This window comes from Colletotrichum chrysophilum (assembly GCF_026319265.1).
Source record: "Colletotrichum chrysophilum strain AFK26 chromosome Unknown scaffold_110, whole genome shotgun sequence".
NCBI classification, from domain to species: domain Eukaryota; kingdom Fungi; phylum Ascomycota; class Sordariomycetes; order Glomerellales; family Glomerellaceae; genus Colletotrichum; species Colletotrichum chrysophilum.
In genome coordinates this window covers 1-63606 of record NW_026517397.1, presented here as the reverse complement: position 1 = coordinate 63606, position 63606 = coordinate 1, and the positions used below count along the sequence as shown (strand labels likewise).

The following is a 63606-nucleotide window of genomic DNA, read 5'->3' as shown; positions in this document are numbered from 1 at the left end:
CCGCGCCGCCTGTGTCAACTGTCAATCTCGTTTTGACACATCCGGGGACGCGCCGCCGGGTGCGGTGCTGGGGCCTCAAATGGAACATTTCCCCAATGAGTTCGTCTTTACTATGGCGCGCCGACGGTCTGCTGCAGCGGTGGCCCACCTCGGAGGAGATGAGAATGGAGCCAGGTCGGTCGGTTCAGGTTACGAGTGGTGCTTCACAAGGATGCACAGTTCAGAGTGCTCTTCCTGGATGGTCACCTGCGATCCCACATCATCATCAACCAGTACCATGCATGCTACCACAAACATTGCGGCGCGGTCAATTGGTCATTCGCGATTCTCGAAATCCGGGGTGTCTTGTATCATTTGGACTACGGGCATCTTCCGAGACGCTGCAGACACCACTTTTCAGATTAATATTAGCAACCGCCAGTCTGGTTCAGCTACCCCAGACCCCATCTCAGAGCTTTGGGCCATGTGGCTCTTAAGATCCGTGCCTAACATATACGAAGGCTCCCCAGTGAGTCCCAAACGCCCGTCTATAGCTCTAGCTGTAAATCTAATTCATCGTCCAGAAGCTGTGAAATGCTTCTTCAAGAGCTCATCCAATAGGTCCATGTTTCCAAACGCGGGAGATGTTTTCTAGCGCGCCGTGCCAGAAAGGAAGCTTTCTTGTCGCCCAACTGCCGATCTCAAGACAAACTCACGTCGGCGCGCCAAGAATGAGAGCTTGACCAAGTCTGACATGACCTGGTCCAAACTACTTCGCATCCCAGACCACTCCGTGGCGCCTCCTTCGTCAAGGGAACCCAGGTAAGATGTTCAGTGCACCACCTCACCCAGCACGTTGGCTAAGATTGAAACCAGGTTGGCACTGGTTGGCGTCACTTGGCAGTACACCATTTTCTTGGAACCCATATGCACTTCGCTCTCGGCGCACCACTCGTAGTGTATACGGATCTAGACCGCACCGAACACCGTGTTGTCGTTCAGCCAAAGTCATGTCATCCAGCCCCATCAACCCCACGAAGGACCTCGCATACGGCTGGGCAGACTGACCGATGGAGAGTGCAAACGCGGGGCCCCTCAATGAGATGACTTCTCCCCACCGACCGAACCCCCCTTACCCCGGATGGAGACGGGACGCAGCCCACAAGACGCACCGACAAGATGCGGGCGCCCTAGAACATCTGTGGCGCCCGACGAAAAAGCATCGTATCGGTCTTCCTGCCTATCTGGTCTGTTTGGTTCCTATCATCACTGGACAGACGATATCAAGGTCTACCTCGAGTCAGAAGGCCGCATGGCCAAGACATTTCCTGCCATCCATCTTGAGGTATCCGGGGATTTTCTCACCCTCGTCCGGCAGTCTTTATTACTACTCAGTATGACAACAGGGGTGAAAGATTCGTCTTGGATCGACACCAGCTTTCGCCAAGCTGCCGGGGAAGAGAAGAAATGTGACACTATCCACGCTTGGTATTCTCTTGGAAGGCGTCTTCTGTAGCACAACTCCAACAACCAAAGCTCCTGCCGACGCTGAGAATAGCAGCTAGCCGACGTACATTCAGCCAACCGTTTGCTTGTGCGCTCCAAGAATAAGATCGCGGACGCTATCCGTCTGGGCAAACCCATGGGATCATGGATTGTCGGAACATGTCGGGCATGACTTGGCAAAACAAAGAAGAACGTTTGTTGTTGGCGTGAACTGGTGTGGGTGTCCCAAATGTGACCAGACCCATGTTCCCAGCCCAGTCGATCGCGAGCACGACATGGGAGCACGGCGTGGAAGGGAGGTCAAGCTCCTTGTGCTCGACGTTCCACGAGCTCAGAGTCTGGACATCTCCACCACGTATGACTACATAACAGCCCCCATCCCCGACGGCTGACAACGCGAGCTGAAGTCTGTCCTTCATGGTGCTCTGAGCTCAGCGACGCCAGCGGTAGCCTTGTCTCAGTCATTTCATATCTTCACGTCGTCAACCCAGAGACTTCTGCGAAGTCTGACAATTGCTTCAACAACATGGCACCCACAAATCCCGACAACAGCCACATCGTCGATGATGACGGTAAGGGCAAAGACGTTGAGCCTCAGTTCTTTGAGGACGAGAACCCTGAGAAGCCCATTCCCAAGACGAGTGGGAAGATTGACTACTCTGGTGCTCATGAGAAAACCGACCCCAAGGAGATTGCACTTGTAAAGAAGCTGGACCGATGGATCATGGTCAGTAATCATTCCGCCATTTGGGAAAGCTTTCGCTAACTCTTGAGCAGCCGATGCTCTGGTCTATGTACTGGTTGAACGTGAGTTCGGTTATCATCTGTTCACTGAAGTCTGTATACTAACCGATATTTCAGTACCTCGATCGCAATGCGATTGCGCTGGCGCGTCTCAATGACCTCGAAGAAGATCTGAACCTCACCAGTACCCGTACGTTGTGGGCACCACATTTGCGCTTCTGTTCCTCAGGCTAAAACCGATTTACAGAATACCAAACTTGCGTTTCCATCCTCTTTGTCGGATACATTTTGTAAGTGCTGCTAGCATTGCTTGCTCGAATAAGCGTGTCTAACGTTATTCAGAGGACAGATTCCTTCCAACATGTTCCTTACGCGAACCCGACCCAGTCGTTACATGGTATGTACGCATTCTGTCGCCGTTGAGTACGAATGCTCATGGGAATGACAGGGAATCATGATGATGCTGTGGGCCGTCGTCAGTGCCCTGACTGCTGTTTCCAAAGACTTCACCGGCCTCCTCTTGACACGATTCTTCTTGGGAGTGACCGAGGCCCCATACTACCCCGGCGCAGTATACCTCCTCTCCTTGTTTTACACTCGTAAGGAGGTCGCTACACGTATCGCGATCTTGTACACAGGAAATATCCTTGCGACGGCCTTCGCTGGATTGATTGCCGCAGGTATCTTCTATGGTATGGATGGTGCTGGAGGTCTTGCGGGATGGAAGTGGCTTTTCATCCTGCAAGGTGCTGTCACCTTCGTCATCGCCGTCGTCGGCTACTTCCTCCTGCCCGACTTCCCGCAGAACACGAGATGGTTGACCCAGGAGGAGCGCGACCTCGCATACAACCGCATGGAGCTGGACACCGTCGCCAACAAGGGCGAGACAAGTACCTGGAATGGTCTCAAGCAGGCCGCGAAGGACCCCATGGTCTGGATCTTTTGCGCCATGGCTCACATGCATCTTGCTGCCAACGGGTTCAAGAACTTTGTAGGTTTCGGAAATCAGAACGATGATGTGCGTTGGTACTGACAGACCCCAGTTCCCTACGGTCGTCCAGACTCTGGGCCTCGGCACTACTGTGACTCTTGTCCTCACCTGCCCGCCCTACCTCATTGCTGGCGCTGTCACCATCGCCGTTTCCTGGTCGTCGGGCAAGTTCAACGAGCGCACATGGCATATCACCATTTCCAAGGCTGTTGCAATCATCGGGTTCGCTATCGCGCCCGCTACGATGTCAATGGCTGGTCGTTATGTTGCCATGTGCATTTTCACTATTGGTGAGTGGAGTCTTGGAGATTCAAAGGCGTTTTCTGACCCATCTATAGGTACCTACGGTGTCAACTCCTTGATTCTCGGCTGGTGCGGTAGTGTCTGTGGCCAGACAAAGGAAAAGAAGGCCGTCGCGATCTCCATGGTCACCATGATCATGAATATCAGCTTCATCTGGACGCCGTACCTCTGGCCCAAGAGCGATGAGCCCCGCTACGTCATCGCCATGGCGAGCAGTGCGGCCTTCAGTGCGGCAACTGCCATGTTGGCTTGGGTCGCCAGGGTCATTATGATGCGTCGCAACAGGAAGCTGAGGGCTAGCAACGATGAGACGACTGTCTTCTATGTGTACTGAGCGGATGACTCAGGGCGCCCGTTGAGTGCCGGGTGGCTGTGACAATGGGACAAAGCTATTCAAGCGGCCTAGACTCTTTGTGTCTTCACCGCAGCCTAGCTGGGACATTTGGATCAAAAGACAGAACTTTTAGCTCGACAGCATAGCCACCAAAATGCCATAAGAAGTGTTACGAATAAACCACATGAATGAACTTTGAAACCTCCAGCGACGGAGGGCAACTTCAATGGGCACCCCAGTATCGCTCGAAATGAGATACTTCCTGTCGGAGCGAAACTTCCGAGCCATCGGGACATAGGTGGCCGTGCAGCTGTGTTAGTCGTGTTCAAGATTGAAGTTGTGCTAGATGTAGTTGCTTGTTGGTTTGGGAGATGTCAACTTGCAAATGATTAAGGCTAGAAGAAAGTCTCTCACTTGACTTCCAAATAGCTACCATGGATCTGCAGACTTGTTCTATCAACATTCCTTGCATGAGATCGCCAGTCAGCAAGCTTGCCGTGCCGCATGACTGCAGCGATCTACCTCTGCAGGGCAATCGAATTGCCGGTTTGAGCTGCTTCTGTTGCTTGCTCAAGGCCTTCGCAACTCTAGGCTAAGACCACGAGACCAAGCATACAAACGCCTCTGAGACCTTCAGCGTGGAATCAGAGTCTCAAAACGTAAGTATTGATTTTTGATGGTAGAATATCGAATTATCAGGCGAAAAACTACGAAGAACAAACGATTTCTGTTGCGATCACCAATAGGTACATGGAATATGATATCTTGTCGATATCCTTTGCCAAAGCGTCTGTTCCTCGAAGCGCTTGACTGGCCTCAACGGCTGTAGGCCAAGCTTGCTTGCTCACGGATGCAGACCAGAGGCATTTCCTCATCTTACAGTTCAATCAAATGAGGAAAGTCTGCTGCACTCACACCTGCCTCCAATCAAATGCTGTCACCGCCCCTTGGAAAATAAACGGCAGTGATTGTGACATTCGTGGAACCCATATAGTGCTGAAAGCCACGCTTCAATTGATTTAACCGAATTAGGAGCCTTTCCACGCATCGAACACGCCAAACTTCCACTAGCCGATCCTCAACGTGGTTGCCTGGAATGGGTCGAGACCGACCGCCGGTTTGAATTCCTAATGGCCCCTGCAATGAACGCATGCTCGCCTACATGTTAAATGCTACATAGCCGCAAAACTGCTACGTAGCCGCAAACATGACTCCATCGCGGGAGCATCGAAGGAAGGAATCCCTGGAATCAATAGGACTTTTCACTGGAATCGAACATTTCCATTGGGCCTTTGCCGAGTAAGGTGCGTCACACTGCCGACTGGAGGAGAACTTCGGCATTGACCGAATCAAAGAAGTCGGCAATGGCAGGGGAATGGCGCCCAAGTGGACTCGTTCAATGCCCCTAAAACCCCTAGCTCTCACCTAAGCCGATTCCGACTCGACGAACTACCACGCACCTCAGGCATTCCCCTTTCAAATATCAGCCCTACCCGCCCCAAGATCCTGGATCACCCAAAGAAATTTCCTCAAAAAGACTCAATTCAAGCATTTGGGATGTCAGCAACCACGGAAACATCGGCGACGGATCCCGGGTTAGCTCCGGCTCCCGCTCCGGCAAAGGGGACCGGAAAAGCACCGGGAATTTTGACATTTGCGGTGGACGGCCGGCCCCGAGCCAACCGGACCAAGAACACCAAAACAAGATCAGGATGCGTCACATGCAAGTAAGTAGCGCTTCATCCACGCAATGCGCTCGACAATGTTAGTCGAACGCACCTGATAGAAGATTCATTGACAACTTGTAGAAAGCGGCGAATACGTTGCGATGAGGCGAAGCCCTCATGTCTCAACTGTGCGAAATCCAAGAGAACATGCGAAGGCTACGTCCAGAAGCCTACTGCAACCGACTTGCCGAAGTTCCTAGGGGAGAGGCGCACAATTTTAATCAAGCCGAATTACGAGGCGAATCTTTTCACCGACCAGCTTCAAAAAGACCATTTTCATCACTGGCTCAATTTCACAAAGGAGTTTACGCTTTTCCCGACAGCCCTGATGTCACACATGATGCCGCAAATCGCACGAGACGAGCCTGCGATTCGGCACGCGGCCTTCGCGATCGGCGCTGCGACTATGGTGAACCACAGTCGACAAGACCGAACATCAGGCAATGGCAAGTTCACGGAGGAAGCGTATAAACACTACGGCAAGGCCATCCAGATCATTAGGCACGGCGACCAATCCCGACGAAGCATTCCTCGCGCGCTGTTGTCATGTTTGCTCTTCGTCACCTTCGAGTCTCTGCAGGGCAACCACAAAGCCGCTTTACAGCATATGAATCACGGATGCAACATGCTGGATCAAGTTATCAAACAGGGAATATCTGGAGAGTGCCCGCCGAAGCTGGTCGAAGAAGTTCAAGCGGGGTTCCGACGCTTCACGCTGTTGTCGTGGAGCCTCAACGGTTTTCATCCGCCAGAGACCGAGGCATACGTGCCGTGGTGCTGTCGGGGAAGGCGAAGTCGATACGCCATCGACGAGATGCCGCCGGCATTCAATGACCTGAGAGAAGCACAGAAGTGGTGGGAAATCACTCAACATCACGTTATTTACAAGTCAGGTATCAAGTCCGGATTCGCATTCGAGGGACTTCAGAGAGATAACCCCCACCCGATGACACAAATCACGGCGGAGACTTCGAAGAAATACCTCGATATAATGGAGAAATGGCAGGTCCGATTCAAGCCATTGATCAAGGATGCCGTACGACAAAGAGCATCAAACCCACAAAAGTATCTGCAGATGTCAAGTTTGCGGCTTTACTATCTGTCATTGGAATTAGGATTCAAGAGCATGTACTATCATGATCTTGACTACTTGGCAGATTCTACTCCTGCCTTCAAAACGATAGTATCTTTGTGCAGGATAGTCATGTCTGGACAGCACCATGGCCCAGACGTCGAGAAAGAGGTTTTCACCGTGGAAAGCAGTCCAACATGGCCACTAATGATTGTTGGTGTCTTTTGCGCGGACCCAGAGGTGAGGAAGGACGTGAATCAGCTCATGAGAGAATACCCGAGGCGGGACGGAATCTGGGACTCGAGAGCGTTTGATGCGATTTTGAGATCCACCGAGGCTTTGCGGGAAGCGAGCGCTGGACATATCGAGGCGTGTAGGTCGATTCTCGATAACAAGCAACTCATCTTCGGAGAGGACGGAGTCAGAAGAAGGACGTATGAGCCAAGTCCCCAGGATGGTACGTGGCGAGTAACGTTGGAGCAGAGCACGCCGTTAGATGCTGGGCAAGAATCACAGTTTGTCTTGAGGTAGTGACTGTCCAGGAAAAACCAAAGAACATTTGCTAATCCTATCCGTGAAGGTCAAGATCCTCATCATTTAGTGCATTAGTGATCCAACCCTTGGCACGTAGAAGTCCACAAGGTGCTTCATGTCGGCTTACCACAGGTTTCGCTACTTGTACTCAACATTCTCCGTATTAGTGGTGCAATCACCAGTACACAATCTAGAGCACTGTAAGCATTGTAAACATATGTTCGTATATGAGTAGTTAGAAGTACTGGTTAGAAATAGATGACAAACTCGCTTCGCAAACTGGAACTTCGACTAGTTCAAATCCCAGCCCGGACTTTCTCCCAGCGAATGCGTGGCGTCTTATAATCAGAGCGGATGTCTGTCATGTACTTTGAATCTTTGCTGATGGTGAACTTCTCTACTATTCTAAGTGTACACAGGATATACCAGAATTGTTTTCATTCTTGAGCCATCTTCGAAAGCAATTACCCTGATGAAGGAGTGTTGTCTGTTCGTTTGAGATACTTCCGTGTAAGGTTTAGGTATTGGCACAATAGACAACGTTTCTGGTTATCAACTACACTCTCAATTAATTTGATACTGCGATTGAATTGATGGATAGTATTTTGAGCTTCTTGTTGCTGTCGAGACACTGTGCACCACCAGAGAGTTCTATGTACGTCTTGCTACTCAGTCACTTAAACTAGCGTCAGAAGCAACAATGAAAACTGTAGAGTTATTAGCTATGATTGTCTTACTCGGCTGTGAACATTTCAACGTAAAGGAGACTTGTCCCGTCACAAGAGACTTGGCTCCTCATCAAGGTCTGACGTCTACCTAAGAAGCGGCCTCTCACACCATGTGCCAACATGTCCCTAGGACCTAGAAGCATGACGGTGAACGAATTGAGAATACCGACACAGGTAACGTTTGGCATTCATGGCTGAAAAGACTATATACTATATACATGAACTTTGACTTCGGACTGTGAGCAGGAAATATCCATCCACATCTTCGTCCATGAACCCAAATGAAACGTTATATTCTCGTTTTGGTCAATGAATCGAACGTGGAAAAAAAGAAGGAAGGGGTTTGTTCTCATTCAAGAGTTGGGACGCGTTGGACACTATCTCATCTAGGACATACTAGTTGGCGAGAGCCCGATTATTGATTTCCGCGGACTTCAAATAACCCAGCATGGAACAAACAGAGCAGCGTATTGTTATGAGGAAAGTCTGAACGGATCAATGTGTGTTTCTAGACTGATTTCGAAGAGGCATACACTATTTTGCCATAGCATTCTTATGAGCTGTCTCTTGGTCTACGTTCCGTCATTGGAGATAACTGGACTCCCCTGATATTTGGTACCATCAGGTCACTGCATGACGTGCTCAATACCACACCCCACTACTTAAGAGACACCCGCCTGCCCAGGCTGTCGGGCTCAAACTTATCTGAACATCTCATTTTCAATTTACCACAAAAGCTACCAGTGAGGGCCCCATTGACGACTGCGACGATTTACGGAACGCAGGAATCGACATCGGTGACTCGACCTGTGAGAGTCCCTTGCCTCGGTATGCGCCCGAGCACCAAAAATCGCTCTGATACGCAAAAGCTTTCACCGCATTGATGGGAACGCCCCCTAGCTTTGCCTGCGGCATTTTTATGTTGCTTATTCGGTGACCCAAGCTGTCCCTGGGAGGATTACGACGATAAGGTGGATCGGAAAGCACCCGGCACGTCAAGAATTGCTTTTTCTTCGATAAAAGAAACGCGAAAGAGGGAGTTCAACGGGAAAAAGGAACAGATGGAACGATAACGACCAACAAACTCGCCGAAGCCGACAACGCACAACGAAGGAAGTTAAAAATTGCAGACGCAATAACGAGGAATTCAGTGCTCACGCAAGGCCCGGGGGGAGACGCGAAAGTAGGAAATGGCAAGAAGGAAACATACGACCGAGAAGCGGGAAAACGGAGTGGTGAGCCGGCATGAGGCACAGCAGCCTATCAAGTGTCAACATGCAACAGTAGGCTGCACAACGAGTGCCGACGTCACCCCCTCCTCGTCAAGCCAGCAAACCGGGCAGTCAGCGCTTGGAGTCGAGTGTCACGAGCAGCCTCGGGTGCAGCGTCAACGATCATGAATGGTGTTGATCCCTCTCAATGTCAAACAGATCGCCTGTAACGCCCCAAACCGTGCCAGTGCTACGTGAGCCTGGCTGAGTCGCGAATTTGGAGGCGATTGGAATAGCCGTGCCCGACGCTATTTTCCTTGGAACCCTGAGTTGGGCCAACACCTTCTCTTGGATGCATGTCATAAGTTTTGCCGAAATTTCCTCAGTCATGAAATGTGCTCGCTTGGTCTCTTCCAATTTCCTTCCTGTCTGGCGGCTTTATCCTGCAAGAGCTGCATGCTTCCAACTCGACTGGATGGCCAGATAGCCTTGGACCCCCTTCGACCATCTGGGACGGATATTGTTTTTCGGACCGGAGTGTTCTCAGAGTGAGACCCCGGCAACCTCTCCACATGACGGTGGAGTCTCAATCTCACCACAGACCTCTCTGCCGTCAATGCCGCCAGGCGAGATGAACCTCAAGACCCCTTCAACCTTCTCATTTATCGTCGGACCTGAGGGGAAGCATGGTAAAGCAAGACATCGTCAATGGCTGAATATCAAGGTCCCCAATCACGATCTCAGAAAGGCTGTCAACGCAAGCTGTGGCGCACAGAAAATAGATCCTGCTCAACATTAAGCCACTAACGCACAAGTGGCGACGGGCTACGATCTCTACAAGAGATGTGGTGGTGGCGCGGGCTGCAGAGAAGAAGCTGGTGGCTCGAGGAGAGAAAAAGCCGGCTGGCTCGGCCGATTCGTCGAGCCACATCGCCGGCGCATCCCTGCACCGCCCCAGCAAAAGAGCCGGACTGGGCCTTCTGACCAGCCAGAGCCCTGCGTTCAACAGTTTGGAGTCTTTGGACAGGCTCGTCTGGTTTATTAGCTTTGGTTTAGAGTTAAATCAAAGGCGACAAACCGCCGGAGAGGCCTCGTCTTGCTCGTCTATCAGCTCTTGCCAGACCTTTCGCTGTCAGACCTGACAGAATGACACACCGAAACTTGAAAGCTGACAGCAGGATAAAAAGGAATACATGTGAATGAAGCAGCTGTCAGCCATGATTCGTCAACACTGATGGACACCAATGCCACAAAATCAGATGCTTTTCTTTCCTTCTTTTCGTGTTGATTTTTACCCTGCAGGACGCATGTTCGCCTCGGCAGGCTTGCAACTTGGTCAGGGGTACCCAGGCACTCTCTTCCGAGTCGGGAATGGCTTCGTGCGGGGGAAATTGGCACCTCTCCAGACAGCGACCGCTGCTCCCCTCCCTTCTCCAGGTCGGGACGGCCACAGAAGCGGGTGGCCCTGGCCAATCAAGCCCGAACATGACAAACGGATGACACCCAAGCGGACTGTGATGGAGGGGGGCGATCGTTGGCTGGTGGCCGCGCTGTTCCTGCGTCTGCCCACCTCTCTCGTTCGCATTCTCGTTTTGCCCTCTCTTCATTCGCCTTTCCAGAGTGCCATCCGGGCTAATTCAGGCTCGTTTGCCTCTCGCAATACGAGCGAATGTTGTCTCGGCAACGCCTTTTTCCCTGGTACCTGAGCTTGAACAACCATGGAGGTAGCTCTTTGCTGAATGTGGGTGTCCCCATTGTGCACATCTCTGGACCAGCCACCTTCAGCCAAAATGCCCAATTGACTTCCCGACCGGAAACTTTGTGCTGCGTCAGACGCATACACACAATCATGGATTTCAGCCATCGGTTCATCTGAGCTGAGTTGAGCTGAACTGGACTTTCCGCACAGATTTTTCGAGCTTAGCTGCGCAACTTCTGATGTTTTCTCCTTCACTCATCGAACATGCAGAGAGGAACCCTCAGTTTCCACCCTGTCATTGAAGCCAAGAAATCTTTCCGCTCGCCCCCAGTCACCCCGGATTTTCTCAGCCCAGCAAACGGAGGAGGAGAGCAACACCCTGGACAATCGGGCTCTTGACCGAGACCAGCAAGTATTATCCGCCATCGAGTCATCGATGAGCGTAATTGAATTAACATTATTCGTCCGCAGAATATTTCCAGGTGAATTACGGCGTAGCACGAACGGTCATCTGGGGCCATGAGCAATCTAGCCTGTTGGACCCGAAATTGCACCCGATCCAATGCAGAAAACCAGCTTCCAAACACTGCAAGGTGCTGGTCAATCTGCATCATGCTACACCCTTTCTAGGGAATCCATCTCCTTCTTCACATGTCCAGCGAAATGAATACCGAACGAACGAGTGACAAGAAGAGGAAAACAGCCCTGCGCAGCATAGTCAATCCTTCCACTCCTTTCCCGCCTGTACCATACGCGCCGCCGCGGCAAGGCGGTCCAAAATCCTCGCCCGGCCCCCGACCTGAGATGATCCCCGTCCCCATCGGACCAGACTGTCCAATCTGGCAGTGGATCCGGCTAGCCCCCTTGTTCTCTGCAACCCTCGCCTCCCCTCCATACGATCAGGTGTGAGCAGTAGCTCGGGGATGCGCGGGGAACTAACAGCATCGAGCCGTTGTCACTCGATTCTTTTTCATCATATCGTTGCAATGCATGCAAGTTCCGTCCAGCCTAACAACAACGTTGCTGATGGGCAAGGATGAAGGCTCCCAGCTCGTTCAACCCCCGGGTTTGCCTCACTCCCTCCTCGTGGTCACAGGTCCTTTTGCTCTAGCTCAAGCCTGCTCGGTGACTTCTCTCTACCTACTTCGTTGAGTCCGTCCTTTTCCCAGCTCAATGCGGCTAGCCAATCAGGTTCTCGCAAACCTTCTCCGCGATTGACCATCTTTTCCACACCTGAGCTCAAAGTTCCCGCCTGCGCATCCACGCATGCACACCGGAGTGCAACCACCCTTCACTTCCATCTACATAAAGCCCTACGTCCCGCAGCTTCTTCCAATATTGAATCTCTATCCCTCTCATCCACACTCGCTTGTCCACATCAATCGACACCCGCTGTCTTCACTGTATTACTATCGCCATCAACTTACACACGTAATACCCCAAACCTCAACCACCGTCAAGATGAAGTACTCTTTCGCCATCGCCGCCCTCGCCGCCCTCGTCGTGGCCCAGGATGCCTCCATCATCCCCGAGTGCGCCCGCGACTGCTTGAGCAAGGCCACCGCCTCTGCCACCAGCTGCAAGGAGGGTGACTACGCTTGCACTTGCAAGCCCGACAACAAGGCTGCCATCCAGAGCGCTGCCACCTCCTGTGTCATCGCCGCCTGCGGTGTTGACGTTGCCGTCAGTATGTTACACCGTCATGCCCTATCCCAACTGGCCCATAGCTAACCCCATCACCAGGCGAGGTCATCCCCGCTTCCGAGAAGCTTTGCGCTGCTGCTGGCTCCGGCTCTGCCAGCTCTGCTGTCTCCTCTGCCGCCTCTGCTGCCAGCTCTGCTGCGTCCGAGGCCTCCTCCGCTGCTCCCTCCGTGAGCATCCCCACCTCCGCCAGCGGCTCTGTCTCCCTTCCCTACAACACCGTCACCGGCACCGAGCCCGCTGCCACCACCACCGTCGCCGCGACCACCACCAAGGCCGGCGGCAGCAACGCTACCACCACTGGTGCTGGCAGCGCTTCCACCACCCCCGTCCAGGCTGGTGCTGGTGCCCTCGCCCCCATCGGCGGTCTGGCCATGCTCGTCCTCGGTGCCCTCGCCATCTAAGCGGCGTAGAGCAACGTGCGAGTCGTATGTCGGCACAGCTATGAGAATGGTTGGATTTGATGTACGCCAGTTGATGAGAAAAAGGTGTGACGAAATGGCTCATGGGCTGAATTCACCAACAAAACTTGGGATGCTCGGCGCGGCACCCTTGTTCTACATTCGGACGTACTTCGGGCGTGTAGTTCAAAACAATACAAGCAGCCTGGTATATAATATTAATACGTCTTTTGATCTGACTTCACGATATCCTCATTCTTTGGTGAAGCCATCATTACTGTGACACGCTCATCGGACCAAGGTCCGTCTTCCTTGAAGGTCAACACACCACCGTTGAAAAACATCAGTCAAGATCTCATACAATCTCCTACCTACATGACCAGTGTCGCCGCCCACCACCCTGCAAGAACAGCCCATCCCATCTTTGACAATCCGTGCGCCCTTGCGCTCAGACTATGAGGCGCGTCCATCAGGATATTGGCTTGTTTGTCAACGTCAGGGCACTTGCCATCCAACAAATCCTGCATGCTAGACCGTTTCCGCACAGCCGCCTTGCCGTCCGGCATGCACTCTCCCGCCTCGTACCCGCGACGGAACTGCAGCGCATTGGCAAACATCCGCGCCTTCTGGTCCGTCGTGAACCCGTCCTGCGGAGTTTTGCCGCGACATGAGGAGTACTGTTTGACGCGTCAGCCTGTTGAAACTCATCTTCAATCGCACGTGGGTGATGCCGAAACGTCGAAAACGGGAATCGCTTACGCTCATGTAGTTGTTTATCTCAACCGCGCTCCCGCCCGAGCAAGGGACCTGGGAACATTCGTAAACCACGTCTTTCATTCCCGATGTTTGCGTCGCGTTCGTCAACCCGTCCTGGCTGGCGCACTGCGTCCCGATATCGCCAAATGTGTGTCCCAAACCCAACCAATGTCCGACGTCGTGAACGAGCGTAGTAGAATCTCCGCCCTGGACATGCGCGGCCTCAATCACGATGCCGTCATTCGCGTCCAAGTTCTCGTTGGGAAAGGTGGCGTACTATCCGTGACAGGCGCGACGGGTTAGCGCGAAAATCCTCCCTTAGCCAGGGCCGGTCGCGAGAAAAGGGGCAACGCTTACGCTATTGAGATCGTCGTTTTGGCTCCCGCGAAGCCCGTTCACAAGCCACACTGTTAGAGTGAGCTTTCCCGGGGCACGGGTGCGCTGCTGCCAGTCTTGCAGTTTGGCTTCTCTGCGTGTGACGACGGACCAGTCTTCGCCGGTCTTGGGCTCCCACCAGTTCAGGGACATGTAGCGAAAGTTGATCTTGATTGCGCCTAGCGCCTCGTTGAGGACGTCGACCTTGCACGTGCGCTGTCAGCTCTCGCGGAAGTCTCGGAGATTCGACGACTCTCTCTCTTACCTGGGCTTTCACTCGAGACTCCAGCTCATTGGGTCTGTCGGCGGTTGATGTGGCTCTCATGTAGTGGAAGTAGACCCCAACCTCCAAAGATTCGACAGCCTTGCAATTTTCGAAGCCACGGAGATCTCTTGACAGGAGAGGGACATAGCTCAGAACCTCGTCGACGATACCCCTTCTCTTCACTAGACTTCTTGCATACTGTGTCTGGCACTGAGAGATGCTAGCGGGTATTGCGATCCTTCCCATGTCTACCGGTGCAGGGTCCTTGTTGACGAAATACTCAAAGTAGGCTGTCTCCAAGATAGCTAGAGCCTTCGCATTCTTTTGAGATATGGCCTTTTCGGGGACATTGGCGGTCAACTCAGCATTGAACTGCTCAAGCGTAGAAGCATCTGGTGGCGTAGGTGTTTTCGATTCAGGCATCTTCTCGACGACGGACCGGTTGACGTTTGAGAATCCATCAGAGGGCTGAGCGGAGAAGGACACTGTTGTTGCGAGGTTCGGTGATGACGGCGAGGCGGTGGCTACGCCTGCGCCGGCGCCGGCACCGGATCTGTTTCATGTCAATCTCTAGGGCCTAGCAATTGTGAAGTAAAAAGCCATACCCGCCTCCCGATCTAGTATCTGTGCCATTGCCATTGGAAGGTGAGCCGGGTTGTGCTGGCCCAGTTTTGCTGGTGGTTGGAGCAGCGGATGCAGCTCCGGTGCTTGTCGCCCCTCCTTGGACAGAGATGGATGGGGCCCGAGTGGCCTGCGGGTTGTTAGAGTTGTCCGGGTTTACGGTGACGACACTAGGTGACGGCGAATCGACTGTCCGGTCGTTTCCCTTCGAAGAGGCGGCAACTTGCACAGCTCCGGATGTCGCTTTGGGCGAGTTTCCTGGTGTCTTCGGCACAGGTTGACTTACGGCAGCGGTTGTTTCTTGGGGGTCGGGTCGGGCCGAGCTGCCTAGGGGCGGTACATCTACATCTGATGCGATTCTATCAGTCCAAAAACATAGGGGAAGTCGGGTCTGATGACAATTACTGGGCGAACTAGCTGACGCGGGCGGTCTCGCGACTGATGATGCTGGAGCATTGGCCGCTGAGGTTTCCGGCTGACGTGCCTGAGAGGAGGCAGCATCTTGTGCTGGGGAGGGCGTGTTGCTTTGGGCCCAAGCTGAGCACGTCAAGGACACAATTATAACAAGTGCTTGCGAAGGCTTCATGGCGGAAAGAGGCTAACTCAGAATTTGTTGGCCAGGAAAGTGCAGACAGCAAGGTTCAAAAAGCTCATGTTGGGTAGGACACAGCATAGCTATAAGAGAACAAGATCTTCTTGCAGCTCAACAGCTGGCCATAAGAAACCGTTAGAGGATGCCTAAAGAGAACAACAGCTGACCCAAATCAGCCACGATAAGCGCGGGGGAAGAGCTGCAGTACATGCAAGCGGAAGACCTGAGTGAAAGAAATTCATGAAGCCAGTCCAGAACCTCGACTTGTGGCTTGAAGAATGCCTGCGGCGAATTTTAAACTCCAGCCACCAGCATTGGCAATGGTTCAGCCGCAGCGCAGTGGGCTAACTCCGAACATGAGTGTTGGATAGCTTCTTGGCAGCTGAACAAGTTCACCTGAGGGCTGGTAATTTTTCACTGTATGATAGATCATCAAGCGGCAAACTGCGAAAAGAAAGTGAGAAGGGAAGAAGAATGCTGTTTATCATGCGATAAAGTACTGTCTAAATCGACATGGCGTTTGGCAGGGGGCGTGATAGGCCGTCATTGCAACTTATTGATTACCACAAAAACCACGTACTCCCCCTCGCACTTGCCAATATGTATGCTTGAACAGACCACTTGAAATGCGTTATTCCTCTACCAAGACGTATATTTGATGTCCGCATTGTTGGTTACAAGCGCCACCCATCCAGGATTTCTGTGTCGTTATAAATAGTCAAGTCGAAGTAATGCACTTGTCTTTCTCCGCCCCGGCCGAAGTTCTCAGAGGTTATGTTGAGAAGGGTAGCTGAAGTTGTTGATGATGTCAGGTTCGTTAACCCAGGGAAAGCATCGTCGATCAATTTCGAAATTTCCTGTGGGGTGTAAAAGTCGGCGCCCTTAGCTTCGATGTTCTTCTGGAAGAACGAAACGTATTCATGCGTGTGATTGACGTCCACGATAGCACTGAAGGTATCGGCTGACAATGCATGGCCGGGTATGACGAGATTAGGTCCGAGGCCCGCGATGAAGTCGAGAGTTTTGAGCCAAGACTCCGTCAGGGCAGGTGTGAGAAGGTCGGCGAGCCAGGCATGCATTTGGTGGCCGTAGACGACGTCACCCGCGATCAGCGTCTTGCTCGACGGAATCCAGAAAGCAGACAAGTCGATCGTGTCGCCACCAACGTTCTTTAGTATCTCGATAGGGCACTTCTCATCGCCTGGGAGGGTGAAAAAAGAGAAGTTATAAGCGGTCGGGATTGCGGGAATGGGGGCGATGACGCCGGGACCGTAGGCGGCAGACCAAAATTCAGTCTAAACAGTGCAGTTGTTAGCCATACCCCTGTGACATGTCGCGTGAATGCTTGCCTTGTTGAGAGCCTCGTTCTGGATTCCATGCACTGTCTCAGGCGTAGCGTAGTGCTTGGCGTCGGGGAAATGTTGCAGAAAAGCCTTTCCGCTCAAATAGTGATCAGGATGATTGTGCGTTGTGAAGGCGGCCAGTAGGGGCTTGTCAGTGGTGTTCTTGACCCAAGCAGCCAGGTCTTCGGCGGCAGAAACGGCGAGGGGCAAGTCAACTATCGCAGCAGCTTGAGAGCCGATAATCAGAGTTGACACAACATCCAGCGAAAATCCCGGGCTGATGTGACTTTCGACCCTGAGACTGCAGTCGCATGATGCCATAACTGGCTGGAACATTGCCAGCAGGGCGGTGGAAATAACGACGCTGGTGAGCATGGTGGCGGGCTCCAAGCTCTGTACGGTGTTTGGTAGTGAGAAACTTGAGTGACCTTTGCTTCGATGTAATGGGAGCACCAGCAGGCAGGCCCAAAAGTCTTATTTATCTCAAGAATTGTATTTACGAAGCGTCCGCTCATCATTTTGCTTCCGGAAGCTGAGTTGAATATTGCGAGTGATTGAGTCCACTCGGATGTAGCCCGAAAGCACGGGACCATTTTGTTTCCGCAACCACCCTTTCCCTCCCGATACGTCCACTTAGGCATGAGCTTGAAAGCTACGGTGATTAGTTGATAAGCCGGCTTCAAAACCTGAGATCAATCTAATACATACATCCGGTCATCAAGAATTCAGATGATTGCCCTGAGTTGAGGGATAGTCTAGTTACCCTATGCGTCTCATGCCCAAACATTGTAATTGCTGAGCCTCCCGGCCCACATGCGATGATTTCCGCTCCACCAATAGAGACTTAATAAGGATAGGGAGGCAAGTGCGCGGGCTGGAAACGGTGAAGATTCTTGTTTAGACATTGGAATGCGTTGACTGCATGGTCAGTGATAGGGACACGATGGATCTCATTGCGCATATTACCAATTGAAGCCGTCAAGTGAAGCTTCCGGAATCAGAATGGGTCGTCAAATTACCAAGTGTGCTGGAGTCATACTTTCTAGCTTGGCGCCTCCACTGTTAAGATGTAATCAGGTGGATAAGTGGCTCCTTCCACGCTCAAGAAGGCAGGGCAGCCGTGAAGGCTGGACATAATTGCCACAGGCCCAGCGACAGCGTGAGATTCCATGGTCCATGGATAAGATGGAACGCCCTTGGCCAACCCTTCGGATCCTTTTTCCTCTGTTTCAGAACGGACTTTGCTTTTGAAAGCAACCGTAGATAAATGTCCAACTCTCCGCTGAAGACTCTGGCGTGAATAGCTAACTAACTGCTACTCGCTCGATGAGACTTGGCATCTCGTGTTCTGCGAAAGAAATTGCGATCTTATACTCAATGTCAGTACATTGTTCTGCGGATTGCCCTAACTCTCATCCCATCAACTGGCTGTGCGGTAATCTGTCGAGACTGTCGATGGTCAGCGAGCGTGGGTAGTTGAGCGCATTCCAATCTTACATTGTAGATATCCGACTCAGTGATGTGCCTTCCTTTCGCGTCCAGCAATGGATCGCCATTTGCTCCAAGAATAGGACTGCCCAGTCCTTGCTTAACGAAGTCGTATCGGCCGACAAGAACAACAAGAATCACCTTGGCCTCAATATTGGCTAGTTCCTGCCCGATGCAATTTCGAGGTCCCCTCTCAAATGGCCTCCAAGATGAGAGGGGGATGTGACCGTTTTCAAATTTGGCACTGGCTTGGGGATCGGTAGCTGACGCATCAAGCCATCTTTCCGGGACAAAATCGTCCTTTGTTTCCCCGTAGACCTGCGGGTCTCGATGGATCAAGTAGTTGCAGTTGTATAGCATCAAGTCGTCGGCGCAAACACGGCTACCATCAGGTAAAACCAAGTGGAATCCGGTTGCTGGAGGGGAGTATCTCGCTGTCGCAGCTGGAGGATGCAACCGCAAAACCTCCTTTATGACCGCAGACGTGTACCTTAGCTGACCAACGACCTCGTCTCCGCCTTTATCAATCATTTCAAGGACACGATCTAGATCAGCACTCTGGCCGAAAACCTGATCTAGTTCGTTCCGCATGCGCGCAAGTGTTTGCGGATTGCTTGAAAGCTCATACAAGGCCCATTGTAACAAAATGCTTGTCGTGTCGTGCCCAGCGAACAGGAACGTCTTTAATGCGCTAATGATGTCGTCCATAATGGGTTGAGTGAGGACATTGATGTCTTTCAGGCTGAGGGCGAGGACACTGCGATTTGTCGTGTTACTGTCTGCTTTGTAGAGATCGAATTTCCGTCGAACAACGTCCCCGAGAAAGGTATCCAAGGCCTGTCCGAGCCGTCGTCGCTCCCAGCGTACACTGAAAGAAGGCAATAATGATGGAGAACCATCGTCACGGTACGTCGCGGCAAACCGTTTGTAATTTTGGATGAAGTCATTCTGTAGTGCGTTTGGATCTTGGGCGTGGAGATCTTCGTCCATAGTCACAGCTCCTAAGTTTTGATCAGCTACATCTCCTAGTGAGCTTCAATGGGATCTGAGTACCGATTATATCGAACGTGAGGTTAGTACAGGGGGAGGAGAAATCAAACACATCTGCCTTGGCCGCATGCTCGTCTAAAATCTGCACGAAGATCTTTGTTTTGTCAAGGACGACCGACAACAAAGTCATCAAATGCTTGGGCGCAAAGCCAGGATTGAAGAGTTTGCGCAATGTCTTCTAGTGATGACCCTACTCCGCCAATGTCGTAAGTACAATCCGCTGTTTCTGATACTATTGCCACTCACAGATTCCCAAATCAACGAATGGTCGCCAACGAGCGGCAGATATTCCTTGAACGAAGGCGACTTCGGTAGGCTGTAAGGCCATAGCTGGGATTGCTTCGAAACCTGCTCGGCTACGTCATGGTTTCTGATCAGGAGCATGGGTTCGTTCAGTGGCCAAAAGTCAATGAATAAAACCGGAGGATTGCCGGCTTGCTCCATGAGGTCGCCAAAGACCGGATCTGAAGTTCATTGTCAATAATCAATTATTGGTCCATCGGTGAAATACATACCAATGTCTCCATCAATGCGGTCTCGATCTTTATGGACCTTGCGAAGAGTTTGGAGATGCCCCCAGATGAGGGATGATTTCAGCTGAGGAACGTTTGCATATTTGCGGAATCGACGATAATGTAACTTGTATTACAGGTAAAGACAGATGATAGGTAGGGCTAAAAATAGCAACATTTTGCCCCAGAGTCCAGCAATACTGTGTTTAGTTGGCAAGGCAACAAAACGTGATAGGCCAAGAAGGGTATTACAGTGCAACTTTCTCAAAGGAAGAACTTAGATTTATGTGAACTTGATTTGGAAGCGACTACTGCAGAATTGGTCAAGGGTGCGCTGAGCTTGATGCAGGTTTCGTATTCACTGGTCGTCGGATTCGTATAACCACAGGATGTCGGGTTCGTATAGCCCCTGTATGTCGGGTTCGTATTGCCACTGGATGCATTGTACGGATAGCAGCAGAGCAGTCCTCTTTGCACGTTCCACTTGCAATCCACATGTACAGCCTGTTGGCTACGCTGAATGGTGTCAATTACGGTTGGATCAAGCGGATTACGCGGCGGAAAACACGGATTAGCGATAGGTCAGGAGGTACAACGTAGCTGATGTAGGATGGGGGTGGGGTTTGATCTACATTCAAGACGTCCGGGCGGCAATTGATTTATCGTCGGGGTCCGACTAGAGTCCGCCCAGCGGCCTAGAGAAATCTCTATTGCCCCTCATTACTCGCTGTTAAGCTTCCTTAACCAATAACCTAGCGACTAAGGGAATTGTAGGGAGCCATTATGACTTTACAACGACATACTGAAACCACTGTCAGCTTTCAACCTAGCTTATAGTACATGATGAGGTATTGAGACTGCGCCAATCATCGCTTTTGTACTGCAAGCTCTTGATCTATGCATGTGGTGGTTGAGAAAAGGAACCGCTCTACTCCCCCCTGCAAAACCTCGGCACATACCTATTCGCAGAAAGTTCAACAATTGATGTGCGATTACTCCCCCCAGAGGAAACCTTTATCTGGTGTGCGTTCTCACTTAGGGCCGAAGCATGATGAATGGCAGACTTTGACGGTAGGTGCGCGTCATATCAATTGTTGTGCATATTGCCAAGTTCAGTAGCTCGCGAGTTCGCATCAACTGAAAGACAACCTATGGAGGGCCGCTCATCGAAAGCCCAACCAGGGCTCCTTAGAAGCTGAGTAATACTACGTATCATATGCAAATGAGGTTCACCACAGTTGTAATCACAACTGGACTTGATACTCCGTCTTTGAACGGTAACTTCTAACTATGTCCCAAGTAGTTCTGCTTTCCAAATGCCATGTATTGCTGCCTTCTCTCCCGAGATCCAATTTACATACGAGTATCTCAACAATTCCACAACCGAGATAATTCGTTCATAATCTACGGAGGCGATCTGCGATCAATTGAAACTGCTGCAACTCATATCATGAGGTCGGTCCTGAATGGTCGGGTTGTAACGTCAGATTTCGATGAGCGGCCTAGCCAACTTCAGTAAATCCTCCACATTACTCAGGAATATTTCAGGCTGTTCCAATGCAGCGAAATGCCCGCCCTACGAAGGCGTTCAGTAAGTTTAAGGAAAACCGATAAGAGGGACAATGGAGGCTTTACCTTTGATTTCGCTTGTAGTACACCAAGTTCGGATAAGCTTTTTTGGCCCATGCTTCGGGCATGAGAATGTTTTCCGCTGGAAATACCGAGTATCCGAAAGGTTTCGCTTTGGAAGTTGGAACATTAAACAACTTATTTTCTACGGCGGCTTCCGCCATGGGTCGATATGGGTAAAGGTTGCGTGAGAAAGAGTTCGTATGCCAATAGAAGGTGACCAATGTGAGAATGTTGTCGAGCGATAGGGGATATCTGTGGTCTGGCCATTCGATGAGCTTTTCCCCGATCCTGCAAGACATTTAGTTTCATAAGTTTCGCCTCAAAGGATCTCAACCTCTTAGAAACTATATGTTGACGTGCTGATAATGCTTTCGTGGAAAGCCTTACCAGGACAACGCAGCAAGCGGACTCGAAGCGAGAACAAGCCCGATCGTCGACGGCCTCAATCCGTGTTCGAGAATGTAAGACGATCCATTAGCACTGAAATCGTACATGTGCTGAACATGTTCAGTTTCCGTCGCGGTGGTGTTTGTATTGCTGAGAATTTCATCCTCAGATGAGGGTGCCAGCATGTTTACTTTGGTCTAGTCAGCCACAAAGAGCAGATCAAGCATACTTCCAAGTTAGCTCACTGTGAAATGCTTTGCATTCAGGGTATGTTGCCGACAGTATCCTAGCGATAAAGCTCCTGATATCACCTCCCTGGACGACATAACCCGACACGAAACCAAGGCTTCGCATCTGCTCGTTCATAAGCCTTGCTGCGTCGCTTAGAGTAAGCTCCACATCCGGCGGACCTCCAGAGAGCCCATAGTGTGGCAAGGAAGGTATGATGACATGGTATGGGAGTGTGTCCGCATTGTACTTTGAAGTCAGTAGGTCCAAGACTGGGAGAAATTCTGTGACCGACCCAGGCCACCCATGTAAGAATAGGAGAGGTAAAGCGTCTTTTCTCTGGGAAAAGAGGGCAATGAAGTGAATGTTTGTGACACCAAGATTGTTGTCGTCGATTGGGATGTTGAAATTAGGGAACCTATTGATATGGTTTTCCTTGTCCCTCCAATCAAAATTGATCCATGCCTCCTTTGCCTCTGCAAGCCATGATCTTGTGGTGCCAAATTGGATGTTCTGGTGCTGGTTATACCAGTCATCTACGGCAACGCTGGAGACTGACAATGAAGTTCGAAATCTCTCTAGTTTGTCTGCGGTAACATGAAAGTTGAATTCTGTTGGGTTTGTGGATAAGTTGAGAGGAATGGAGCTGAACAGGGTGGCCGAGCCCGTTGCTGCCAATAATGCAGCCAAAGCCGGCAACAGAAACATCATGATGCCGACGGTGTAACAATTTGAAGATGATCGGTTGTTTCAATTTGAAGTACATCTCAGAGAATTCTAAGGCTTTTGAATAAAACGCTGGCATCATTATTAAGCACTGAGAGAATTCCGACGCGCAGAGACGCAAATCAGATATGTCTGGTTGGAGTGGTCAGCTGCCATCGAGATGGTTCTCGCAAGGATGGTAAAGTTCATCCGGTCTAATCTTTGACCCGTTTCTCCTGGCGTGGTTCATCAATCGGGTAATTTTCCGACGGAGCTGGTCAGGAATTGAATCGTATCCGACCGTACGCCCGGGCCGGCGTCCGGGACGGAGGACTTTTGGTATCTATCTAATCTGTCGTGATTCCATCATGACAGATCATAATATCTTCGAGATAAGTAAGGAATGAACAGCTATTTCGAAAATATCACGTAGTACGGGACGCGACATTGAGTGATCAGTAATCCCAACAATGCGGTTGGAATATTGCGCCGACTCTGAAGCTATGGAATTCTTGTGGAGCGACGGAACCCACGCACATCACCCGGAGTCTATCTGTTAGACCTAGATAGCGCTTTATTCCCCCCTGTGTCAGTATCCACACGTATTTGTAATACTCCTTTTGCCCCTAGTCTCTTCTCAGGGTGGCCGAGTCACGAGTTTGCCCTGGTAGTAAAGCTCCTTTCGATTAGACGACCGTTGGAATCCATGCGATCTGCATACGCCTTGTCCGCATTTTGATGAAACTTCTGGTAACGTAGTTCAGTCTCATGTGTTTTGAGGTGTGATATTATTCGCTTTCCCTGTAGTTATCTGGGCTGCTAGTTTGGCGACTTTGTCAACGCCTGGCATCATATGCACAGACGCACAGCGGTGAAAGGCCCTCACAGTCTGAGGAAATTTTCTTGAAAAACGACTTTGCATTTGGGGCAAAGTTAAGGCTGAGACTTTGACTCTGGGACAAGTAGGAGTAATGCCATTAAGAATATGAGATTGAAGTGGACAGACGCCGCCTGACGCCAGTATTGTCAAATCAAGGGCCTCGCCAATTGCTTCTCAAAATCCATTCTTCAAACGTGCTGGCCTTGACCCCAAAATCTTCCCATGAGCAGTCATCCACGGGATTCATTGTCCCGTAGCATATCTTATCTTTAGGCGCATGGGCAACCCATTGCACCATTTGCCGGATGTCCTCTTTGAAGCCCTCTCCGGCCACGGAGACAACAGTAGACGTCCAGTCCTCCAGACCAACACTTTCAAAGCGAGCGGGAATACCTGTCATACTAGAGAAGACACTAGCCAACTCTCCGAAAGAGATCTTAGGACTTCCAATGGGATACGTCTTTGATGCAGTTTTAGACGTTCCCGCTATCAGTAAAGCTAGGTAAAACAAGGTTAGCGATTCCAATTCGGTCCCAGCGGTGTCACATACATACCGCGAACAAATATTCCGACATCGTGCCCTACATCGACCCATTCACCAACTGTCGACTCCGGAACTGCAGCGCAAAATCGCACTGTACCGTCGTCTGTTGCATACATCAGACATCAGCATCTACTCGTTGGTGAACGTTTCTTACCATCTCGGCGGCAGTAGTTAGGCCATTGAAGGTTGTCGTAGAATAGCCCTATTCAGTCCCATCAGCCCTTGACAACATGAATTATCGTAGGAGCTCATAATGCGCCAGCCTTACCCGGTATCAGGGTTGTGACGGCGGGCAATCGCTCTCTCGCCTACTGGTCAATCCGTGATTTGAAGTCAAAATGGAACACCTTGCTGTAGCGCCCGTTGCTAGCGTTCTCGATGTTTGGCAAACTACTGAAGATAAAATGCTTGACACCGGTCTTTTCAGCGGCATCGACAATATTCCGCCCAGCCTCGAGCTCGTGCCGTAGGTCTTCCTCTTGGTGGTACATTGTTCCCGCAACGAAACTCTGCGTCATGGCGAAAACGCCATAGGAGCCTTCGAATGCCTCTGCCAAACTCTTCGAGTCATAGACGTCGCCGCGGGTAAGTGTAAGCCTCCCGTGATGGCCGACCAAGGCTAAAAGGTTTCGAGCAGCCGCGCCATCTGGATCTCGGGTGATCGCACGGACATCGAAGTGGTGAGGTGCATCTAGAAGGGCCTTGACAATACCTCGACCTTGGTTTCCTGTGGCTCCAAGTACTGCGATAAGCTTAGGCTGTTTTTGATCAAGGGCGGCCATTGCGTCGTGTTTTGATGGGTTTCTAGTTGGTCTAAACAAATGGAGGATTCATAATGATTTGCTTGCGCATTTAAGCAATTGACAGAACCTTCCATTGCCAGAACAATTTGTCACCATGGACGTCTTCTCGTCAAGCGAGGCCGTCGGAAATGCAATCTCTCCGGCCGTGACGCGTGAATTTCATTGATGGCCCAACCTCCGCCGCAATGCTCCACCATCTTAATATGCCGTCGGCATGATGCGGTGTTTGGAAGGTTTGTCAGCTATCTAGGAGGCACATATGGTCTTGTTTGGCATTAGGATCTCGAAAAGTCTTAGTATGTTATTCATGGTGCGGAGCATATCCCAACCAATCACGATTAGGCTCTGAGTCTGACAAACATAAACTGCCCAGACCTTTCCGAACAGGCACACGATAGATCCATCCTTATTATGTGAACGATTGAATCTTCCGAAGAAGGATTCGTCCATGGAGCCACTCAACTATCGGAGTCTCAACAAACACAATACACCCTTCGTAGATCGAGAAGAGAACATAGGTCTCGGTATTACAACGAATGATTTTAACAGGTCATGACTACTTGGTAACAATAACGAACAATGACACTTGGATCCGATCATATTCTTCTTCTCAGAACTTCACAACCAGCTTGCTCCCTGAAACCTTTCCTTGACGCAGCAAATCCAGCGACTCAAGCAACACCTCAATCCCGCCATCAACCACTTTGATGGGGGGCGGATTGAGTGAGGTTTGAATCTGAGGCAAGATCGCATAGAATCGGGCCAAAGCCTGGCGGTGCTCGATGTTTATAAGAAACTTGGGACCAATCGGAGGCAGCCAGGCGAACTCGCGGCCAAACACGGTAGAAAGCATGATCATATCGTATTTGACTCCAGGAACCTTGGATTCGCCTTGATCGAGCAACGTGACAATCTTTCCGCCCTGAGATTTGATGACGTTGGCAATGGCTGGTCCGGATCCTCCTTCAGAGAAGCAATCAAAAGCCATGGAAATATCTGGAAATGCAGTATCAACTTCTTGAATCCAGGTATCAGACCTGTAGTTGAATACATGATCCGCACCGTAGCGCTTGACGAGCTCATAGGAGTGAGGCGACGCTGTCGTAACAACGGTGTATCCTGCAAGCTTCGAAAGCTGGATGGCGAAAAGACCGACGCTCGTGGAGCCTGCGTAGATGAAAATAGGTTTGTTCGTTGACTTGAACGCTAATGACTGCGGACCTGTTCCCGGCTCACCAGGCCATGGAAGACCCAAGTGAACGTTGACCGCCAGGACGGCTGTCACAGCCGAGACGCCGTACGTAGCTGCCTCTTCGTCGCTAACACTGCGGGATCTTCCAAGCTAGATCGCTATCCGTCTTGAGATATTCCGCAAAGGAACCCCGGTCTCGGTGTAGTCCGCCGTGAACAACACCGGCGACGCGATCACCTATCCTCCACGTTCCGGCCGCGGAATGCCCGACCTCGACGACCTCTCGGGCATAGTCACACCCGGCTATGCACCCTTTTGGGGAGATGACATCAATATGCTTGAAATCGCTAGGGTTGAGAGCCACAGTATGCCCGAGGCAGACTTATTTCCTGTTTTGCGAAAACTTGGAATTTCTTTCGTTGCGTATTCGCCGATTGCCGGGGGATTCCTCACCAAGACCAGAGAGCAGATCGAGTCTGGTGGGACCAGGTTCAGCCCGGATCAAATGTTCGGCATCTACCACAAGCTGTATGTCAAAGACAGCTACTTATCTGCACTTGAGGAGTGGGGGAAGATCGCAGAGGAGGAGCAAATCTCCAAGGCGGAATTGGCGTACCGTTGGGTTGTGTACCACAGTATTCTCCGCAAGCAGTATGGCGATGGTATCGTGTTCGGTTCCAGCTCTTTGTCCCAGATGGAAGAGACACTTTTGGCTTGCAACAGAGGCCCTTTCTCTGAGAAGGCAGTGGAGGCGATTGAGCAGATATGGGAGAAGGTGAAGGATGAAGCCGGCGTTGATAACTACCAAACTGTTTTCAGCGGCAACTGAAATAACAGATTACTCAGCTTGTAATAGGTAGTTGATAGCTCATTTGTTTTGCTTTTTCAAGTCATGATACGTGAAAAGTCGCCTTTGAATTTATTTCAAGGTAACAAAAGATGGCTCAGAGTATTTATTGCGATCTTGTTTTGAGGTTCCATATCATCAAACCATCTGAAGCGAGCTCGAGAGACGCCACGAGCCACAGAAATGTGATACGAGATGCAGTGGAGGTTGGCAGCATGAATCAAAAAAACTCGGATGCTTTTTGCTCATAAGGGTAGCAATATCATTTAGTCCCTTCCAGCAGGTTTGGTCTTCCCCATCAGAAGAATATCGGCGATTGGGCGGTGGTAAAGGTCTTTGCCGGCCCATGCTAAAGGCAGTCTGCCCCAAGATATGGTATCATATGTATTTGTGATTTGCATGGCGGAGATACGTTATCTCCCTTTTACTTCCGCTTTAACACTGCACGCAGCTGACAAAAGTGCAGCAGCGGAATTACTAGCATCGTTGCGTCACAATGACCAGTATTGAAACTTGTAATCGTTGTAAAAGACATATTTATCTATGACTTCCGCGTTTTCTACGTCAATATCACTCAGTCGACTTGGTCTTGCAATACATTCTTTTGTGATCATTGAGAACAAAATGGCTCCAAAATCTCAAACAGCGATTCCCATCGTTTTCGGGGCGATGACGATTGGGTCATCTAACATTAGCGGTCTCAAGGTCACCACCGTCGAAGATGTTAATAACATGCTAGATCTCTTCCAATCCCGCGGCCACAACGAGATCGACACAGCCCGACTGTACGGCGGAGGAACGACGGAGACCTATCTGGCTGACGCCAAGTGGGAAGAGCGCGGTATCGTGATGGGAACCAAGCTATATCCGAACAGCAAGACCTCTGGGGCCACGGGGCCACTGTCCTACACGCTGCGTGCTGGAGACGTCCGTCGCGGACTACTAGACAGCCTCAAGGCGCTCAACACCAACAAGATAGATCTCTGGTATGTCCATGGTCCAGATCGCGAAACGCCACTGGAGGAAATACTGAGCGAGGTCAACAAATTGCATGAAGAGGGACAGTTCAACCGTTTCGGTATCAGCAACTTCATGTCTTGGGAGGTGGCCAAGATCTGGGAGCTGTGCGACAGAAACGGCTGGATCAAGCCGACCGTATACCAGGATGCTTAAAACGCACTCCATCGCGGGGTTGAGTTGGAATTGATTACTTGCCTTCGCCACTACAACATAGCCCTTTACGAGTTCCAGCCGTTGGCCGCGGGATTCCTCACATCCAGGCAACGTCGCAACGACTTTCAGGAAGGCTCTCGGTTCGATTCAAAGCATGCTTTGAGTGCGATGTATCGAAGCAGATACGGCAGCGATGTTGCCTTCGATGCCTTGGAAATCATTCAATCGGCTGCAACGAAACATGGCCTCTCTGTGGCTGAATGTGCATTCAGATGGCTTTCTCACCACAGCGCCTTGAACAAAGAAAAAGGAGACAAGATCATTATTGGAGCAAGCAGCTTGAAGCAGCTGGAGGAAAATCTTGACGACTTGGAGAAAGGACCGCTGCCAGAGGATGTAGTGAAGGCAATGGAAGAAGCTTGGCTCGCTTACAAGGCCGTCGTCCCCAAGTATTTCCACTAAGGTTCCCAAGACCGTAATGAGTTCTTCAAAGGAAGCTACATTTTGGGGAATTATGTAAACAAGGATCTGGGTCGTAGCGTTGTCGACCCAATTGAAACACAAATGATGGCCTCGCTGCTCTTCTGTTGCGTCTTCCTATCCAACTTCCTTCCTTCAAACTTTGCCCGCGTTCACATGGCTAAGCAGCTGCCTCGGGGTCTTGAATCAATCGACGTAGAATCTTGCCCGAACCTGACTTCGGGATGGCCTTGGTGAACACGACCCCTCCTGTCAGTCTTTTGTATGCCGCGAGTCGGTGTTCCATGAAAGCTTCGATAGCTTCCACGTCGATTGTTTCGTTCGCTGGGACGATGTGAGCCTGTGGGCATTCCTGCCCGTTTCTAGGTTCCACAAAGCACGTCAGCGAAAGGCCTCTGCAATCAAGACGACGTGAATGGTTTGAGGAGACCACACTTACCGCATCACGCGTATCACAGCACAATCTTTAACAAGCTCATGCTCAAGGAGATGCCCTTCAAGTTCGGCGGGGGCAACCTGCACTCCGCCAACTTTGATGAATTCCTGGGCGTTGTTAGCAAGACCAATCGCTGCCCGGACTGAGACGGGAAGGAAGGCCCACTTTCTTTCGGTCAACAATGGTCAAAAGGCCGTTTCTCTGAAACTTGACAACGTCTCCAGTTTTCAGCCAGCCGTCTTCTGTCAAATTCTCTCGTGTTGCGCTTGGATCCTCGTAGTAGCCTTTGAATATGTTTGGGCCCTGGATGAAGGCCTCCCCCTCTTCCTCGTAGCCCAAGTCGCGGCCATCGTGGCCGACGACCTTCAGTCGCATGTTGGGAAGAAGGTACCCGACACCTTGGTGAGAAGGATCAAACTCGTCAGGAGCGAAGAGGGTAACAGCCATCGTGGCCTCGGTCATTCCCCAGCCTTGTCGACTGTGTGCCTTGTTGGGGTTGAAGATTTTCTCGAGTCTCTTAGAGACATCGGGCTGCAAGGGCGCTGCTCCGCAGACGAGAGACGTCACACTCGAGACATCATACCGCGATAAAAGATCGCTTTTCAACAACAGAACAACCACTGGTGGGGCTAGCAGGAGGTGCGTGACACGGAACTCCTGAATAGCACCAAGAAATGTATCTAAACGAAATTCCGGTAGAACAACAGTCGTGCATGATCGTCGAACGTTGGCCACGCAGCACGTGAGTAAACCACCTAGAGCCCTCATCAGTTATCACGGTTGCGTTCGTCTCACTTTCCTGACTTACTAGCATGGGAGAATGCGGAAAATATGCAATGGACATCGTGCATCGTTTGATCCGACTCCTTCGCCTCGGGCCTGGCATACTCGATCAAGGTGAAGTGTTTGTTCGCTGTTGGCCACAAAGTTGTAGTGTGTGATCATGCATGCTTTGATCTTTCCCGTAGTTCCGCTGCTGAAATTCAGGGCAGCAATCCTTGCTGAATTGTCAACTCTTGTCATATTAAGGCAAGGAAGGTAGCGTTATTACTTCTCTGTCAACACTCCTGTGTCATTTTCAACCTGCCATACCAGCGGTTCGCCGAACAGGTCACCTATGTGTCGGAATCCACCGGTCGCAGCCTGATCTTCCCCGTCAAGGAGTATGACCGAGGACCTCGGCAAGCCAACAGCGTCTGCAGCCTCAAGAACCTTGTCGAGTCGCTCAGTGTCAGTGAAAACGAACTTCGCTCCGCATAGACTGAGTTGCTCAACAACTTCTAGACGCATTTTAGTAACAAGCAAACAATGAGAAACAAAGCCCTTACCTGTCGAGGTATGTTGCGAATTCGCGCCGGAGAAGATCCCACCGGCGCAAATCGCACCAAGAAACACTACCGGGTACCAAATCTAGAACGATGAGACTTTAGAGTCCCAAGCGGATGACCATTTCGTGACCTCTTACTTACGCAATTCTTGGCGAATGCAACGACAACATCATCATCCTGTAACTTGAGGGTCTGGCGAAGGCCACCGGCAAGTCTTTTCACGCAGGTCTCTAGTTCACCCTTGCGCAATGCTTTCGAAGGCTTCCCTGCGTCAACAAAAAGAGGTGCATCACTCTGCAACGCTGGCGTCCCTGCGTTCTTGGTCAACTACGCTACGGCAAATTTTGTAGAGTGGTCATTTGAATCTCACCAAACACATAAGTAAGGATATCCACTGCGGGGATGTCGATTTGATAACGAGAGGAGAAAATCATGGTGTCGGAGATGGTGGTTCGTGCCCAACCTTGCAATTAGGTCCCTGAACATGCGCTTTCTCCGACGATCTTTATACCAATGTGAATCGATCAAGTACGAAGACAGCGACAGTTCACGTCAAAACCCAGGAGCGCGATCATTCAATGCTCTCCGCGCAATGGAAGATGAACACGGTAACTCCGTCTATACGATGTTCCGCAGTTTTGGCCTCCCTTGCACGACTTCCGTGGCTTTGCATATCGCCAAGACAACGGACCTGCTGCTTTCGCCAGCAGAATTCTGTGTAACAGGATGTCATATTTGAGATGGAGCATACGTCAACCACGTGTTCGTGATATGGAAACATACTGCAAGGGTATTGCAACTCAGAGCGTCCTCAATATGATCTTTCAGAAAAGCATCTAGCCTTCAGCCCATGGAAAGTCTGGTCTGGACCATTAATTGAAGCGAATGAATAGCCTTGGCCCCGCCGATGCCGCTGAAGCGAAAATAAACCACCGTGTAAAGTGGGGTGGCTGCCTCTATGTGTATGTTGACAGCGCATATCCATATCGCTTAGTATCGTGAGATGTGGCTCCAGCTCAACGGACTAATGGCATCCCAAGTTTGATCGATCCAAGACCCTGGCCAAGCGCGCATTTGTGATCTTCAGATGCAGTGATCTACCACTAATGCGAGGAAGTTCACTGCATATGCGCGAACTTCCGTGCTTTCCACGGAGACGCGCCGTTGAAGGTTCACGGAGGTTCCTACCGAGTCCAGTATTCCGGATGGGTTGGGCTCCGATCCATTGATGAAATATTACTGCCTCATGTGGGTCACTAAGGGCACTTGACGGCCGCGCGTGTTCATGACGGAACGGCCCGCAAAGAAGCCAGCCGGAACTAGAGCAGGTGATTTGCCGACAAGAAGTGATGGGACTGTCGGATAGTGATCCATGAAGGGATGCTCGAGTCAGTGAAATCCCGTCGGTCATAGACGGTCCAGCACAAACACCGTCGTTGCGCCGGTTGTAGGGACCTACGGATCTCTAGGGATGTGCCGGACATTCAGAAGTTGATACATCATAGCCGCGCCTAGGGCAAGTTTCACACCTCCTCGGTACTGCCTTTTTAGGCCTCCATGCCGAGATCAAAAATATTGATTTCCACAAATCTATGATTAGTGAGCTTTCATAGACGTTGTTCGTTTTCATGAGGGGCATTGAGTGTCTCCGTAAGTGATGAGAGTTGGCTGTGGGTCAAGCGAGGCCAGGTTGACAGAGGGGAAGAAACACCCTAAGAATATTGCCACGCGAGTGACATGTCAGCATGGACCAAACATGGACGTGTCAGTCATGGAGCGATATTCTGAATCGAATCTACTCCTGTTACCCTGTATGATGAAGGAAGCCATGTCGCTGTACTTTTAGCATGACCACCAGGTTCTATTGCAGTTGTGTTGAAACCGGTTGTGCTCACTTCTATCATCTGTGTTGGGAGACATTCCTCCATGAACCATCATCCCATGGCGTAAGAACTATCCCTAAATTCTTACTACGGTACACAGCAGACTATTTGTGATCTCTTATTAAACCGTAGTTCAGGGGCTTGGAGTGAATGGTGAGACTTTCTGCCTCCCGCCTTGCCATACCCCTTTTCAATTTCATAATCATAACAGCTGACTTGAGGTCGGCTAACAAGAACGCTGGGCTGAAATATTCAGTGGAATACCGACTGCCAAAGCAACCTTTCATTGCCGACGTGAGAACCGGAAGATGTTCGTGATCATCTTTCTGCCCACGGATCCAACTGAGCAAATATTCCGAACTTTAAATCACGAGATATTTCCCCGAGTATGAAATGAATGTTCCAGTTACGTATCGGATCTATCTTCGATTGGCTGTCTATTGTTGGAATCTAAATATTGAGGCCACTCATGGTGTTGACTCCGCTCACGCCTTTGCTTCCAAAGGCACCAGCTCGAACAAGACGGTAAGCGAAGGAGGGCACATGTGATGCTGCTTGATGCATCGCCAACCACCGTCTTGGAATACTCCTTCCCAATCCTCCACTGTGGGCAGTTTCACTCCCATGAGCGCGTGCCCAAACTCAAATCCCAACGTGAAAATCGGCAGAGCATCATCGGCCACAGCATGTCGGGACTCGGGGTCCCCGATCGAGATGCGCACAGTGTTGCACAGAAAGAAACGCTTGACGTTGGGAAAAGACCGGCAGAGTCTTTGCAAGGAGCTCACGCAGTTCTCCCTAGGCCAAAAGTCGTGACCCATCAAAAAGGAGGTCAACAAGTCGACTTCGGAAAACTCGTCGCGGTATTCGACCCGACGAGCTTCGCCCTCGAGGAAGGTGATGCGATCCCCATAGCCGCGCTTGACAGCGCCCACTTTGGCCACCTCAATCGCTGGGCCAGCAATGTCAATGCCGATGGCAGTGCTCCCGGGGTAGCAGTCCAGGACTTGCATCAGCCTTTCACCGCTCCCGCTGCCCAGGTCCACAGCAGATTTGAAATCATGATCAACCTTCTTGAGAGCATCAAGGAAGACAGAGTCAATGAATTGCGCATTTGCATCACGGCATGCGTACGCAATAGCGGCGGAGTCCCGGGAGTAGTATCTCCCCGAGCGATTCTCGTTGCGCAAGATGTACTGCATGTGTGAGAAGACACTACCGGAACCCAGGGCAAGCCAGTGAAAAAGACTCTTGGTACGGTATGCATCCTCAAGAAGTCGTCCCGGGCTGATGAAAATTCCCTCACGCTTGAGGATTTCAGCTGCCGACAGAGCGAGGACGAGGCCATGGGTCGACTGGACGTCTAGGTTGTACTGGGCTGCGAACTTGTCGACGTTCACAGGTTTCCCCTTGCGAATCTCGTCTAGAAGCCCCACCTCCCAAGCGGCACCAATGGCACTAGCCGCGATGTAAGAGTTGAAAATCTTGGTGACATCCTGCTCAGAGGACGTGGTGATAGGTTGCAAGTTGATGATCGAACCCATGTTGATTGATGGTAGTTGGAGGCTTGCTGCAGTGATAACGTGATTTTGGAAGTTTAAAACGAAATGGCTGATCTTTTGAAGCAGGCTGTTGACCGTGAAGGATGGTCCGAAGGTTTTTGACTGACTTGGATTGAGACAACAATTTTGGCATTAGCAACATAGACGATGGCCCCGGCATCCCACTTTATACCGGGCTGCGATGTTCGACCTGTACAACGTCTGCAGAGGCACCTTCCAATTCTTTCCAGCGACGTCTTCGGCAAACATCGTGTTGTATCGTGACGTATTGAAAGTCCACTATTCACGACGGGGGACCCAACGCAGGCTGCAGTGTTTCCGGGATGTGACCTCTTGCGGACTTCGGACTCTTCTGTCGGGAGACCTTCTTTCACGTCAGTAAACTTCATCCTTTGCATGTTGTGGAATCATTTCGACATGTCATTTACTGTGCCTCTTGCTTCGGTATTCCACAAGCCAAGTGGGCATTTTCTGCCCACGACACTGCAAAACAACACGGGACTTTGCTCGAAGACTTCACGAAAAGACCGGAAATGCCGTATTGGGCAAACCGAGACAGAACCACGAGGTTTACTGTTTGATTCTCTGTTCGTTGAGGTATATCTATGTTGCTTCCATCTGATGGATTTGTGTTCATTCCACATCATCATCAATCACAAGACCACAACTGAAACAACACGTGCAATTTCCCCAAAAACCCCTTTCTACCATTTCACATTTCTTGAATTATCCCATCATGTCTCCCAGTGCTCAATACACTCCAGTTGGCACTGAGACTACCTCTGAGCGTATCAGCGCTCCTATCAAGATGAAGTCGCTTGTCCCGGCCTACGACATTGTCGATGGCTGCTGCGTCTGGCATTGGCGAGACAAGGAGTCCGCTGCCGACGGCTGGATCGTCATCGACTCTCCTGTGCCCACAGCTGCCGGTGGTGGCTTGTTTCTTCACTCTAACGCAACCTCCGACGAGGTTCGTGATGTAGCTCGCTCTATGAGCTCGAAGCTTGCCGTTTCCTCACAGCCCCAGGTTGTGGGTGCTAAAGGAGGCATTCGGTTCCCATCGGAGGACCCACAAGCCCCTCTGGTTCTCGAACGCTTTATTCGTGACAATGCCGGCGTCCTCTCGGTCTACTGGGGCACTGGAGGAGATCTCAACACGGACCACGCGGTCATAGACAAGCATGCCAGAGCCTACTGCACTCCTGGTACTTCAACGGCTCTGGATGCGCTGTACCGCGCCCTGGGCTATACAGGGCAAAGTTTCGCAGATATACCAGCTCTGCTTGAAGAGAGCATCGACAATAACGGATGGTCTCTGAGCGAGTATTGTGTTGGCTATGTCATGGCTATCACCCTGAAAGAGCTTCTCTCTCGCGCAGACCCGACTTTGATGGGACGAGCTCGCCTAGTGCTTCAGGGCTTCGGATGTGTCGGTGCCACCTTCGCCCTAGCAGCGGAGCAGTTGGGCATCGGACGTGTTGTGGCAATCTCCAGCCAGTATGGCTTTTACATTGACAACGACGGCATAGACTGCGTCGCCATTGAACACGCGCGCCGCAGCGGGGCTGGAATCTATTTCGCCCCAGGCTTGGATCCCAGGAGTCTCGAAGCCGGCCTCTCCCAGGCTGAGCTCTCATCCGCCGTAAGGCGGGCTCATCTGACGAGGAGCATCTTGCCAATTTCCTTGTCGGGGCCGAGGGCGAGGCTTTCGTACCCTGTGCTGGACGATACGTTCTTACGCCAAAGACAATTTCTGCCTTGATCAATCATACGTTCGCTAAAGTCTCTGTCTCGTCCCGATTTATCGTCGCTGGAGCCAATAACGTCTTCAGCCCCGCTGAGAGCAGAGAAGAGACTCTTTCGAGTCTGGACTCTGCTTCTATTCGAATGCTCCCTGAGTGGATCAGCAATTCCGGCACTTCGAATCTGTTCATGCGAGCCTGCAGTGGTCTCGCCTTGAGAGGTTACAGTGCTTCCAACCTTGAAGCGTGTGCCAATGACACCAAGGCTTTTATCAATGCGGTATTTGCCAAGATTGGATTGTCGGGGACCAATGTTGCCTTGTGGGATGCTTGTCATGATTTGGTGATGGCGCGAAGAGCAGCTGGGGCGGTCAACCGCCTCGGAGTCAAGAGAATGTCACATTTTACTCTGACTACGCCAAATGTTGCTCGAGCTGGGGAGACTATTGAGCGCGTGTACAACGCCAGGTTCAACGAGGACAAGACACTTTATCAGCTTCCTGGGGGTGACGATCCTACATTGAGCATCGTCAGGGCGCCCGCAGGAACCGGCCCTGGTGACATTGGCCTTTCAATGCGGTTCTCCGTCTACAACTTGGCGAGGGCTCGTGCAATGCTGGAGGCTGACGGGGTCGCCTTCCACCAAGTCAAACTTGAGGATGGCTCAAATGAGCTTGTTCTCAAACGTGAGGAGGCGGGATATCCAATAAGTCTTGCACAGGCCCCTGCTCGGGAGTCCTCCAACAGTGCCTTCTCCAACTCCTCCGAGGCGCTGAAGTCGGTTGCTGGGTTAGCCTACCAGCTCGATCATTATGCTGCCATCATGCCAGACGCCACCAAGATGAAGAGCTTTCACGAAAATATGATGGGTTTCACACACTTGCGGACTTTCACGGTCAACGCCGGTTCCGTTACCAACGGGGAAGACGACGGCTTGATGCATGTGATGGGATTGCCGTTTGATACCAAGCGGGTCCTGATTCTCACCGAGGGACTGAATCAGGATGCTGTATTCACGAAGCTCATCAACAAGCATTGTGGTGCTTACGTTCACCATATCGCTCTTGAGATAGAAGACGTTGATGCTGTGTTTGCAGAGGTCAGGGAACAGGGTTGGCAGACAACAGCAGATGCGCCCAGTACAGACCTGGCTACAGGGCTTCGGCAATTCTTCCTGAAGGAGGAAGAGATCGGGTGTATCTTGGAGTTGATTGGCAGAGGTGAAAAGGATGAAGCTCTGGCTGGAGCTGAAGGCGTGGAGGATGCAGCTGGTGCTGGCGGCTATGCCACTGGGCAAGGAGAGTTTCGTACGGACAATATTGTGGCCTTAGCTAGATCCCTAGACGCCTGATCTAGGCTCATTTCGGCTATAGAAAATGCACCTATGTAGTATGCAAGAAAGCCATGATCTCAATACCTAGCTGCTTTGCTTGAATTTAATTGCCAAATTGAAGCCTTTTGCCTGGTTCAGTGGCCATATATGCCCTATTGGATTAATGAGAGGGCGAGGCCTCTTAATCACCACTTGGTCAGGGTTATTCGGTAACCATCTTTCACTTCAATTACCTTCCACACGATGTGGGCCGACCTAAGGTAGACTTCTTAACGACGATTCCTTGCCATTTCTACAAGACGGCATCATGTCACTTTTCACCAATGATACCAGTCCTCGGAAACTAATTCGCCCCGGGAAGTGGGCGTTGGGGGTAATTGTCACCACGGCGAACACCTGTTCATTGAAACTAAACCAAACTCTATCATCAAATCACGTATGAGAAAGATGTAAACGAAGGTCAAGAAGAGAAAAAGAAATACCAGCTTTGTACTTCAGCCCCAAGCCCCCGCAGCAACAACGCACTCAATGAGTAATTCTTGGCGTTCTACATGCTCAACCTGAGCCTTCTCCAATTGCAGTCTGGCGATCCATCACCCGGGCCAAGTTAGTGACGAATCACGCGGCGCTTGTGGCCAAAGTCATAGCCGCCGTAGATCGAGGTAGACGAGCTGGCGGTGGCTTCATCAGATGTGCGGGTCTCCATTGTGGTGGGAGTGACCAGGGACGGCTTGGCCTCTGAGACAGTGGTGCCGGGGGAAGAAGTCGGGTAGGTATCGTAGCCACCGTTGATAGAAGAGGAGGGGGTGACGAGGGAGGGCTTCGCGTCCGAGACGGTGATGCCAGGAGTGGACGTTGGGTAAGAGTCGTAACCTCCCGAGATGGAACTAGACGGAGACTCCGAAGGGCTGACGGCTGATGGCTTGGCGTCAGACACGGTTGTGCCGGGAGAAGAAGTCGGGTAAGTGTCGTAGCCACCAGAGATGGAGCTGGAGGTGGTCACTGCGGATGGCTTAGCGTCCGAGACGGTGGTTCCGGGAGACGATGCCGGGTAGGTGCTGGACTGAGTGCTCGACTCGATGTTGGACTCGGTGCTAGACTCGGTCTTGTGCGTGGTGCAGGGCTTCTTGGTGGAAGAAGGCGACTCGGTAGCGGTGGTCACGTCATCGGAGGTTGTCTCGGTGCTGGTGCCCGAAGAGGTTGAAGTCGTGTTGGTCCAAGAAGATGAGGTGGTCGTGGGATAGCTCAGAGTAGAAGAAAGCTTGATGGAGCTAGTGGGAACGGTGTGCGAGGGGAAGCCGGTGGATATACCGGTGCCGGGGCTGGTCGAGCTGTAGCCGGTGCCGGTGCTGGACGGTAAAGACTTCGTCACGGTCACGATGATGGTGGATCTCAGGGTCGTCTTTGACTGGGATGCTGTGCCAGTCTCCGGGAGTTGGTCCGATACAGTGGTGTTGATGACCGTGGTGTAGGTGGCAGTGGTGTACGAGGGGCAACCGTAGGTGGTGCATGGAGCAGAGGTGGTGTCAACATCCGACGGGGTGGGGATGGGAATGGTCGGAAGTGTGGCTTCGGTGGTGGTCAAGGATCCCGGAGTGGTGCTAGGGATGGGGCGAGTGGTGTTGCTCCAGAGGCTGGAGCTGGGGTACGGCACGCTGCTAGCACCGGTGCCCGTACCGGTGGTGAGGGAGATACCCGTGGACAGGGTCAAGGTCTTGGTCTTGATTGTTTTCGTCCGGGTACGGGTCCTGGAAAAATATCAGTGAAGAATCCAAGTGAGAGACACAGAGGATGACTTACGTGGTATTGGCGGGCGAGTGATGAGAAGTGGTCAGACTGGGTAGCTGAGTTGAGACCGTGGTGCCAGGGGAAGATGTGTCCGGGGGAGAGACCGAAGTAGGGCTGGTTGAGGAACCGGTACCCAATGGAGCGGAGGAGGTCGGGATACCCGTGGTGGAGTTGGCGTAGCTAGTGGGAGTAGAAGGCTTCGGCGGGATACTGATTGTAGGCAAAGACGGAGTTGAAGTCCATGTGCCGGGCACTGAGCTGGAGGCTGATGCGGAGCAGGTGTAGAAGCACGGCTGAGTCTCAGTCACGGTGACTGTGACCGCAGTGGCGCAGTTGGAACCGCACGCAGTGACGGTGACTTCGTTGGTGATCTCAATGAGAGAAGTCACGGTCAATGTCGCCGGAGGGCGAGCAATGATGTGGCCGGCCTGGGGGATGGCGCTCACCAAGGAGGCACTGCCAAGTTAGCATGGTCAAAGATGACTGAGAATGACGACTTACCCAAGACCCAAGAGGGCGAGACCGGAGGCAGGAAAGACCATGGCGAGCAAGAGAAGTGGGAGTAAGAAACGAGTGTGATGCTGCGACGGTTCGTGCTGGCTGGAGACTAAACAGAACAAGACCGTCTTCTCTCGCCGGCTGCACTCCTTTATATCATGAAATGATTGTCCAACCTTCTATGCCGGCCAGAATAACACCACAGCCAACTCAGAGCCCGCACTCGTTACAACACGGACGGAAAACGGGATGCTCGGCAGACTCCCTCAGCACGCAAGCCTGCCCTCGATCTAGAACGGGCTTCGATAAGGGCTTGCCATGCAGCTGGCCGTCAAGTGCGAGCGCCACATCACTCGCTTTGAGTGTCTCGGTATTGCATGTCAAGGTAAACCGGTTTGTCTCTCATTGCCTCGACGTCGTTGGGGAAGGACAGTCGACCAATCGAATCAAACACCAAGATTTCCATCCTGCTGCAGCCATCTATCTGATCCCAGCCACAACGTCCCCCTTCATAGAAAGCCGTTTGGTTTCTAAGAATATTTGCGGGGAGGCGAACGCCGGACGCAAACCCGCTGCCGTTTGGCGGGTTGATGGCAATCTGCCTACATCAAGCCACAACGTGGAAACCTGCATGGGTCGGAGCAAGCTTCCGATTTGACACTGACAGTCGAGTCGCCAAGTTTGTTTGTCGCTGCTAGGATCATCGGGCAGATGGACAGTCGTATGCACGCTTTTCTCGCTCTTAACCTTATGCACCTTGTTCAATGACAGACAGACCATCATCGCCAATCGACTCTGCCCTTACCATTGCAGAAACGACTTTGGAGCTGTCTCAAAGAAGTTGGACACTGAACACACGGGAGAGGAGGGCCGGAGAGGCCGCGGGTTCGGCAGCGGCTGCAAGTCTCCGTCCCACGCAATCTCAGGCAACATGAACCGACTGCGCACACAATTCAGCGGTCGGGGATACCAAATTCGCCGCAAATTTGAAAATTTTTGGTCACGAAAGATGTTTTCACAATCCGCCGTCAAAAATAGACCAACAGCCCTCCCATCAGCCATCGTTCCACGTCTCCAAGCTCAACACCATCCCAGAGGTTTGGGTTCACCATCGTAGATACAACAGCTGCCGTACCCAGAATCTTGCAGCATTTGAAAAGCGACAGGCTTTGCGCTTTGCCGCAGGGCGAGTACCGTACAACACGAAAAGCGTCCCCTGCAGAACGTGTGTACCTGCATGGGGCCAGCTGCATGCATGCTGCCGGTACACTATCGCAGCCAAACATCGTCGGCTTCCCATTGGCATTTTGGCCAATGCACCTGACGCGGTCACGGAATGATTCATTCTGCTCTCATTGTGCTTATTAAGGGGAGCATGGCTCGTGTTGCCTCACCTCAGCCCGGAGCGATGCGTAATGCAGCTAGGCTACTGGGAGATCCCGCAAGATTGACAGTCTGCGGCGAGATGCACACCGACTATGCGGAGATGCAATTACGCCTGGCAGAAATGCCTGGTGGCATAGATTAGCGGAGAAGCCACGCCATCAACCTGACGGAGATATTCTCGTCGACCAAGATTGCAGGTTTGCGCTCCGTCTTGTCTCCTCCGAGTCGGATGATCCGTCTCACACCCGTCGGTGTTTGTCTTCGCTTGACTCTCGGAATTTAGGACGGGACTCGGGTCTGTCCCTCGACGCAGAAGGTCTGACCGGACGAACTTTGAGCTCTGTTTTCCATGCGACCGTATTGCGCCGCCTCATGGTTGAGGGCGATCGAACGCAACGTGTCGTGCGCCAGTGGGCGCTGGCAGGGTGGATGTGGCTTCGTACCCCGTCACGGGAAAATTCAGCTCAAGTTGATGTCGACGCGGGCTGCTCACATTGTGGGTGAGAGGCTACAAACAGGCAGCCGAGACACAGCAAGGGACTACGTGCGAGAAAGGACCCTCGCCAAGGCTTGCCGGACATGGGTTACACAGCAGCATTGGATGTTGCAGGGCCACATTGCGATACCGTCTCTCGAAATTGAATTTGATTGTTTATCCCCAGCCACTTTAATTCATCTCTTCATGGTCTGACCGGGATGCTAGTCTAGCAAGCTACGTTGACGGGAAAAACTAAGCCTTGCAAACCGATCGACCCGTTCGTGATCGGTTCTAGCACCCATGGTCATTGATGCAGTCGCATCCGAGGCCCTTGCATGTCATCGTCAAATCATTCCGCTACGTCCCAAGTAATCTCCCCACTTAGAGTACCGCCTTAAGGGCCTTGAAAGCATCGTCGCGGGTGCCAGAAAATCTCGACTCGGCAGTCTTCCAGTTGATGACGTTCCAGATGTTGTCGACGTAGGCCGCCTTGCCATTGAGGTACTACGCATCCACCCCAGTCAGTGATTCCGTTTGACACGATCAAAAAAAGAAGCATTCACAAACCTGAAGGTAGTACGCGTGCTCCCACATGTCGATGCCGAAGATGGGCACGCCCTTGGTGACGGGGTCCTGGTCCTTGGTTGTGATGATGCTGAGACCTGTCGTATCGTCCTTGACGAGCCAACCCCAGCCGCTGCCGGTGATGCCCAACAGCGCAGCGTTGAATGATTGCTTGAACTTGTCGAGGCCGCCCCAGACGCGGTCGATCTCGGCGACCAGGCTGGGTGCGGAGTCGGGAGAAGCATCCGGGCTACAGGCGGGGGAGAGGTTCTCCCAGAAGAGGGAGTGGTTGATGTGGCCTCCGCCGTGGAAGTTGAGTGCCGCCAAAACGGCGATGCGGCTTTGGAGAGGGTTGGCGTTGTATGTTTCGATAGCTTTGTTCAGGTTTGTGACGTAGGTCTGGTGGTGCTTGCTGTGGTGAAGCTCCATGATTTGGGCCGAGATGTGAGGTTCCAACGCCTTCGGGAGGGGTTAGTCGGAGTTCCTGGTGCCGAAGCAGGGGTGATACGTACATCGTAGGCGTAGGGGAGCTTGGGAAGCGTGTACTGTGAGCTGGCCATTGTGAATCTCGTGTCACTTGGACGTGTCTTAGTTAGGTCGGGTCTGCGTGAGGTGATTTCGTAGTCAGAAGTTGAGGATGAGAAGAACAGATGATGGAGGGGTAAGCTGCTGGCCTTGAGAAGGAAGAGAAGAAATCCCTCTGGGGCAAGGAGGGGTACTGAGCACATTTCATCATCTCGGCAATGATGGGGATATATCCTCCGTCGAATCCGATGATGTGACGGACACCTTGATGGCCGAGAGCTGTCATTAGACTTAGACCAGTCTCAACCACTCAACGGTGTGCATGGATCGGGGTCATGGAAATGGTGGGGACATTGTCCAGCTTTTTGAAACAAAACATCAATCGCGATACATCTTGTGATGCGATTCCTTCACGGTTCAGCTGTTATGGATGAGATTTGGTCATCTGGCGATCGTGTACAATGCGCGCGGGCATTACCTGATCAATATTGCTCTAACTTGCTCATCCAGATTCCCTGTTCTGGAGCTGATGGATGATTGTGATTGGCTACGCTATTGTTCGTTGATGTGTGGAGAAGCCCCGGGCCGGTCCCGTTCGCGCTCGTTTTGGGATGACAGGGGTTGTGAAAGGTATGAGGACCTTGAGGGAGTTTGAGCTGGTCTAGATGTTGCTGAAATACTGACTATTCCAGCCTCTTGAAAATTGTCCCTTCTGTTTCTTCCCTATACTGAATTACACCAAGAAATTCCTAACCGTACTTCCCAAGGCACTTTTTTCACCCAACCCAAATCTCAACATGTGCGGCCCGGATACTTGCACTAAGCCTCGAGGTGGCGCGCTCGCCGTCCTCAATCAACCATTCTGCCAGCCAAGTCCGCCAACATCACTTTGCAGACTACGAGGCGACCTATCCTTTCACACGCCGGGCAAGCCAAGCAGTCTCTTTGCCACACATGCGAGGATTACCAGCGGAGGGGACCATGACTTGCCCACGTTGTCGGACGTTGTCGTCGTCATTCAGTAAGCTGCAACATCCAAACGCAAGAAGACTAAGGGCACATCTAACGTGTTATATCTACAATAGCAAATCTGGCGATCTGTCGAAAAGACCCGAAGACTGTGGCCTCTTCCACCAACTGGCTTTTTCCAATGCATCCGTACTCGAAGACGGCTCGACTTTGGAGCTTGCCCTCAATGAGCCGATCTCCTTACAAGTTGGAGATGATGGGATCATCGGACGACGAGTCTCGGTGTTTCCGAAGGCCGAAATGGAGAACGCAGTGGCAGAGGGGATTGTCGGCTTCAATTTTGTGAATTCTTTGTGATTATTGGCGGTGCTTTTATGTTGGCATTGCGAGGAGTTTGGGATAATTCAGGTTTTGGGATATGGTTTTCACGGAATTGGGAAATGCTGGATCATTGAAGAGGAAACACGACCACCAAACTGAAATACATGAATAATAAAATCTCCAGGGAAATCTTACCATACCATGTAAACATTCCGGACTTTCTTGGCCGCCAGCAAGCGAACCGGAGCGGACATCAACTAGCTCCGCTCCGTAGTGGTGTGAACATTCGGCCACGGAAACGGACGGCACGTGTGGGATACGGCGGCCGAGAGTACCGACACCATCATCTCATTGCCATTGTTTTGGCATTCACTCGTGGTATCTGCATTTTGAGAGGCTTGTTTGCAATTGATTCGGCTGATCCGGCTCTGTGGTTTGCATGCAGCGGGTGGTTGTTGACGTATAAAGACAGGAGTCCAGACCGCATCGTAGCAGGATTGATCATCATCTTGGAGTGCCGCTTTGGTTTTGTTACCAGGAACTCTACATACTATTCCTCAATCAATTCAATTCATTCAAACGTGAACATGGGTGTGATAGCAGTTGCTGGTGGTACAGGTGGCATGGGTCAAGCCATTGTCGAACAACTGCAGCTTACCAAGAGGTATCCGTTCATTATTCTGAGTAGAAAGGTAATTGAAAAGATCCAGATATTGGCTCGGGAACGTCACTAATACCTATCAAGAACAACGAATCATCATTCCATCCACCTCTAGTCCAGGTTGACTACGAGGACGTGGAATCTTTGGTCAAAGTCCTGGACTCGCACAACATCGAGACAATCGTCAGCGCCATCTCCATGCACTCCGAGCCCTCGTTCAAGTCGCAGCTCAACTTGATTGATGCGGCAGAAGCGTCAAAGACGACCCGACGCTTTATACCCAGCGAATTCGGGGTTCTCAATAGACCTGAGTATGGACTGAGGTACTGTTTCCGAGTGTGCTCCTTGAAGCTGACGTATTGCTGGAAGAGATGGCAGAGATGAAACCTTTCCGACACCGTGGATCAAGACTGCCGAAAGGTTGAAGAGCTCTAGGTTGCAGTACACCCGCTTTGTGAATGGCTATCTCATGGACTACTGGGGTATGCCTCATTTTCCCAGTCACATGTCGCCAGGCCTTTGGTCCATCGACGTCTGCAATCGACGGGCTGTCATTGCTGGCTCTGGTAACGATATCATCAGCCTGACCCATTCAAACGATGTGGCACGTTTCATTGTTCGTTCGCTCGAATCCGAGGACTGGCCCGAGTACAGCATCGTTGTCGGTTCCGATGTGACTTTGAATGAGGCTTTGGCCAAGATCCAAAATGTTCGAGGTTGGCAAAATTTTGCAATAATACCAAGCATATGGCACGTATATGGGAGCTAACTTACTGCGCTAGGGGGCATCTTTGATGTAACATACGACAGCGAGGAAAAATTGAGAAACAATGACGCCACTCTTTTGGAGGAGTTAGAAGGAGATGCGGCGCTGCGGATGAAGCAAATGACATCCTTTTTCGGGCGACTTATCATCTGTCACCGAATGGAGATGCCGAAAGAGAGGCGAATGAATGACAGGTATCCGGACATACATCCAGTAAGTATCGAAGAGATGATAGATAAAGCTTGGATGGGACGGTAAATTAGTCACCGCAATACTTAACACTTTTGAGGGCAGAGTCTCACGATGTATTGTTAAACAACTGACATGGTTGAATGGAAATATTCCAGCCAGCTTTGTGCTCAATCAACCCAGACGTTGACTCCTGCATTGATAAGCCCGTAGATTATTTCCCATTGCGTCTTGCATTTTCCTCCTTCGTATTCGTCGGCTTCAGCCTCATAAAAATGCCAATCTCTGTATTGGATCATGTCCTCCAGAGTTACATGGCCATCCAATATGAAAGGGCAATTGTCATGAAAGCATGAATACATGGGCTGAAACCTGACTGTTTCGAAACGAGGATAAGACCCATCCGTGAACTCCAAAGTAAAGATTTCGAAGTCTTCTCGAACACCGTGAAAGTCACCATCCAGTCGCAGCTCTTGGAGTGAATGAGGGAGACCTCTTAGGGCGAACCCAGGTTTGCAAATGTTGCAGTGAATTTCGAGAACTTCGAGTGCGTTGAAGGCACTGAATGAAATTTCCAAGTCTTTTCCCTCCCGAGGGAATGATACAAGGGCGAGTCTTCTCAAGGTGTCCTTGTGAAATCTCTCAAGTGTTCGGACGATTGGGGCTGGACCATTATTCTCTGTCGGCTTGATCCGTACATGGTGCAGCTTTTGGCACGATCGCAAAATATCGACGAGTGCCGCCGTCGATACATAATAATAGTAAGTCCCGCCGCTGAATTCATTTTCTTCCAGAACCAGGGTGGTGACTTCAGACCAATCGATATCAAAGGGATTAGCCGGAAGGTACTCAGCTGAGCGGAAGCCTTGGAGATGAGGCGAAAGATTTATGAGGCGGTACAAATCTCTCGTCGATTCAGTTGTCCGAGTATGCAATGCATGATTGAATTGTGTGAAATGTCGAAGTTCGGGCCGGGGGGGCTGTTCTGGAATACTAGAGCAGAAGCTTTGATTGTATCCCTCGATGTCAACAAGTTCAACACCGCTTGACTTGAGAAGCACCATGCCCGCCAAGAAGCCATTTCTCCAGTCTGCAGAGTACCAAGGCGGAGCCGGCGGTACGTCTAAATGGAGGCTCTTTGCCACATCGGCAAGGAAGTTGGCTTCTTGATCACTGCAATCAAATTTCTGGCAAAGGAGACCATCCCAGTCAATACGCACCCATCGAACACAGCTGCCCGAGTATGGGTCGTTGACGAAGTGTCTGAGCAAGGCGACGAGTTTCCGGCTGCTTTGTGACCCAAGATTGACTTCCGCGTAGAGATATGGCTTGACGGCGTGGTTGAGGCGGCGGCAGGTCCGTGAGATAAGGGTAAGAGTGTGGATGCCGGCGCGGTTCTGTCCGAACTCTGCGCTCTCACCGCCATCGGGAGTTCTCGTGTCCGTGGAAAAGTGGGAGAATATGAGATGGTGCAGCTCGCCAGGCAAATTGACCAATGACGCCATGCCGATTGTCACGCTTGGTACTGCAACAGAAAAGAAGGACAGACGAAATAAAGTGAAGATTCCAAGCAAAAGCTTTCCGTCAATGGGTTGGTGACACTTCGGCCGAACAGCATCATCATGAACGCGGTAAGCGAGATGAGATCCCTGCGCCCCAGGTTCATGCAGTGGAGTCCGTCATCGTCACGTGGAGATCTACACCTGCCCCGATAAGGAGCATGCTCTCAATAGGTGCATTTTCCCGTCAAATCAGATCCATCAACATTAATGATTTGTTCATTTCCAGGCCTCACGCCGTCCAGATGCATCGTGACTTGGACTATTTCCCAATTTTCTAGGTAGCAATGTTACAGAATTTTCTTCATTTGGGATCTCTAAGAGGAAAACGGGTCATCGGCAAAGCTTATGCATGGTCAGCAACCAATCTTCTCATCAACAACGCTCATGGACTTACAAGGTGTTCCCGAAGCCATCATCGCAAACGAGACGACCTTGTACAGGGCTGCACTGGGCACCATCCAAGACAGTGCGACCACCGCTGTTCTCCTTAGCGGGGACAGAATCGGACTTTGCCGGCGTAGGCGCGGCCATAGAGACGGAGACGATGCTCGCGAGGGCGATGAGGATAGCCTGGAACTTCATTTTGGCGTGAGATGGAGAGAGAGGTGTTGATTTTCGGGTTGGCGTGTAGCGATTGGAAAGCGACGCTCGCAAAAGTCTGGCCGGCCAGGATTGTTTTACAAAAATTGACAGATTGAAGTGAATTTCCCGCTCGCAGGTTGTTGACCAGAGATCAACCAGATGCAAACATGACGGGACAGCGGCGCTTTTAAGATTCTCTTGCAGATCAATCGGATCAAGCTTATTAGGGGTCAATTGCAACTCTTGGTAGACATGAGACGAATCAGGAGGCGGAGGTGGCAGTTGAGACGAACACCCCTGTTTCCGGCCTCCTCGGCTTTCGAGACAACCATGCTGTCGTCTCAGAGTCTCCCCACAATCGCGTAAAAATGTTAGATCCAAGGTCAATTCAAACATTTAGCAGTTGGCAATTGCAGGGGGTTTCTTTGCCGAGTTGCTACTTTGGGATTGTGTTTTGGGAAGATTTCGCGACGCGATGAGGTCGCTCCCGCGAGACGCCCATATGCAGGGCTAATTTACCCTCGTTTCGATTTCAACTTACATCTATTCTTCCATGGTATTTCATTCTGTTTCCGAGGTGGACAGCAGTCAACTCAATGTCGTTCATTCATGGCTCGTTGGATTATTCGCACAACCGATCAACACGCTGACAGCCTCCCACCGGGTGTCCGAGACGCATAGATGCCTGAACCAGACCAGGATTATGTCACTGCAACTCTCGTATTACGAGACGTACAGACTTCCCATTGCCTAAAAGCCATGTTGAGCGGGTTCTCCACCACGATCATCCGACGTTGAATATGATGGGCCCTCGGGCCTCCCGCGATCGTGATGCCCTCCTCATATGGTGGAACTGTTTCGCAAATCGATGACCGAAGATAGTATGAATCGGATGTCAACGCACTCTTTGTTCCCTATCTATATGCCACCAATTCGGATCACAGGTTCTTATCCGCAATCATGAACAGACCATCACAAGTCGGGGCCTACACTGCCTCCAATCCCTTCGCGTCCGACTCCTGCCAAGGAAACCTCTGCTCGATGGACCGGATCAATTGTTCATGTCGGGGCGATCTAGGCTTAATCGTCGCTTCGTATGGGGCTACGTGGCTAATTGCTCCTGGCAACGGCTTAAAATCCGGTTCGTACTCTTTACCGTTGGCAACCGGTTTGCCAATGTCGAACACGGCCAGCGACTGGGCAAAGTTGAGGTAGAGCGAGTTATCGGCAAGAATCTTGCCAGGGCAGATGCGGCGACCGAACCCAAACACGTATCTACGCGGATCAGTCTCTGGTTGGGCTCCCAGGAACCTTTCGGGTCGAAACTCGGAGGGGTTCTTGTAGAGTTCTGGGTTGTGCATGAACCACCTGGTCGTACATCGCGTCAATAAAGTATCCCGAATGGCTGGAACGAAACCAATTGGTTATTTGAGTCCAGAAACTCACCAGATATTGCAGAGTACGAGGGAACCCTTAGGAAATCTGTAGCCGGAGTAGGTAGCCTCCTCAGAGCTCATGTGAAGGAGGCCCATCGGGGCAATTGTATGCCAGCGTAGAACTTCCTTAATAAGTGCTTCAAGGTATGGCAAGTTGTCACGATCGCTGACAGTAGGCAAGCGTCCACTTCCAATTACTCGGTCGATTTCTTCCTGCGCCTTCTTTTGTGCCTCGGGAAACTTGGCCATGGCGAGGAAAAACGCATTTACCGATGCCACGGACTGATATTAATTAGCTTAAGTTCATAACCACCTCGGTAAAGGTTGCGCTGAGGCGGGGAAGTATCTTACTGTGTCAGCGGCGCCACTGAAAATCGATCCCGCGGTCCACATGTTGTTGTGTACGTCCTCTGGGGTGTCCTCGCTGGTAGCCATTGCCTTGGCGAGGTACGAGACGTTTTCTCTGCCTTCGGCAATTTGAGTTTCAACGAACTTGTAAGGTCTCTCAACTGCATCGTGAAACTCGGCCCGGTATTGCTTGGCCTGCCTTTTCCATTCAGTACCGGGGAACCAGTCAGGGAGATATTTCACTATGGGTTTTCGGTGGGTTAGATTATGACTATAACACAAGACATCATATAATCTTTAATCAACTTACATATCGGGAAGAAGTCAACTAAGTAACGTCCAATAACGGCTGACCGTGCGAAGTCGTCCATCACCTTATTCATCTTGCTGAGGAGGGGGTCCTTCTTGAACTGGTCGGCATTATAGCCATAGGCAATTTTCAGCGCCACAGTGCCAGCCTCCCTAACATAAGTTCAAGCATATCAGCGGTCGTGTCCAGGGCATGAATACGAGTTTGACCTACTTGTGGATGTGTTCTTTCAGATTTCCCGGTTTGTCAAGAACGTGCAGCAGGAAGTGACCGACCTCGGCTTCCTGAAGGTCATCAAATTGCGCCGCTGTTGTTTTAGTTCCGATTATGCGAGCAAAGACTTTGCGATGGAGGCGGAAGATGTCGTTGTAAGGTATGCCGCCCGTCGCTTTGTCCCAACCAACCCTTGAATGCTGTTAGATGCGATTCGATATCGGAAGACCGAAGGATTTCGAGGATTGCCAAGGCCTACAATTCACCAATAAATGTCAAGCTTGGTCTCGATGAGAACTCGGCGGACTTCTTCTCCAAGATATCCAGGGCAACCTGAGGATCATTGATCACGATAAACGGTTTTCCAATGACCCTAAGGGCGGTGATGGGACCTTTTTGAGTTCCGATGGTGGTTAGGCAGAGTGTTTTCTTGTTGCAGTGTTCAAGCTCACCATATTTATCCTTGAACTTTGCATATTGAGGGGCTGCAAATGTGTCCTTTTTGGGAAGGTCGAACATATTTTGGATGATGGGATAGCCTCGGGGGCCGGGTGGCAAAGGCAAGCTTTGGGCATTCTTTCTCGCTTGAATGATCTTGTCTATAATAAAAACAGCAACCAGGGCGGCGACAAAGCCGATGATGAGTGTTGCGTCCTTCATCTTTGCGATGTGCAAGACTTCCTCACGTATAGGCCCGAAGGGACTTTGGGGCTGACCGAAGGGATGCTGTCCTTTTTATATCGAGAATCAGCTATCGCGTCAACGAGGACCGCCAATCTCCTCATCGGGGAAGGTCAACGATCGGACTCTACGCCAATGAGAGGAGAATCCACTGGTATTATGGTGGCATATTTAGCGCACAATCATTGGTTTCCGGGGTATTGAACCAGCAAAACTCGCTTGGCAGCCTGCAGTCAGCTTACCGTTAGGCATGCGCGTGTCTCCAAACCCCTGGTCCCAAGAGCGCGGTCACTCACGCAGTGCGCCGGAAACGCGCCGAAGTCCCATAAACTTGCCGAAAATCACCAAAGAGACCGCTTCTGAGGAAAGATACCAAGGTTCAGAAGGGGATAAATTTTCGAGCGGACCAATCAAGATCATCTGATATCAGATCTATCGTTGTCTTTGCAGGATTTAGGCGAGACGCTCGCTAGGCTTTGGATCCACTTCACATCCCTTGACGTACACCCGATTGAGCAGCGTGGCCTGGCATTCGTGAACCCATCACAAGCTAGAGACTGCCAAAGTCTTGATGTCTTGGTAAAATTCCATGCAACGTTGATTGGAAACTAGAAAAGGCTGGATATTCAAAAAGATAGCAGCCCGAGAACCGCAAGCCGGAGGCCGAAACCGACCCGGCCCCACCCCGACCGCAGTGCTGGAGGTTTCGCCCAGTGCCTATCTGCCTCTTGCTGCATGCTTTTTTTTGTTCATCACTCAATATTGACATGCGTTCAGCATAAGAATTGGGCAATATTATCACGAGGAGTTTTCAGGGATTTCTCCACGCAGCGCGGAACGCGTAGATTTGAGCCTAAAGGTATGATTAGAATCGTCGTTATGTCGCGGATATCGTTCACTCACGTTCTCGACGTCCCAAACACCAGAAGTCGCATAGACATCTTTCCTCAGGTCCTCGCGCACCTGTTCAATTGAGTTGCCAACAACAACGACGTGACTGCCAACGAAAGACATATCATCCGAATTGTCGCTCTTGGGAACACTGTCCAAAAGGGCACCTGATCGAGCTATAAGTCGAATGCCACGCAAATATGGATTATTTAGTAGGGAGGATATTCATACCGCCTGTTTTCCAGACTCCACTCTCCATCAAAGGCATGGCGTTAGCGAAGTGCTGGCTAGCAATGGCAGAATTAGCTGATGCACCCCAGAGTCAGTAATAGTGCCGACAGATACTCACGACCGGACCTCGATGCGTTTCTCACGAGTTCCTGGCTTGTCTGGGATGATGCAAAGGAATTCGTATTTTCCTTCGGGAACAGAAACGCGGTAAAGAGTTTGTTGCGACATGTTGGTGCTTGGGGTGAATGATGGATGCTGGAGACTTCGTAGTGGTTGCTGCTGAGTTTAAAATCGGTCGAGATGGTGATGCTATGGCCGACCTTTTATTTACGAATCAAACTGACCATGAACTGATGACAGCAAAACCGAATCACGGTGCAGCCACATTCTTGGCTTGAAGTGGCGTTGACATTGCGCCCAAGTGAAGGGGCCGATCCTCGGCCCCGCAGCAAGGGCGTCAAGGGCGTGTCTTGACCGCGCTATCAGATGCGCTGCATCGGAATTACCATCCGAAGTCGACCCCGCCTCAAGAAACGAGTATCATCTGTTTGCAGCTTTAGCGCCAGCAATTAGTCCCGATACCCCGGTTTCTGATCATGCGTGCCAATGCAATTGTTCAGGAAGGCAAGTCCTTCGCCGCCAAGGAAGTCGACCTGCCCCTCCTCCAGGAACATCAGGTTTATGTTCGGGTCAACCATGCGGCCTTCAACCCCACAGACCGTACGCGACACCCATAATGTCTTCAAACCCCCGCACACTGACTGGCAGCAGGGCTGGCTCTCGATGTCAATGCATTTGGTGACGGCGCTGTCTTGGGCTGCGACTTTGCCGGAGAGGTGGTGGAAGCTCATCCCAGCGTGACCAAGTTCGCCAAGGGCAGTAGAATCGCCGGCTTCATCTGGGGCGGTATGTGCATGTCCCGGTGTGAGCCGACATGAACTCCATTTGACCATTTCTGATGCTTTTGTAGGAGAGATTCCTGGCCTCGGGGCTTACTCGTGAGTTCCTCTCCTCGCGCCCAGCAGAGCTCAGGCGAATGAAGGCTGAATCTTCTCTTCTCAGCACGCATACTATCGCGGATGAAAGACTATCGTTTCAAGTTCCAGAAGATATCAGCGCCGCGGAGGCAAGCACAGTTCCTCTTGCGGCTAACACAGCTTGGCTGGCGCTGTTCTCCTCGGACTGCCTTGGCCTTCCGCGAAACTCTTCGAATGAAGACCCGATTCTTATCTGTGGTGGAAGTTGTGAGCATCCATATCTCCAAGGACATCGCGAAGAGGACTGACATCGTCAAAGCTGTTGTTGGTTACTTTGCCATACAGCTTGCCAATCTACACGGCTATATGGTTATCACCACATGTAGCCCTCGTAACTTTAACAGGGTCAAAGCAGCCGGTGCTACCCACGTAATTGACTATAACGACGAGCAAGCAATCGCACGTATTCGAGAAGCTGTACCGAACCTGGAACATGTGTTCGACACGATTGGCAATGCCACGTCCTCGGCCACTGCATCAAACGCGCTCAAAGACTCTACTGGCCGCCTATGCACCGTTCGTCCAGGCAAAGCCAACACGGAGAACGTGCCGTCGACAGTTGAAGTCTCCGACGTTTTCGTCTTCACAGCCTTCCCAACCGCGCATACCTATCGCGAAAAGGCACACTGGCCGGTACGTCAACCTCGTGTGTCTCATAGGATAGGTAGAGACAGGCTAGAATCATGACATTGTTTGCTAATGAGACTTGTTTTAGGTCAACATCCCAAATCACGAACTGAGCATAGACCTTCATGATCAGCTTCCCAAGCTTCTTGATGAGGGAGATTTGAGACCTCCGAGTAAGAACATACTTGGTAGCCTCAGTCCCAATACAATCGCACAGGCCATGGACCTCAATAGAGACGGAAAGGTATCTGCGGAGAAGATTGTCTTCAAAGTTGACTATTGAGTAAATACATACGCCCTGGTTATTCACCAGATGTGAACCTCGCATTGAGGACCCTTTCAGCAAAGAATAAGATACAATATTTGAAAGTATTTTGACTCAGTATATATCCATGAATTTGTGATATGGCATTGTGCGTCCTCACATTCATGTTTCAGGCCTGTAAACCTACTGATGCAGTTCGCCTGTGTGTAAGGTACTTCCAACATGTTGCTTGAGGTCCCAGCCTTCACTAACACTATAGCTGCTGTAAAACAAGAGCGTCTGCAGCAATATAGCATGGAAATGGTTGTACTACGTGCGCAGAAGCTCGTACCCTATTGCAACTTTCACGGTGGTTCAATGCTTAAGCAAGATGTCCCGCTGGCTCTTAGCATCATATACGTACGGCTTACCTGCGCTTCATCCGCAGTGGCCAGTATGTAGTTTAATTCACCACGGCTTCCCTGATTGGCGATTCTATGCTTCCAATGTTTTTCAGTGGGCATTCGCTGAGACATAAAAGCTGTCATGAGTTTTGCAAATTTTCAACGTTTTACACGCACTTCTGTGTCTTGACATCGAAGCCCTCTTCCTGCTTGGCCATGTCTCTGTCTTCCTTCAACGGACTATTTCACATAACTTCACCACATGTCCCCGCCTGGATCTTGTTGGCGATGATAGACATAAACCTTGATGCTGTTCAAGCAGGCCGAGGTGTTCCTCCACGAGAGATACCTGATGTTTTTACCAAAAATGACGGCGGGTGAGGAGACTACATCACTTATTGTTCGAGTTGGCTGATGTGAATTAGCGACACCTTCATCAACACGCTTCGGAATGAACCAAACAACGAGGATGTTGTCTGTGCTTTTTTTGACAATGCATTCATCTGGTTCGCGGCGTAAAATACCGACGAGGTGGTGCTGCCCTACTACCAAGCCTATGGACTTGTACGTGTCGATCTTCAACATCCTTGAGAAGGTATCAAGTCAATAACATGATCTTACATGGGTCAAAGCAAGACTACGTTTACCTCCTTGATTACTTGCGGTTCAAGGCTCTCAGACTCAATGCAATTACTGAAGACGATTGGGATAGTCTGGCAACAAGGCCTTCTGGTCAACCGGCATAGATGATAAAGGAAAGGTGATAAGTGGAAAGTGGAATGATCTGTTCCGTACGGCGTTGATGCTTGAAGTTGCCCTGTTCCAATCGAGTGGGCTCTAAGCGGAGTTGAAAGTAACTCAAAGGGTGCACGGGACCTTTGAACAACGTCGAATGGTTTCAATTCAGAGACGCTCACCCGCACGCGCAATATCCATGGGCAGTGGAAAGTCCGCAGTGGACAAGTGGAGTCGGGCTTTCGTCTCGCTCATCCGCCAACATCATACCGGGATAAGGTCGACTCAGGGGATCTGGTAACGATAATAACCCGCTGGGTTTGCGGATGCGGAGTTTCAGGGGTTGTTGATGCTCTGGTACGGGATGGTTGCGACGGCATAGAATACTCCGCACTCCTCCAGCCGACGTCTTTGCGAAGTATTTCCACTGCAGCGGAAGTTCCATTCTGAAATGAGGGAGAGCCAATCATTTTCAACCCAAACTGCAATAAGTAAGGCGTGGTCGGAGCCAGATCCTTGGGCTGCTTACGCGCTGCGTAAGCCCTACGAAAGACCCTTTCTGCGACAATAGTGGTGTCTATCACTGCCAAATCCAATTGGACTATGCCCTGTTTCATTCACATGGGGTCGACCCTTCTACAGAACCATGCTTCTGTGGCAGAGATGGCGCTGTGCTAGTCTTTCAAACTGGCAGAGGCAGTGTGGCAGCCTAACGTGCGGGCAACATCCGTCTGAGTGGCTTGAAGGATCCACGTCCACCAATGGCTGGAGGCCAAGAAGTCGCCGACACCTGGGGGAAAATGTCTCCGAGCCCTATGTCAGATAGCTATCTGGATTGGGAAATGACCTTGTATCGCCATGGCGGAAAGACGTCAGATAGCTACAGAGAGCTTCTGGATAAAGGGAGTCAATGTCCCAGTCCAGGAGGCGGTTGTGCACCTGCATTATGGTATTTTCGTCTATTTGCCCGATTTGGATACTCGAAGTGTCGTACACGCTTATCCGAGGAGTCTGTGTCTGATTTGAGCTGCTTGGAGATCCTCACTGTCGTCTAATAAGATGGATTCGTCTCAGTCACATTCCACGGTTGGGAGCCATGTTGCTGTGATTGGCACTGGCATGATCGGATTGGTTGCGATGAAGAACCTCATCGAGCAAGGTCTGCAAGTCACCGCGATCGAACAAAACGAATTCATCGGCGGAAACTGGCATCTCAGTCCCAGGAAGGGACAGACCACTGCGCTTCCCTGGACATCATTCAATACTTCCAAGCAAACGGTAAGGATTGCCTTCCACGATTTCTGTCTTCCCGCGGTCGGCACCAACTTACGAGGTCATCAGTGCCACTACACAGACTTTCCTTTCCCAAAGGGTAAGTTTTCTTGGGTCCCGTCAAAATTCTATTGCGTTTGTACTGATTATTATAACATTCAGATGTTCCTACTCATCCACCTGCCAAGGACGTCGAGCGCTACCTCGAAGCGTATGCGGACAACTTTGATCTGAAGCGCCATGTGCAATTCTCGACGAAGGTCACCAAGATCGAGCGCGATGATGATGCCAACAAATGGACGATTTATACTCGCAGCACCAAGTCAGATACTGAGAACGCAGCCGAAGAACAACAGATATTTGATCGCATAGTCATCGCGACCGGTATTCTCAATGTGCCTGTCAACGTCAATATCAAGGGAATCGACAAATTCGAAGGAGAGGCGGTGCATTCGAGGGATTTCAAGGAGCCCAATCGCTACGAAGGTAAAAATGTTTTGATTATGGGCGTCGGAGCCACTGGTGTCGATACACAGTCATTCTTAAAGAAGGCCAACGCGAAGTCAATTTACCTCAGCCACCGTGGCCAATATTACTTGGTATGCATCAACATCCATGCTCTAATTTTCGATTTCGTCAAACGCTGACATCGCTTCAAACAGCTACCTCGGATGATGAATGGGAAGGCTTTCGACCATACGATGTCTCTGCGAGCAATGACAATCATTCGAACCCTTGGCGATTGGTGGCCCAGGGGTTGCGCAATGCTGTTCTCAAAAGCGATGGTCAGCGCCCGTAGGAAAGCATTTCCTTGGCTTGACAAGCACCCGTCATTCATGTCCCCTCGTAAATTGGATGGAGTCGAGCATCGCATCCCTACGTTTTCCAACGACCTGGCGGATAACCTTCGGGATGGCTCAGTGAAGGCGGTTACGGGAGTCAAGGAGATCACAGGACCCAAGTCTGTCACCCTGACTGACGGTACCGTGCTTGACGATATCGATGCCATCGTAGTCTGTTCCGGATACCACTACGATTTCTCCCTCATCAAAGGCGCCGGAAACCCCACCGACCCCAAGAAGGCCCCCGACAACTACAAGCGGATCAATGCGGCCAAGTACAAGGACCCTCACGACACCCTACCCCGTCTTTATCGCGGATTCATCTCTGAGCAATACCCGGAGTCTCTCGCCGTGCTCGGGCATTTTCTCATCATGGGCCCCCCATTCGTGGTCTACGATCTTGCAACGATGGCACTGAGCAGTCTCTGGTCCGGTCAAGCGCCGATCCCCGACCAGAAGGAGATGGCGCGAGACATCAATGCCCACTACGACATGGTTGTGGAGACTCTCGGGCGCGGGCCGGTGCCGCACATGGGTGCCCGGATGTTCGGCAGTGACACCTTCATCTGGTTGAACAAAATTGCCGGTACCGGGGTGACTGATCGCCTGCTATGCTTCAGCCTTGACGCATGGAAGCTCTGGTGGAATGATCGAAAGTTCTACAACTTGCTTACGGATGGGGTCAATTCGCCGCCGTTGCTCCGTCTGTTTGACACCGGGAGGGGCCGGAAGACTTGGCCCGGCGCCAAAGAGGCCATCATAGCGAACAACGAAGACGTGAAGCAGCTTGGCGAGAAATGGAAACAAGAGCAAGACAAGAAGACAAAATAGTCGTGAGCAATGGCATTAATGACATGCCTCTGATAGCGTTTGTATTGACTCTAGCGATTTCTCTCATCAGTGTGTGTCAGCATTTCAGACTAGTCGCTTATTTAACATGAAGTTTTGTCATGAGTGTGCCGAATCATATGTGTGCGAGTCCTTTTCAGACGAACATAGCCAATTACTTGCCGTTTTCCAATGAGACCCAGGTCATCACATCGCACATGAGTGGTTAGACTCCGCGTCATCTAATGATCGGTCGGCCTCTGTCCGCTCGGCAACAATTTCCCCACCTTCTCCGCGGCACGACATCAAGGAACCGAATAACGCCATCGCCGGTAAACATTCGTAATCGGCGGCACCACTCCGACTCAATTTCCTCATGGTTTAAAAGGAATAATCTGAGTCAATTGAAAATCGCTAGTGGCAAAGGCTCTTACTATCTCGGGATCTCGCACCAGCTAACGTCACAGATTGTGCAACATGGCTACTGTTACCATCGCCCGCCCGGTCCAGCCGGACATCCAGTACGCCCCGGACCGAGTGAAGTGGCAGGCCCGTGTGGCGAGCCGGGTCCAAGATCCCGATCTCCCGAAAGCCCTGCCGGAGGGCCTGCCTGCACAATTCAAGAGTGACTTGGTGTGGGAAGGTTCAACCCTGGCCTACGACTATGACTGGACCTATGTGCTTAGTACCGAGCAACTGGACGAGCTGGATGCAGCCCTAGCTCATTTCAAATGTAGGGAACTAGCTTTCCTCATTGACTGATTGCATGGCTGATATGGACTTAGCCTTGGGATTAGCTCTTGGCCACATCAACCAGGAGACGTTCCCATTGCCGAAGCTCCACCCTGAGCTCCGGAAGCTTTCTCACGAGCTGCACAACGGGCACGGATTCTTTGTGATTCGGGGTCTGCGGGTCGACGAACATACAAGAGAAGAAAACATCATTACCTACGCCGGTCTTTCTTCTCACATCGCACCCCAGCGTGGTCGTCAAGATAGGCAGTATGATGGCAAGCCGGCCGACGTCGTGCTTACCCACATCAAGGATCTGACTCTCACGAAAGAGAAGGGTCAGATCGGCAGCCCCGCATACACAGCAGACAAGCAGGTATTCCACACGGATGCGGGCGACATCGTCTCCCTTTTTGCGCTTTCAACCGCTGCCGAGGGCGGCACTAGCAAATTGGCGAGTATTGCCCGCGTTTACAACGAGATCGCCAAGACGCGTCCTGATCTGATCCATACGCTTACTCAAGACTGGCAATTCGAAGTGTGAGTTTAGCCGTGCCCTTCATCTGGACTTGGTCTGTTCATAGCCAGATGGCTCCATGAAAATCATACCCATGGGTATCCGTCATTACCCATTACCCATTACCCATTACCCATTACCCATTACCCATTACCCATTACCCATTACCCATGGATATCCAGAACCATACCCATATCTTACTCAACCACAATTTATGCCCAACCCCTCGCATACTGCGTTCCTCTTACTACCTATGGAACACCTAGTTACTGATCATTATGACCGTCCAGCTTCGGAACGCCCCAAAAGTCGTTCACATCTCGGCCACTTGTCCACTATCAACCTGCCACAGAAACCACTCCTGAACGGCTGGCTGTACAGTACGCGCGTCGTTATTTCGTCGGCTACGGCGCACTTCCAAGAAGTGTAGAAATCCCTCCCATCAGCGAAGCACAGGCCGAGGCGCTTGACACGCTACACTTCCTCGGAGAAAAGTTCGCTGTCTCTTTAGACTTCCAGAAGGGTGATATCCAGTACGCCAACAATATGGGGATTTTCCACGCCCGTGATGGTTTCACCGATACTCAAGGCCAACAGTAAGTGACGAGTCAAGATAGCAAATGCGTCTGGCGAGACTGACGGATTTGTTTGCAGACGCCACTTGTTGAGGCAATGGCTTCGCGATCCTGAATATGCATGGGAGACGCCTGAGCCGTTGAAGGAACGTTGGGGACAGCTTTATGATGGAGTCACACCCGAGGCGCAGGTATTCCCGCTTGAACCGTTCATCCGAAGCGAAGGAAACAAGAGTAAGGGGCGGGAATGATGAGGCGATGTAGAGGATTTGCATGCCATAAATATCAAGAGCATGACTGATCTTGGAATCGGCCGTTTGCTCCTCAATTAAAACCCTAGAACAATTCCCCTGCAGCCAATCAATGAGCACGGGTCGTAAAGAAAATCCTTTTAGGCAGAGAAAACGTGGCAACCTGCCCTGCCCGAATTCTCGGCGTGAGACAGCCCGCCAGCCGAAGACCATTCTTCGGTGCCTCGACAAGGGCCGCCAAGACTTCCAAACACGAGCTATCATCTCTGGTGACAGGGCACCGAAGACGAGAGGTGACACTCATCTTCATGACGGCCATGTGGCCCTATCGGATGGGGGCGATAGCAAGGGTTGGGATAAGGTTACACTTGGATAGTAGCTTATTACAAGCCCCGGCACTGCGACCGGGCGCCCGCATTGTTAGTGTAGCTGCAACGGTCGTCATGATCAGCCAGCATTGCGTGCTTCTTGGCTCTGGCTGATACAGGAAGGTCAGTACCCTCCACCCTCGTGTATCAATCAGAATGTCTGGCATTTGCTGGTCAAAAGGAAGCATTGTGCCATTTGCGCCCCATCTTCACGACTCTGGGCAATTCTGTTGGCACTTGGCATTGAAGTAACGTCCACGGGCTCACGAGTCCAGACCATTCAATCGAGGAACGATGGACGGCTGAGGCTGTGTTTAAAGAGGAAGCGGTGGAACGCAGGAACCTGGTGTATGGTTCACTTGTGGTTCCTTCTCCTCGTCCCCGCAATACGCCATCTTTCGCCTTCGATAACGTGCGATCGGCTCTCTTCCGAAGTTGAGGTCGTCTCAGCCATCCCGCACGCTTAATCAGTGGAGCAGTTCTCCAGTTACATTCAACGTGTACCAAGCTACCGGATCGCAGGTTATGAAAGATGGTGTTCTCCAAGCTCTCTTCAAGGTTTGGGGGTCCAAATGCGACAATACACGAGCGCGGTCCAGTCGACGTCGAGGCTTCCGACTTCGAGCACTCCATCATCAGAGACGGAGATCTCGCCTACACGCTCGCGAAAGGAGGAAATGGATCCAAGCCGGCATACCAGGAGGCTGTCGGGGCACCCGTCGAGAAACACTCCCCTCTCGGATACCATGTTGGTTGGATTACGGTCATTTTTCTGAATATAAATCAGATGATTGGCACTGGTATCTTCTCAACGCGTACGGCTACCTATCACCCCCCAGGAAAACGAGAGCAAGACTAATCTGAACGCCATAGCTGCATCCGTCCTCAATGGCACTGGATCCGTAGGCCTAGCCTTCCTTTACTGGACAATAGGGTTCCTCATGACTCTCGCAGGACTGAGCGTGTATCTCGAGCTGGCCAGCTACTTTCCTAACCGAAGTGGTGCGGAGGTAGTGTACCTGGAGCAAGCTTATCCACGGCCGAAACACTTCTTCCCTATCGCATTTGCGGTGCAGTCCGTTCTTCTTTCGTTCAGTAGCAGTAATGCAATCGGTATGACATCACAGGAATCTCAACGTATCTTCAATTATGTCTGCTAATATGAGACAGTCTTGTCACGATATCTGTGGCGAATTGCAGGGAAGACGCCGTCTGCGTGGGAACTGAAGGGAGTTGCAATCGCTGCATACACCTTTGCCGTCATATGTGTTGTCGCTCACAACAAATACTCCCTTTGGGCAACAAACATTATCGGCGCAATCAAGATCATAACCCTTATCTTCATCTCGATCACTGGACTCGTTGTTCTCGGCGGCCATATCGATCACATTCCCGATCCCAATGCCAACTTCCGCAATTCCTTTGAAGGAACCACGGATAATGGCAACGACCTGGCTACAGCGCTTGTCAACATTATCTTCTCGTACACCGGCTATAGCAACGCTTTCAATGTCGTGAACGAGATTAAGAACCCAATCCCTGTCCTAAAGCGACATGCAACAATCTCAGTGGTGGTTGTGGCTGTGCTTTACATGTTCTGTAACGTCGCCTACTTTGCTGCCGGTACGATGGACCTCATTTACTCATCTTGATTCTGGCTGACGCTGCTCCTTAGTGCCCAAGGCTGAATTCAAAACTGCAAAAGAGATTGCTGCTGCCGTCTTCTTCACCAAGGTGTTCGGAACCGGTCCCGCAGAGCAGGCGCTGAACTTCCTTGTTCTACTCAGTGCTTTCGGTAATCTCTTAGGTGTGCTGATTGGCTCCTCCCGCGTAATCCGTGAGATCGGACGGTATGTACCCCCAATAAAGCCATATTTGGTCAAGATTTAACAGTACCTCAGGCAAGGTGTCCTCCCATGGACCGAGTTCTGGGTGAACACCAAACCCTTCGGAACCCCAATTGGACCGTACTTCTTAAAATGGATCATGACTTTCATCATGATTGCGGCACCTCCAGCTGGAGATGCATTCCAATTTGGTGAGCATCTCTGTTTCCGATGAAAGGCGGCTAGTACTTACAGTTCCGCAGTCATCAGCTTGAAGACATACCCTGACGGTCTTTTCCACTTCGCGATGGCAGTTGGAGTTTACCTAATCCGAGTTCGCCGCAAGCGCGCCGGTCTTAGACGTACTGAGTTCAAATCATGGCACGTGACGGTCATCTTCTTCATCCTCCTCCAGGTTTACATTCTTATCATGCCTTGGTGGCCGCCCAAGGGTGGCCCATACGCAGGCAGCGTCAGCTTCTGGTATGCTACATACTGCGTCGTTGGCATCGCCATGTAAGTCAAATCCTCCAAGTCATTTAGAACTGACATATTGACAATTTCATAGCCTGATAATCTGTTTTCTTTACTACACTGTGTGGATGTGGCTTCTTCCGAAATGGCGCGGATACAGGATCCGACCTGAAATCCTTGACGTTACGGACAATGGTGCCAATACGCATCGCCTTGTTCAAGTCCCGCTTTCTGAGTTAGCCCAATGGGATGCCGAACATGATGATGCTGGCAACTTGCGGCGCCGGGCAGTCGTCGGGTCTCAAAGTTCCTCAAAAGGTGATGGTGGGGTTGCAGTCGTTGGAGACCCAGCCACGGGTCAAAAGTACTAGTGCATCTGATTGGAATGGCGCTCAGTGAACGGTGAGCCTGGGGAACGATATTTGATTTAGAATCCAATCTGGGCATTTTCGCGCAACTATTGCAACTATTGAAGATGCTGGCATGGGTGAACTTGTCATAGGAAAACCCCGCACCCATGGTGCAGATACTCAGCCTATCATTGACACAACAACTCTACCAACCAGTATTTAGTGTTTTTCGCTGATGATATGACAATGCGTCTATCTTATGAGATGTGGTTTCGCGACATGTAGAGGAAATGACTTGTGACAACAGCGGCTTAGCGGGGCAGGATTTTGGCCTCACTTGAATCAGTGCTGGTCAGCCAATCACAAATCGAATGATTCCGCCACTCGGACAGGATCTCTATGGCACTCAGATGCAGAGCAAAATTTTGACTGAAGTACGTTGTACATATAAGAGGTTCGTGGTCGCACCTCTAGCTCAATCGGCCGGGTGGAGTGCTCCCGGATTTCGATGTCGGAACATCACCAGTCAGCCAGGAATGGCGTCTCTCACCGATTTGCCTGTGGAGGCTCTCGTCATCATCTTCAATTGTCTCCGACCTCGACAGGAGCCATATGACATTCACATGCGCAAACCTAGCCTGAACGCGCGCGACCTTAGCATCAGGCGTGAACTTCAGAAACAGGCCAACCATCTCGTGAATCTATGCAGCACTTGCAAACTCTTCCGCCTCGTCGCTCAACCGATCGCCTACCAGTCAATTTTCAACTATAATTACATCAACTGGGGACAATCTCTCTCGACGTTCCTCTATCGGTTTGAGAGCTTGACCAAAACCCTGTCCGAGAGACCAGATCTCGCGGCCAACGTCAAGTTTCTGGACATCCATATGCTTGACAGACAGCGCTGCCGCCAAAGCCAATCTATCAAACCTACTAACAAATATACCAAACAATTGAAGCTATTCCCAACTGTCAATTAAACAATTCCTGACCCCTCAGATTTGATATATTGGGTTGATTTGGCTTGGTATATTATAT

At 51.1% G+C, this 63606-nt stretch overlaps 20 protein-coding genes across 20 annotated transcripts; 10 read left to right on the top strand and 10 right to left on the bottom strand.

Moving 5' to 3' along the window:
• Window positions 1–2011: 2011 nt before the first annotated feature.
• COL26b_010367 (uncharacterized protein) lies at window positions 2012–3857 on the top strand (the record flags this gene model as incomplete). The annotated part of the gene is made up of 7 exons (XM_053183072.1): window positions 2012–2212; window positions 2347–2419; window positions 2477–2519; window positions 2572–2626; window positions 2678–3220; window positions 3273–3510; window positions 3559–3857. 7 exons carry the CDS (start codon window positions 2012–2014, stop codon window positions 3855–3857), a joined length of 1452 nt encoding a protein of 483 aa, XP_053032976.1.
• Window positions 3858–12289: 8432 nt separating this feature from the next.
• COL26b_010366 (uncharacterized protein) lies at window positions 12290–12933 on the top strand (the record flags this gene model as incomplete). Its single annotated transcript, XM_053183071.1, has 2 exons — window positions 12290–12515; window positions 12572–12933. 2 exons carry the CDS (start codon window positions 12290–12292, stop codon window positions 12931–12933), a joined length of 588 nt encoding a protein of 195 aa, XP_053032975.1.
• A 368-nt stretch (window positions 12934–13301) lies between these two features.
• COL26b_010365 (uncharacterized protein) lies at window positions 13302–14749 on the bottom strand (the record flags this gene model as incomplete). The annotated part of the gene is made up of 4 exons (XM_053183070.1): window positions 13302–13577; window positions 13690–13962; window positions 14044–14277; window positions 14327–14749. 4 exons carry the CDS (start codon window positions 14747–14749, stop codon window positions 13302–13304), a joined length of 1206 nt encoding a protein of 401 aa, XP_053032974.1.
• Window positions 14750–16213: 1464 nt separating this feature from the next.
• Window positions 16214–17257, bottom strand: COL26b_010364 (uncharacterized protein; the record flags this gene model as incomplete). Its single annotated transcript, XM_053183069.1, has 2 exons — window positions 16214–16740; window positions 16861–17257. The coding sequence occupies 2 exons, from the start codon at window positions 17255–17257 to the stop codon at window positions 16214–16216; spliced, it is 924 nt and encodes a 307-aa protein (XP_053032973.1).
• A 7359-nt stretch (window positions 17258–24616) lies between these two features.
• On the bottom strand, window positions 24617–25090 carry COL26b_010363 (uncharacterized protein; the record flags this gene model as incomplete). Its single annotated transcript, XM_053183068.1, has 1 exon — window positions 24617–25090. The coding sequence occupies one exon, from the start codon at window positions 25088–25090 to the stop codon at window positions 24617–24619; it is 474 nt and encodes a 157-aa protein (XP_053032972.1).
• Window positions 25091–26162: 1072 nt separating this feature from the next.
• On the top strand, window positions 26163–27132 carry COL26b_010362 (uncharacterized protein; the record flags this gene model as incomplete). Its single annotated transcript, XM_053183067.1, has 2 exons — window positions 26163–26198; window positions 26509–27132. The coding sequence occupies 2 exons, from the start codon at window positions 26163–26165 to the stop codon at window positions 27130–27132; spliced, it is 660 nt and encodes a 219-aa protein (XP_053032971.1).
• A 642-nt stretch (window positions 27133–27774) lies between these two features.
• COL26b_010361 (uncharacterized protein) lies at window positions 27775–28323 on the top strand (the record flags this gene model as incomplete). The annotated part of the gene is made up of 1 exon (XM_053183066.1): window positions 27775–28323. One exon carries the CDS (start codon window positions 27775–27777, stop codon window positions 28321–28323), a length of 549 nt encoding a protein of 182 aa, XP_053032970.1.
• Window positions 28324–29238: 915 nt separating this feature from the next.
• Window positions 29239–29686, bottom strand: COL26b_010360 (uncharacterized protein; the record flags this gene model as incomplete). The annotated part of the gene is made up of 2 exons (XM_053183065.1): window positions 29239–29346; window positions 29405–29686. 2 exons carry the CDS (start codon window positions 29684–29686, stop codon window positions 29239–29241), a joined length of 390 nt encoding a protein of 129 aa, XP_053032969.1.
• A 3249-nt stretch (window positions 29687–32935) lies between these two features.
• COL26b_010359 (uncharacterized protein) lies at window positions 32936–33994 on the bottom strand (the record flags this gene model as incomplete). The annotated part of the gene is made up of 1 exon (XM_053183064.1): window positions 32936–33994. The coding sequence occupies one exon, from the start codon at window positions 33992–33994 to the stop codon at window positions 32936–32938; it is 1059 nt and encodes a 352-aa protein (XP_053032968.1).
• Window positions 33995–34748: 754 nt separating this feature from the next.
• COL26b_010358 (uncharacterized protein) lies at window positions 34749–35774 on the top strand (the record flags this gene model as incomplete). The annotated part of the gene is made up of 1 exon (XM_053183063.1): window positions 34749–35774. The coding sequence occupies one exon, from the start codon at window positions 34749–34751 to the stop codon at window positions 35772–35774; it is 1026 nt and encodes a 341-aa protein (XP_053032967.1).
• A 374-nt stretch (window positions 35775–36148) lies between these two features.
• Window positions 36149–37105, top strand: COL26b_010357 (uncharacterized protein; the record flags this gene model as incomplete). Its single annotated transcript, XM_053183062.1, has 1 exon — window positions 36149–37105. One exon carries the CDS (start codon window positions 36149–36151, stop codon window positions 37103–37105), a length of 957 nt encoding a protein of 318 aa, XP_053032966.1.
• Window positions 37106–37694: 589 nt separating this feature from the next.
• Window positions 37695–39417, bottom strand: COL26b_010356 (uncharacterized protein; the record flags this gene model as incomplete). Its single annotated transcript, XM_053183061.1, has 3 exons — window positions 37695–38835; window positions 38888–39331; window positions 39377–39417. The coding sequence occupies 3 exons, from the start codon at window positions 39415–39417 to the stop codon at window positions 37695–37697; spliced, it is 1626 nt and encodes a 541-aa protein (XP_053032965.1).
• A 2201-nt stretch (window positions 39418–41618) lies between these two features.
• SOD2_1 (Superoxide dismutase [Mn], mitochondrial) lies at window positions 41619–42361 on the bottom strand (the record flags this gene model as incomplete). The annotated part of the gene is made up of 3 exons (XM_053183060.1): window positions 41619–41741; window positions 41805–42260; window positions 42314–42361. The coding sequence occupies 3 exons, from the start codon at window positions 42359–42361 to the stop codon at window positions 41619–41621; spliced, it is 627 nt and encodes a 208-aa protein (XP_053032964.1).
• A 4747-nt stretch (window positions 42362–47108) lies between these two features.
• On the bottom strand, window positions 47109–47376 carry COL26b_010354 (uncharacterized protein; the record flags this gene model as incomplete). Its single annotated transcript, XM_053183059.1, has 2 exons — window positions 47109–47136; window positions 47189–47376. 2 exons carry the CDS (start codon window positions 47374–47376, stop codon window positions 47109–47111), a joined length of 216 nt encoding a protein of 71 aa, XP_053032963.1.
• A 986-nt stretch (window positions 47377–48362) lies between these two features.
• COL26b_010353 (uncharacterized protein) lies at window positions 48363–50343 on the bottom strand (the record flags this gene model as incomplete). Its single annotated transcript, XM_053183058.1, has 7 exons — window positions 48363–48744; window positions 48823–49094; window positions 49164–49359; window positions 49515–49622; window positions 49684–49875; window positions 49943–50075; window positions 50136–50343. The coding sequence occupies 7 exons, from the start codon at window positions 50341–50343 to the stop codon at window positions 48363–48365; spliced, it is 1491 nt and encodes a 496-aa protein (XP_053032962.1).
• Window positions 50344–51175: 832 nt separating this feature from the next.
• COL26b_010352 (uncharacterized protein) lies at window positions 51176–51714 on the bottom strand (the record flags this gene model as incomplete). Its single annotated transcript, XM_053183057.1, has 3 exons — window positions 51176–51217; window positions 51268–51406; window positions 51605–51714. The coding sequence occupies 3 exons, from the start codon at window positions 51712–51714 to the stop codon at window positions 51176–51178; spliced, it is 291 nt and encodes a 96-aa protein (XP_053032961.1).
• A 368-nt stretch (window positions 51715–52082) lies between these two features.
• COL26b_010351 (uncharacterized protein) lies at window positions 52083–53433 on the top strand (the record flags this gene model as incomplete). Its single annotated transcript, XM_053183056.1, has 4 exons — window positions 52083–52206; window positions 52258–52392; window positions 52549–53156; window positions 53239–53433. 4 exons carry the CDS (start codon window positions 52083–52085, stop codon window positions 53431–53433), a joined length of 1062 nt encoding a protein of 353 aa, XP_053032960.1.
• A 2219-nt stretch (window positions 53434–55652) lies between these two features.
• On the top strand, window positions 55653–57478 carry COL26b_010350 (uncharacterized protein; the record flags this gene model as incomplete). Its single annotated transcript, XM_053183055.1, has 3 exons — window positions 55653–55905; window positions 55968–56404; window positions 56630–57478. 3 exons carry the CDS (start codon window positions 55653–55655, stop codon window positions 57476–57478), a joined length of 1539 nt encoding a protein of 512 aa, XP_053032959.1.
• A 474-nt stretch (window positions 57479–57952) lies between these two features.
• Window positions 57953–59550, top strand: COL26b_010349 (uncharacterized protein; the record flags this gene model as incomplete). The annotated part of the gene is made up of 4 exons (XM_053183054.1): window positions 57953–58208; window positions 58261–58747; window positions 59015–59320; window positions 59379–59550. 4 exons carry the CDS (start codon window positions 57953–57955, stop codon window positions 59548–59550), a joined length of 1221 nt encoding a protein of 406 aa, XP_053032958.1.
• A 900-nt stretch (window positions 59551–60450) lies between these two features.
• Window positions 60451–62264, top strand: COL26b_010348 (uncharacterized protein; the record flags this gene model as incomplete). Its single annotated transcript, XM_053183053.1, has 6 exons — window positions 60451–60666; window positions 60758–61031; window positions 61089–61541; window positions 61594–61768; window positions 61820–61956; window positions 62008–62264. The coding sequence occupies 6 exons, from the start codon at window positions 60451–60453 to the stop codon at window positions 62262–62264; spliced, it is 1512 nt and encodes a 503-aa protein (XP_053032957.1).
• Window positions 62265–63606: the final 1342 nt, after the last annotated feature.